Consider the following 61,430-nt stretch of genomic DNA (forward strand, 5'->3'; position numbering starts at 1 on the left):
TAAACATGCATAGGATTGCGCCCTAAGCAGACGATCCCAGCATGGAGCTGTACGGCTTGTTCTGCCTAAACATGCACAGGACGCTGGGAGTTGGAGGAGTCTTTCCTGTCTAAACATGCACAGGATGCTGGGCGCTGTAGGGCTTTTTCGGTCTAAACATGCATAGGATTGCGCCCTAAGCAGACGATCCCAGCATGGAGCTGTACGGCTTGTTCTGCCTAAACATGCACAGGACGCTGGGAGTTGGAGGAGTCTTTCCTGTCTAAACATGCACAGGATGCTGGGCGCTGTAGGGCTTTTTCGGTCTAAACATGCATAGGATTGCGCCCTAAGCAGACGATCCCAGCATGGAGCTGTACGGCTTGTTCTGCCTAAACATGCACAGGACGCTGGGAGTTGGAGGAGTCTTTCCTGTCTAAACATGCACAGGATGCTGGGCGCTGTAGGGCTTTTTCGGTCTAAACATGCATAGGATTGCGCCCTAAGCAGACGATCCCAGCATGGAGCTGTACGGCTTGTTCTGCCTAAACATGCACAGGACGCTGGGAGTTGGAGGAGTCTTTCCTGTCTAAACATGCACAGGATGCTGGGCGCTGTAGGGCTTTTTCGGTCTAAACATGCATAGGATTGCGCCCTAAGCAGACGATCCCAGCATGGAGCTGTACGGCTTGTTCTGCCTAAACATGCACAGGACGCTGGGAGTTGGAGGAGTCTTTCCTGTCTAAACATGCACAGGATGCTGGGCGCTGTAGGGCTTTTTCGGTCTAAACATGCATAGGATTGCGCCCTAAGCAGACGATCCCAGCGTGGAGCTGTACGGCTTGTTCTGCCTAAACATGCACGGGACGCTGGGAGTTGTAGGAGTCTTTCCTTTCTAAACATGCACAGGATGCTGGGCGCTGTAGGGCTTTTTCGGTCTAAACATGCATAGGATTGCACCCTAAGCAGACGATCCCAGCATGGAGCTGTACGGCTTGTTCTGCCTAAACATGCACAGGACGCTGGGAGTTGGAGGAGTCTTTCCTGTCTAAACATGCACAGGATGCTGGGCGCTGTAGGGCTTTTTCGGTCTAAACATGCATAGGATTGCGCCCTAAGCAGACGATCCCAGCATGGAGCTGTACGGCTTGTTCTGCCTAAACATGCACAGGACGCTGGGAGTTGGAGGAGTCTTTCCTGTCTAAACATGCACAGGATGCTGGGCGCTGTAGGGCTTTTTCGGTCTAAACATGCATAGGATTGCGCCCTAAGCAGACGATCCCAGCATGGAGCTGTACGGCTTGTTCTGCCTAAACATGCACAGGACGCTGGGAGTTGGAGGAGTCTTTCCTGTCTAAACATGCACAGGATGCTGGGCGCTGTAGGGCTTTTTCGGTCTAAACATGCATAGGATTGCGCCCTAAGCAGACGATCCCAGCATGGAGCTGTACGGCTTGTTCTGCCTAAACATGCACAGGACGCTGGGAGTTGGAGGAGTCTTTCCTGTCTAAACATGCACAGGATGCTGGGCGCTGTAGGGCTTTTTCGGTCTAAACATGCATAGGATTGCGCCCTAAGCAGACGATCCCAGCATGGAGCTGTACGGCTTGTTCTGCCTAAACATGCACAGGACGCTGGGAGTTGGAGGAGTCTTTCCTGTCTAAACATGCACAGGATGCTGGGCGCTGTAGGGCTTTTTCGGTCTAAACATGCATAGGATTGCGCCCTAAGCAGACGATCCCAGCATGGAGCTGTACGGCTTGTTCTGCCTAAACATGCACAGGACGCTGGGAGTTGGAGGAGTCTTTCCTGTCTAAACATGCACAGGATGCTGGGCGCTGTAGGGCTTTTTCGGTCTAAACATGCATAGGATTGCGCCCTAAGCAGACGATCCCAGCATGGAGCTGTACGGCTTGTTCTGCCTAAACATGCACAGGACGCTGGGAGTTGGAGGAGTCTTTCCTTTCTAAAAATGCACAGGATGCTGGGCGCTGTAGGGCTTTTTCGGTCTCAACATGCATAGGATTGCGCCCTAAGCAGACGATCCCAGCGTGGAGCTGTACGGCTTGTTCTGCCTAAACATGCACGGGACGCTGGGAGTTGGAGGAGTCTTTCCTGTCTAAACATGCACAGGATGCTGGGCGCTGTAGGGCTTTTTCGGTCTAGACATGCATAGGATTGCGCCCTAAGCAGACGATCCCAGCATGGAGCTGTACGGCTTGTTCTGCCTAAACATGCACGGGACGCTGGGAGTTGGAGGAGTCTTTCCTGTCTAAACATGCACAGGATGCTGGGCGCTGTAGGGCTTTTTCGGTCTAAACATGCATAGGATTGCGCCCTAAGCAGACGATCCCAGCATGGAGCTGTACGGCTTGTTCTGCCTAAACATGCACAGGACGCTGGGAGTTGGAGGAGTCTTTCCTGTCTAAACATGCACAGGATGCTGGGCGCTGTAGGGCTTTTTCGGTCTAAACATGCATAGGATTGCGCCCTAAGCAGACGATCCCAGCGTGGAGCTGTACGGCTTGTTCTGCCTAAACATGCACGGGACGCTGGGAGTTGTAGGAGTCTTTCCTTTCTAAACATGCACAGGATGCTGGGCGCTGTAGGGCTTTTTCGGTCTAAACATGCATAGGATTGCACCCTAAGCAGACGATCCCAGCATGGAGCTGTACGGCTTGTTCTGCCTAAACATGCACAGGACGCTGGGAGTTGGAGGAGTCTTTCCTGTCTAAACATGCCCAGGATGCTGGGCGCTGTAGGGCTTTTTCGGTCTAAACATGCATAGGATTGCGCCCTAAGCAGACGATCCCAGCATGGAGCTGTACGGCTTGTTCTGCCTAAACATGCACAGGACGCTGGGAGTTGGAGGAGTCTTTCCTGTCTAAACATGCACAGGATGCTGGGCGCTGTAGGGCTTTTTCGGTCTAAACATGCATAGGATTGCGCCCTAAGCAGACGATCCCAGCATGGAGCTGTACGGCTTGTTCTGCCTAAACATGCACAGGACGCTGGGAGTTGGAGGAGTCTTTCCTGTCTAAACATGCACAGGATGCTGGGCGCTGTAGGGCTTTTTCGGTCTAAACATGCATAGGATTGCGCCCTAAGCAGACGATCCCAGCATGGAGCTGTACGGCTTGTTCTGCCTAAACATGCACAGGACGCTGGGAGTTGGAGGAGTCTTTCCTGTCTAAACATGCACAGGATGCTGGGCGCTGTAGGGCTTTTTCGGTCTAAACATGCATAGGATTGCGCCCTAAGCAGACGATCCCAGCATGGAGCTGTACGGCTTGTTCTGCCTAAACATGCACAGGACGCTGGGAGTTGGAGGAGTCTTTCCTGTCTAAAGATGCACAGGATGCTGGGCGCTGTAGGGCTTTTTCGGTCTAAACATGCATAGGATTGCGCCCTAAGCAGACGATCCCAGCATGGAGCTGTACGGCTTGTTCTGCCTAAACATGCACAGGACGCTGGGAGTTGGAGGAGTCTTTCCTGTCTAAACATGCACAGGATGCTGGGCGCTGTAGGGCTTTTTCGGTCTAAACATGCATAGGATTGCGCCCTAAGCAGACGATCCCAGCATGGAGCTGTACGGCTTGTTCTGCCTAAACATGCACAGGACGCTGGGAGTTGGAGGAGTCTTTCCTGTCTAAACATGCCCAGGATGCTGGGCGCTGTAGGGCTTTTTCGGTCTAAACATGCATAGGATTGCGCCCTAAGCAGACGATCCCAGCATGGAGCTGTACGGCTTGTTCTGCCTAAACATGCACGGGACGCTGGGGTTGCAGGCCTTTTCCCCAGGCCAAACATGCACGGGTTGTGGCCTAAACAGGCGAAATTAGCACGGCCCTGGAAAACCGCGTGCTGCGCGCTTCATCGGATCGTCCTCCGCCTGCGGCCCCCCCCGCGGTCGGCCCGGCGAGCCCTCCAGCCCCGGGGAAGCGCGCCAGGCAGCCGCGGACGGCCCGCCGGCGCGCTTTGGCTCCGCGGCCTTCCGCGGGTTAAAGCGAGCGAAGGCGCCGGGTGCCCAGAGCGGAAGCGCACGTGGCGAGGAAGAGGAGGGGGCTTCCCCTGCCCCACATCCTGCCGTGGGTGAAGCGCGGAGGGGGACCCCGGAGCCGTGGCAGGGCGGCCGGGGCTGGAGTCTGCCGGGACGCAGAACCAGCCTCAGTAGGGAGGGGGAATTCGCTCGCCGCTCCACCATTTCTTGGGGGGGGCTGGCCTTTGTCTCTCCCACCCCAGGGGCATCTGGTGAGTCCACCCCCCCACCTCCCTTGTGCATGTGGGGGGAGGAGACCCACAGAACGTGCTGAGACAGGCCGGGTGGGGAAGGGAGGAGTGGGTGGGAAGCCCCCTGCCGCAAGTGGAGACAAGGATCTGAACCCAGACCAGTGACTGGGGAGGGGAGGCCAGGAGCGAAGTGCGGGTGGGTGACTGACAGCAGCAGCAGCAGCAGCAGTCCAGCGTTCCCCATATCCTTCCCATTAGCCCCATGGAGAGATACCCTGTGCAGCTGATCCATCCCAGGTCTATTGTTATTATTTTCTACTAGCAAGTGGCCCGGCTTCGCATGGGTCGCAACAGCCTTCACCGTGATACAGCGAAGCCTTAAATCGTGCCCACACCGAGTGAAGCCGTGCCGCTGGGACCCCTAGGACAGCCCCTGCCATGGTGCACCCCCCTAGCCCCCTGAGGGAGGGGTCTGGCCACTATTCCCTTTGGGGGGGGCTCTCCCCCTATAATTCCGCTGACTAATCTCCCCTGGCTTCAAACTGTGTCGACTGCAAAGCTATGGGGTGGTAAAGCTATGGACTCCAAAACTATCGACATAGTTGCAGGACTTTTTTCTGTCTAAACATGCATAGGCAGGGCTGGTAAGGGAAGTCTGCCCTGAGTGGCTGAAGGTGATACTGTAGTCTTCAATCTAATGGTCACATTTTAATTAATTAAACTTAATGCATTTTTTTAAAAAAGTGAGGTGCACACTTCTAGGGTCCCTGTTAGGATGCATGGCTAGTTTCAGGTGTCTAGGTTTCATGGTATTGGCACTATAGCACTGACGGACGGACACACGTCCTCTTTTATTATTATAGACTAGTTGCTTTTACAACAACAAACTGCCTAAAAGTTTTCTTGTATCAGATGAACTGGGCTCTAGTCTGGGGAAGCTTCTGCCGTAATAAATTTCATTAGTGCCCCTAAAGCACCATGAGAAACACCATTTTGTTGTTTTTGCTGTAGCAGATTAGCACCGTTACCTATCTTAAGGTGCAATCCTACATATGTTTAGACAGAAAAAAAGTCCTACAGTTCCCAGCACGCCCCAGCCAGACATGCTGGCTGGGGCATGCTGGGAGTTGTAGGACTTTTTTCCAGTCTAAACATGTGTAGGACTGCATCCTTAAAGTTTTCTAATTGCTCTTCAAAGATTATAAAACAGCCCTGTCCCTGTCTGGGGAACTGCAGTCAAATGGACATGCTACAAAAAGGAAGCCTAAATTTCTTCTCCGCTCCTGTCTGTCTCTCGTTTCAGTTCTGAATCATGATATTTCCCTTTTATATGGAGAAAGGAGCTCGTCGCCAGCTGGAATTTGAACGTAAAATATCATCCTACCCCAAGAACAGGGATGGGGAACTTGTGGCCCTCCAGATTTTTTTTGGCCTACAACTCCCATCAGCCCTTGCCAGCATAGCCAATGGTGAGGGCTGATGGGAGTTGTAGGCCAAAACACCTGGAGGGCCACAAGTTGCCCACCCCTGCTCAAGAACGTGAATAATAGCTCATTCACGGAACATCTTCCTGGCTTTTCAGGTCTTGGTGTCCCCACTCCCTTGAGCAGTCTTTGCCTTAAGGCAGAATCTGGCAAAAGAGGAAAGTGATCCTTTAGCCATGTTGGAGGCCACCTTGGATTACGGATTGAAGATGGAAGAGCAAGACTTGGCTAGCCCTGAAATGGGAGATGGCCTTCATACCATGCAGGTTGGGAGAAGGAGAGAATTCTGGGAGACAGCTGTGAAGACAGACTTGGATGAGGACACGCTCAGCTCGGATGTACACCGCCAGCGCTTCAGGCAGTTCTGCTACCAGGAGGCCGAGGGGCCCCGAGAGGTTTGCAGCCGACTCCACGATCTCTGCTGTCAGTGGCTGAAGCCGGAGCAGCACAACAAGACTCAGATCCTGGACCTGTTAATCCTGGAGCAGTTCCTGGCCATCCTGCCCCTGGAGGTGGAGAGCTGGGTGAGGGAATGTGGAGCGGAGACCTGTTCCCAGGCGGTGGCCCTGGCGGAAGGTTTCCTCCTGAGCCAGGCAGAGGACAAGAAGCAGGAAGTGAAGCAGGTGAGGGCATTTTGCCTCGGTCTTTTCAGAGGGTTGGGAATATTTCCAAGGATGTACTAAAAATCGCAAGGGGGGGGGCGGTATAAAATCCGCTCCGTCTATGTTTCGCAGATTGTCATGCCTTTTGTTCCATTGTCCGCTTGCAGGCAGATGCAATTTTTTCGCCATGTGGAAAAGTACGCGAATAATTACGTACAAGGTTTTGCAACAATTTACATAATTTACCTTAGTACGTAACTTTTCATGTATTGTCCCCCATTCCATTCAACTTTTCCTCAGCAGAGACATGCCTATTTTTCTATGAATATATATGCGTAAATTTCAGGGAAGAAAAAACAACAACGGGAGTCCACAGACTCTGTGCAGCCTGAGGGGGTCCCGGTGGATTCTGCAGTTCGGATTCTTAGAAATCCGAGCTCATTTTAGTCCGTCTCAAATTTCTCCAGAATCCCTAGCCCCACCACTCCCAGTCCTTATCCTGCACCATTCCTTTCCTTATCCCTTTCTTTTTTGCAATCCTCCCTGCAGGAGTTGTTTGCCCAGGTGGTCACTGATTTCCCTGAGGCAGAGAAGGCTCCATTGGACACTGGACAGGGGCTGCAATCCAGGTGGATTGTGCAGGAGGGTGACGGAGGGGCCACCTCGTCAGCAGGAGAGGTGGCTGTGCTGGTGAAGCAGGTGAGAGCCTTCCACCCTGAGAGTTCCCAGAGGATGCTGACAGCAGTGGCTGATGAATTAGGGCATTGGTGTGGCTGTGGTGGGGACTCATTGGTGCCCTGTATAATTCACACGCTGTTTCGGCACACCTCCAGGGCCCCTTAGCTGAGGGTGTCCCCACTTGACTCCTCAGCAAGCATGGGGCAGCAGAAACAGGCCCAGCATCAGCCACTGGGCCGGCGTGAACATGACGAGGCACCGGGGCTGATGCTGGTCACCACCACATGTTGTTGATTTTAAAAATTATTTTTATTATTTTTTATTGTAAATTTCAACGAAACAAAAACAGAAGATGAAAACGAAGAGAGAGAAAAGGAGAGAAAAAATATAACTACACGATTTAAATGTATCAGTTTCAATGTATATGATGTGTGTGTGTGTATGTACGTATATATAGTGTGTGTGTGTGGGTATGTATGTATCTATCTATCTATATCTACATGTGCGCACACACACACATATAATTCTTATTTGTTTGTTTGTTTGTTTATTTTATTACATTTTTATACTGCCCAACAGCCAAGGCTCTCCGGGCAGTTTACAATCAGACCATAAAATACAACTTGAAAAAACATAATAAGAAACTTCAAAAGTTTAAAAATACCAGGGAAGACCAAGGAAAACCCAGCAGCAGGTACAGCCCAGGGAAAGCCTATATGAAAAGGTATGTTTTCAGGAAGCATGTAAAATATGTTTATTTTTTAATTTTATTTTATATGTGCGCGCATGTGTGCTTGTGCGTGAAAATACAGCTGTATAGGCAGGGAAAATTATGAATAAACATCAACAAAAGCAGACCAAATATCCATATATGCCGTCTCAAATGTTGAAAGCACTGGTATTTATTATTTATTTTATTTATTTAAAACATTTGTATCCCACCCTATATCATTAAGATCTCAATTAAGATTGAGGATCTGTTAGGTCCTCAATCCATTGCATGTAGGAAGTGAGTGTTTATCCTTCCAGTGTTGTACTATCAGTCTTTTAGCTGTCAAAAGGGTGTAGAGAATCCATTGATGCTGACCATGCATTAACTTCCAAGAAGCAGGTAGGTAATTTAAGAGGACATGTACATCAACAAATATTAAACAGCTGGATATTAAAGACCAGGGAGCTGGAGGGGACTAAAGAGCAGGGATGTACGGATTTTGGTAAATCTGTTGCTTCTGTGTTTTGCAGGTTGTCAGGTGTCTTTCGTTCCGTTGTCCACTCATTGACAGAATCTGATTTTTTTTACCAGAATTTTGTTCTGTGCGCACTAACTCACATTAGCGTTAATGCACACTTGCACTAATACACACTTGCACTAATGTGCATTAGGGTTTATGCAAATTAGCACTCCTCCCCGCCCCCTTAAGAAACCAGTCCGCAAGTCCACGCAGGAAAACCCTAGTCTATTGCAGAATCTGCAGGTCGGTTTCATAGAAATCTGAACTCATTTGAATCTTTTGCGGATTTCTCTGACATCCCTTCTAAAAAGACTTTCCAATCATGTTGTTCTTCCCATCGCTGTTATTTGCAGAGGATGGCATGGTAAGAACGTGCTTCCTATTGGCACCATCCCGCTTCCATTAGCTCTAACCCCTGCCCTAGAAACGTCACCCAATCGTGGTGATCCTTACAGAAATGTGAAGCCCGCAAGCTCCACAGCCTTTGGATGAAGTTTTTATTCGAGGTGCTGAGAGAGGAAATATCATGCGTGAAGCTGCCAATTGAAAGCAAGGTCTTATCCCGTGATTCTGGGAAAACACCATACCATTCCTTGCTCAATGTTCAGAAGAAGATGGCAGTGAGAAGAACACTGTGATTGGTTGACTGTGCTCTTGAATGTCCCTCCTCTCCCAGACCAGAGCTTGAACGAGAGACAGCCCCGCGGTGTGGGAATTGCAAACCCCTTTGGTTAATAGAGTGGTGGCTAACACAACAGTGGTGGTGGTGGTGGTGATGATGGTGATGATCTCGCCTTTCAGGGCACGCTGCCTTCGTATGGCGGCTTACAATATTGTTTTTTTATTTTATTTCCAACATTCGTATACCGCTCCCCATCCAAACAGATTCCAGAGCAGTGAACACAAGAAGTTCAACGGTAAAAAAAGATAAAGGATTAAAACACCATATTAAATTATTAAGAACAGAATGCCAATAAAAACCGTGGCTGGTCAGTTAAGGAATGCTTCCTGGAACAGAACCGTTTTCAGGAGATGCCAGAAGCGACGCAATGTTGGCAGCTGCCTGACCTCCAGGGGCAGGGAGTTCCACAGAAAGGGGGCCACCACACTGAAGGCTCTTCTCTGGGTGGACTCCAGTCAGGCCAGAGGTCCATGTGGAACCACCAGGAGCATGCCCTCTGATGACCTCATTAAGGGAAAAGGTGCTCTCTCTCAGGTATTCTGGTCCCAAGTTGTCTAGGGCTTTGTATACTAGTACCAAAACCGTAAACCTGGCCCGGTAGCGAATGGACAGCCAGTGCAGTTCCCTCAGCAATATTACAAAAACATGAACAAGAGAGACTGAAAGAACTGGGCATGTTTAGCCTTGAGAAGAGAAGACTGAGGGGAGAGATGATAGCGCTCTTCAAGTACTTGAAAGGTTGTCACAGAGAGGAAGGCCAGGATCTCTTCTCCATCATCCCAGAGCGCAGGACGCGGAATAATGGGCTCAAGTGACAGGAAGCCAGATTCTGGCTGAACATCAGGAAAAATGTCCTGACTGTTACAGCAATACGACAATGGAACCAATGACCCAGGGAGGTGGTGGGCTCTCCCACACTGGAGGCATCCAAGACAAGGCTGGACAGCCATCTGTCAGGGATGCTGTGAGTTGGATTCCTGCATTGAGCAGGGGGTTGGACTCGATGGCCTTGTAGGCGCCTTGCAACCCTACTCTTCTATGATTCTATGAACAAATAAATTACAATTAAACACATGCACCCAGAGCAGCTAATGATTTTTCAGCATCAAATGCAGCCTGGAATAAATGTGTCTTCAGGGTGTTTGGGTTGTGTGTTTTTTTAAGCCAGCAGCGATGGGGCCAAATGTATCTTGGATGGCCTTTCTTCCGTGTGTTTGTTGTCAGGGGAGTCACAGTCCCTTAGGCCCAAATGGAGGAGCCTCCCCTGGCGGAAAAGACTCCCAGGGAGATCCTAACCATCTTCACCATCTGCTCGGGTTTTTCTGGAAATCACCCAAGGAGGGGATGTTCCATCCCACACCCAGGCCTTGTCTGGCACTCTTCTTAACTCGCTCGTTTCTAATCCACCACCACCCCCTTTCCTCCTCGGGATTGTCACTGGTCTTTCAGGAGCCTGAAACATTTGCGGAAGTGGCCGCTGATCTCCCTGAGGCAGTGAAAGACTTGTGGATGCCGGCGAGGTCATCTCTTGATTGCGAGGGAGCAGCAGCAGCAGTGTCTGTGCGACTGGATCAGGTAGGGGGAATGGTCCCCGGGGAGCTGAGAAGGGGACAGCCTGGGTGCCTCTGGTCCCTTTCGTATCTCCCAGGGCCTGGAAGAATGTGCCTCGTTTCCTTTGCCTCCATCAAAACTGCCCACTCAGGGGGCTGTGATCAGGGCTGGCATCAAGGGTGGGCACAATTGGGCACCCGCCGAGGGCCCACGCTTCAGCAGGGGCCCAATAACGAAAGCCCCTTGGACTTGCTCCTCCTCTCCGACCTGGCAACCTGCTTGTTCACCCGCCTCTCGCTCCGGCCCAGACAACGGTGGCGGTGAGCAGGAGCAGGAGATGCCACGGCCGACTTGCGCCCTGGCTCTCTGCCTGCCAAGCAAGGAAGTGGGCGCCATGAGGGGAAGAAGAGGATGAAGAGCAAGAGCAGCTGGTGACCGTGGCGGTGAGAAGGGAGACTCTCTGAGGGAGGGGGCCCACTGTGGGTGCCTTCCCCACAGTACCCCCCAAAACCTGGAGCTGGCACTGCTGCGAATGCCCCTTGTGGCAGTTGAAATGAGGCAGGGAAACATCCAGCCACCTCATCTTAATTCCCTTTGTCGGTTGTGCTTAAAAGGAGGAAGAATCACCACACGAGCTGTGAGGGGGAATGTTTTCTTCTCATTCAGGATCTGGCGTCCGTCAAGGAGGAGGCCGAGTATTTTGCCGAGAAGAAGTGGGCCCCGCCGGATCTGCACCAAAGAGGCTTGCACATGGAGGGGAAATGGGAGAGTGTCGCTTCTCCGGGTAGGGCTCCCTTTCCTCCCTTGGATGATAATATCATTTTACAGGCGGTAATGCAAATAATGGGAGCCTCTTTTTTACACTCTTCCTGCATTTCATCGCCGTGGGTTCTTTTAGCCAGGCTGGCTTCTGGGGATGCTTCCGAAGGAACCCTTTGGGGGCAGTGCTGCAGCTAGGTCATTTTCAACCCTTGACTAAGTGCGCAAACCAGTGGAGGCTGGTGGCGCCAATGTCAGTCGGGTGGTGAATCTGCTCTGGGATTCAGTCAGAACCAGTCAGAACTCTGAAGGGGCTGTCAGCACTCTGGATAGCTCCTGTAGGGTTCTGACTGAAACCTGGAGTGGATTCACCACCTCACTGACATCGGAGCCACCAGCCTCCACTGGCACAGTCCTATGCATGATTAAACAGAAAAAAAAACCCTACAACTCCCAGCATCCCCCAGCTAGCAGTGCATAAACATGCATAGGATTGCGCCCTTAATCAGCTTGCAGCCCCCACCCTTAAGTTGTGGACACAACTAACATTTGCTTTCCCCCCAGAGTGGTCTTCCAGGCTTTCAAACTGCTGCTACATTCTTGACACTTTATTTATTTATTATAACATTTATATTGCTCCCTTTTTCCTCTTGTAAGGAACCCAAGGTGGCTTACACGGTCCTCCTTCTCTCCATTTTTATCCTCACAACGACCCTGTGAGGTAGGTTAGACTGAGAGTCTGTGATTGGCCCAAAGTCACCCAGTGCGACTCATGGCTGAGTGGGGACTAGAACCCGGATCTCCCAGCTCCCGGCCCAACTACTACACCACGCTGGCTGTCTGAAATATAAAATCTCAAATGTGCACAAAAAGACAAAATGCATGGAAAGGATTAAACCTCAGGAGAAGGTCTGGCTGTGTGAGTTGGTAGCTTGGCCATGAGCCAGCCCTGCAGAAGGGAGCTCCTTCTGCTCCTCCCCACAGAGGGAAAAGACTGGAACCTGGACTGTATTACCACTAGCCCAGGCCAGGAGAGACTGCCCCCCCCCCCATCTTGGCACGCAAACATACCAACAAAAGGAACAAACCTGTTTGCCAACCTTGAAAATTAAAAAAAAACACTGAGCATGTGCAGTTTTGCACTTTGCACTCACTTAAATCACAGCATGATCATGACTACAGGAATAAAGTGGAGTTTGTTTCTGCACTTGCCCCTCTTTGGGGTCTCCATGAGCTCTGGCACGCTGGGCTTTGGCCCCATGTTGTTTTTGGCGCCTCCTGAAAACAGTTCTGTTTTCAGAACTTTATTTCAAGAAGCCTTCCTTGATTCACCAGCCACGTTTTCTATTGGTATTCTGTTTCTGAAAACATTTTTATGTGGTGCTTTATTCTTTTTATGCCTTATTGTTCGCCACTCTGGAATCTGTTTCGATGTGGAGCAGTATATAAATGTTGTAAATAAATAAAGCCACAGCTGATGTTGCCAGGCTTGGATGTCAGTGGCTGCTTCCTCTCGCTTGCTTCTGGAGAAAGTGGGACGCTCCAAGGGTTGCAATCCTGTATGCATCCTTAGGAATATCAGAAGTGCCCTGTTGGATGAGGCTGAAGGGCCATCTAGTCTAGCATCCTGCTTCCAATGGGGATCAGCCAGAAGGCCATAAGCAGAGCATGGAGGCATAAACCCCTTTCCATTGTTTCTGCTGAGCAGCAGGTATTCACAGGGGTACAGCAAACTGAGTTCTAAGTCAATGACCTGGTTCACACAACACGACAACCTAGAGTATAGGTCTAGTACGGGCTGTCGTTGAATCATGGCTTGTTGTATTGGGGGAACCAAGCTGCACTAAGAAGCCATGGTTTGTTAACCACAAACAACCCAGAAAGAAAAACCAAGATTTGCTGTTGGATTGTGAACTCTGGGCTGTTTGTGGTTAACAAACCATGCTTTGTAAGCACAGCTGGGTTCCCACAACACAACAACCCATGATTCAACAAGCCATGATCCAACAACAACCCATACTCAAATCATGTCCCATGTGGTGTGAAAAACCTCAATTGGATTTACTTGCATAAGATCTGCATTCTTCAGAGAGGTCTTCCTTTCCAGTTTGGGCTGCCCTTTCCTGTGCTTGATCAGAGGCACAAAGAAGACTACAGATGTCTTAGGAACATTGGAAGCTGCCCTATGCCAAGTCAGTCCATTACTCCATTTGGCTCAGTATTGCTTATACAGACTGGCCGTGGCTGTCTAGGGCAAGGGTGGGGGAACCTCAGGCCCATCTGACCCACCTGGATCCCAATCTGGCCCTCCAGGGTTCCCCAGATGGCCAAGCCCCCTTCCTCCCAAACCATTGTTCATCTGGGTGGCTTCCCACCTTTTGTGTAGTCCCCCCCCCCCCCTTCTAAAAGCATTTCAACACTTCACACATCACCGGTTATCAGTTAACGTCAATCAACATAGTACAGGGGGCAGGGAACATTTTTCAGCCTGAGGGCCACTTGGCAAAATGGTAAAGGTCTTTGGATAGGGCTAAAGGCAGAGTAGCCAAGGCCAAATGTGATGATTAGCATTTTAGGCCTACTCAGAAGTAAGCAGGACAAGACATCTGCATGTCTGCTCAGAAGTCAGCAGGGCTCCTGCCTGCAAAACACACTTCAATTTTATGCAACAGCTCTCCTGCCTGCAAAATGCACAGCTCAGAATCTTTGAAAGCAGCTTGATTCTTTGCAGGGAATTTAAAGGTGAATTGCCTTTAAATACCCTCTTATCTCTGATCAGTGATCAGAGATAAGAGCAAAAGCAAGCCTGGATGGGGAACTTCATCTGGGGTTTCCCATTGCAGGTTTAATACATGGCAAGACTCTCCTCTCCTTTCCTGTTCTGTTGGTCCCAGCAGCAAGTACTTGTGCTCTGAGTTCAAGTGTCATTTCTCTCATGGGCTCTTAACAATTTTCTCTCTTCTTTCCAGGAGGTGATGTGCAGGAGAGGGGGAACGAAGGAGAACCATGCCGGGTGTTGTTGGAAGGAGCCAAATGTAAACAGGAGGAAGACCAGAGCACAGAAACAGACACAAAAGAGAAGAGGAGGAACAGATCACTTGCTTCTCAGGGTGGTGACGTCTCTGAACTTGCAGTCCAGGAAAAAACAGATAATGCAAAGGAAGGGAGTCGGTGCCTAGTGTGTGGGAAACGCTTCAGTAGCAAATCAAGCCTTAATCTTCATAAGAGAATCCACACAGGGGAGAAACCATATAAATGCTTGGAGTGTGGAAAGAGCTTTGGTCAGAGCGCACACCTTACATCACACCAAAGAATCCACACTGGGGAGAAACCGTATCAATGCTTGGAGTGTGGAAAGAGCTTCAGTCAGAAGATAACACTTACTTTTCATCAAGGGTCTCACACAGGGGAGAAACCATTTAAATGCTTGGAGTGTGGGAAAAGTTATACTCGAAAGTCATACCTGACCAGGCATCAACGAAGTCACACGGTGGGAAAACAATATAAATGCTTGAAGTGTGGAAAGAGTTTTAGTCATAGCCAAAACCTCCAGGCACATCAAAAAATCCACAAAGGAGAGAAACCGTATAAATGCCTGGAGTGTGGAAAAAGGTTTCCTGAGAAGATACATCTCTGCATCTCAGAGTAGGGACACCTCTGAAATCCTAGTCCAAGAAAACAACAACAAAGAGTCTTGCGGCACCTTAAAGGCTAACAAATTGATTCTGGCATAAGCTTTTGTGGATAATAGCCCACTTCATCAGATGCGTGGGGCATTATGGGGATTTTCAGGTTTATATGCAGTACATATGGTGGGGGTGAAGGGGAGGGGGTAGAATTGTGAACAGTGAGATCAGAGTGAAATTAAACACAGGAAGGACTGATGGTGAAAATCACATTATCAGCAGTGGCCATTCACAAAATGGCTGCTGCTGTTAACAAACATCTTGGCACTAGAGAAGCCAATTAACGCTTGTAGTGTGATAAAAATTCTTTATCCTGATTCAGGCCTCTGGGGATAAAATTGAACCTGTTGGTAAATTGTAACTCAGCAGACTCTCACTCTAATTTCCCGTTGAAGTTTCTTTGCTCCACCATGGCCACTTCCAGGGGGAACTGGCCCATGCTACAACTCCATTACCTTGCGAGGGAAAAGTGAGGCTAAATCACAGATCAGGGGTGCAGAACCTCATGTCTGCAGGCCAAATCCAGCCTTCTTGGGTTTCCCAGATGGCCCTGCCCCCTTTCCCTGTACTGCCAGTTGTTTGATGGTTTCCCTGCATTTGTGTGGTTTTCCTCCCACTCCCTCCCTCCCATTCTAAAAGGTTGAAATGGCTGTCCTGAGACTTAGTCACTGGCAGTAGGTAAAAATATGCCCCGCCCAATTTGCCACAGCCTGTTTTGCCTTCAAGTGCGGCCCCTGAGAACTTCTCCAAAATGGAATTTGGCCCTCGGGCTGAAAGAGGTTCAACACCCCCAGCACATATCATGCTTGAGGATAGTTTCACTGTATTTATGTCACTATAAGTCAGACCTTGTGAGGTTTTCTGGAGCCAATCGGAGAAGCCATTTTAGAACAAAACAAGCAATATTCTGAACAGTGAGTTGGTTGGCCTAGGCTGTTCCTCGAATGGAGAGAGTGTGCTTATGCAGTTAAAACAGGTCTTGTAAATGTCTAATTCACACACACACACACACACACATACTTGAAAGGTTGTTACAGAGAGGAAGGCCAAGATCTCTTCTCGATCACCCCAGAGTGCAGGACACAGAATAATGGGCTCAAGTTACAGGAAGCCAGATTCTGGGTGAACATCAGGAAAAACTTCCTGACTGTTAGAGCAATACGATGGAGCCGTATTGTCAATACGATTGACAATGGAGCCAATTACCTGGGGAGGTGGTGGGCTCTCCCACACTGGAGGCATTCAAGACGAGGCTGGACAGCTTTTCAGGGATGCTTTTCCTTGGATTCCTGCATTGAGCAGGGGGATGGACTTGATGGTCTTATAGGCCCGTTCCAACCCTATGATTCTATGACCCCAGAAAATATTGAATGTGAACTGGCTAGGGAAACAGACTTTGGGTAGATAAATGGACCTTGGGGAGCTAAAATAAACCTTCAGAGTGAATTGTTCTGTTTATAAAATGTTTCCAGCCATGTTGGTCCTTTAGAATAAAGAAAAATCAAAACATTGACAGGATAACACGCTTCTGAGGACCAACCAAAATATCCAGGAATATTTGTAAGGCTGTTCTTCAGAGTGGTTGTTATGTTAAACACAGTGGTGTAATGGTAATGGCCAAGGAGAGTCCCAAAATGCAGGCAGTGCTGTCGATCTATATAAAAAAAACCAGTTCTAGCGGTTTTCATTTCCACCAGGAGCAGGTCTTTTGTCAAGCGAACAGGTCTGAATTTCCCATTCAAGACCAAGCCACCCCAAAATACTTTGCATGAGGACTGGGAACAATGTATCGTTGCCAGGGAAAATTAATTTCCCCTCAGCTTCTTTGAGGATTGCAGCAAAGCTCAGAAGGAACAGGGAATTCGGGTGGGGGGTGGGGGCAGATGGTATCAGCATCTCTGCTAATAAAGACTAGCCCTGTGAGCCCTGACTCCACGAGACCACTGGCGAAACACAAATAAGAAGGTATGTGTGTGTTCGGGGGTATGGTAGAGAAGCCCAAGCGTGGGCCATGGTGTAATTTCAGAAGTGTAGCAAATACAACTTCAGAATCAAAATGGAAACATTTATTTTTTGAGTTTCTATGCATGTGGCGGGAATGCATTTTGGTGGCAATCCAGTTTTTGCTTACAAGCCTGTAACAAAGAAGAGGCCACCACCATAAGGAAGCCTGTACTGTCAGGGGGAACTTCTAACCATTAGCTCAGAAGCCTTGTAATTTGAACCTGTTGGTTTGGTTCCTGCCCACTGGAGCAACTCTGTTTGGATCGGCCCTGTCCTAATGCCAGAGCCCAGAGGGTCATCCCCTTGAACCAGATGAGTGGGAGGTTCAGAACAGACAAAAGGAAGGACTTCACACAGCACAAAGTTAAACTGTGGAATTCACATCCACAAGTTGTAATGATGGCCACCACTTTGGATGGCTTTATAACAGAACTGGAAAAAGTCATGGAGGAGAAGGCTATCAATGGCTACTAGCCCTCATGGCCATAGGCTACCTCCAGGATCAGAGGCATTATGCTGGGGAACATGGGTGGGAAAGTGGTGCTGCACTCATGTCCTGCTTGTGGGTCCCTGGTCAACAGCTGATTGGCCACTGTGAACAGAATGCTGGACTAGATGGACCTTGGTCTGGTCCAGCAGGGCTCTTCTTACGTTCTTAGGGCTTTTGTGTTGGAGGGAAGTGGCTAGAAGATTGCTTGGAAATAAGGAATGTTAAATTGGAGAGAGGAAATGAAGGGAGCATAGAAGTTAAATCTGCCTTGTTTATTTATTTGATTTATACCCTACCTTTCTACCAAAAAATGGCACTCAAGGAGGCTTACAGAAACAATTGGGCTTTGCTGTTGGAGTGATGGTGCAGCGACATTTGGAGATAGCTGTGTACAGTCCTGCTTATCCCATCCCAGCAAGGATATCTTAGCGATGCAGAGCCTGTGTGGTGTAGCGGTTGGACTGCTGAAGTGGGACTCCAGAGACCAAGGTTTCCCATCCCCACTTGACCATGAAGCTCACTGGGTGACTTTGGGCCAGTCACTGACTCTCCGCCTCACCTTTCTCACGGGGCGGTTGCGAGAATAAAAATGGAGAGGAGGAGGACCACGTATGGCTCCTTGGAAGAAGGGTGGGTTATAAATGTAACAAATAAATACAATAAATAAACATGCAGAAAAGGGCAACCAAATTGGTCAGGGGGCTCAAGCATCTTCCTTACAAGCGGCAGCTAAAGCATTTGAACCTCTTCAGTTTAGAGAAAATATGCAAGGGGCACATGGTAGAGATTTATAAAATTATGCATGGTGAGGTGAAAATGGGCAAAGAGATGTCTTCCTCCCTCTCGTACCCCTAGAACTTGGGGTCATCCAAAGATATTTGGCAACAGATTCATGACACACAAAAAGAAGTACTTCACACAATGAGGTTGCAATCCTATGCATGTTTAGACAGACAAAGGTCCTACAACTCCCAGCATTCCCCAGCCACCATAGCTGGCTGGGAGAATGCTGGGAGTTGTAGGACCTTTTTCTGTCTAAACATGCATAGGATTGTGCCCTTAACAACTAAACCCACGTCTGAGTAACTCAGCCACCCCCAAGCTGGTGTCCTCCAGATGTTTTGGACTACACCCCCCAGCATTCACCATGGGCCAGTGATGGCAGGGCCGATGGGTGTTGAAGTCCCAAACATCTGCATGGTGTGAGGTTGGGAAGGCTGTATTATCCAATCATCCCCATAAGACGTGATCAAGAACTCACAGTCGGTCTTGGGGCTATTAACAAGTGAACAGTCTCTCTTCCTATGCTGTCATTTTCTCTCCCACACACCTCTCCCACTTCTCTCTCACACATTGCAGGAGTCTTGTGACCCCTTAAAGACTAGCACTGATTCTGGCATAATTGTTCTGGCTACCTGAGAGTGACCTCCTGGTAGACATGTTCTGATAGCCAACCCCCCTTCCCCAAACCTGGCGCTCTCCAGACGTTTTGGACAACTCGCTGGATTCCTGGCCACAGGCTATGCAAGCTGGGGATGATGGCAGTTGAAGTCTAAAGCAGCTGGAGGGCTGCGGGTTTCAGTCAGAACCACCCAGAACGCTAAAGGAGCCATCCAAGGTGCTGAACCGAGTTTGGGGATAGGGCTCAGCACCTTGGAGAGCTCCTTTGGAGTTCTGGGTGGTTCTGACTGAAACCCAGAATGGATTCCACCGAAATCGGAGCCACCGGCCTCCCCTGACTGCCCGTCAGCCCTCCGCAGACACCAGGCAGGGCGCTGCTCGCGATCCTGCTTCTTTGAAGGCGCAATCCTACGCGTGCGTACCGAGAAGCAGGCCCCGTTGTGCCTGATGGGGGCTTAATCCCGGGGAATTGCCCGGGCGGGACGGACGCCTTGGGTCCCCAAGCCAGAGAGCTTTCGCGCGTTGGTTTTTTGCTAAGGGTTAAATGAAGGGAAGGAAGGAGGCGGATTCCTAGAGAGGAAGGACGTTTGGGGGTCGCGGGGGCTCTTCCAGAGCAAATGCGCCTCCCCATCTTGCCTTGTCCGGGCGCAGCTGCGGGTTGGTGCGCGCAAAGAGGCCCCGGGAGAGATTCGCCCGAGGGGGCCGGAGCTGGCTCTTGAAAAAGGGGCTGAGCCCCCTCCCGTTGAGGTGTGTGTATGGGGGGGGGGGCTGGCCTTTGTCTTCCTCGCCCAGGTGGATCTGATGAGCCCCCCCCCCCCCGTTGCTTGCTGTCCTTGTTGCGCCTTTGCATTTGGGTGCAGGAGATCCAGAGAGCTGCAGAGGCCGGGGGGGGGGGGGGACCCACCAGAGGGAAGGGAGGAGGGAGGAGAAGCCCCCTCAGTGGGGGGAAGGCCTGGCCCAGTGTCCTGCTGGAGACAGCAGAGAAGAGGGCCGGGGGGGGGGGCTTGGGAGGGGCTGAGAAGAGCGAGCCGTTGCTCCCCCGCCCTCCTTTGGGAGAGGATCGATCTCAAGGTGGTGATTCCAGATTATTTATTTGTGATATTTATATTCCGTATTTCCACCAAGGAGCTCCAGGCGGCATCCATGATCTTCTGCCTTCTCTCCATTTTATCCTCACCACAACCCTGTGAGGTAGGTTAGGCGGAGAGTCAGTGACTGACCCAGAGGCACCCATCCAGCCCCATGGCCAAGGGGAACTAGAACCCAGATCTCCCGAGACCTGGTCCAACATTCTAACTGCTACACCACGCTGGCACTGGCTTTCTCTCCACCCCCCAATACATGGGGGTTGGATCCAGATTTACACTGGATCACCTGCACCGGTGGAATGGGGTTCCCCTCCCCCTCTTTCCCACAGAAGCCCCTCCAGCCCCCTGGAAATGCTACACAGAGACCAGTTTTGCACAATCGCTGCAGCCCACCACCGCAGTGGGTTGTGGCCCATGCTATGCAGCTTTTGAATATTGAAGCTGCAACCACGGCTTGTCGTATCGTCTGGACCTGGTGGGGCTGGGTTGACGTGGTTGACAAACCACCCAGAAGCCTAAAACAGCCCATGGGTTGCAGGGGGTTTGTTACCCACGCCAACAACCCATCTCCACCAGGTTCGCACAACATGACAAGCGGTTTCAATATTCAAAAGGAGCGTCCACAAAATGGACACAGCCCCCTGTGGCTTAAGCCACAGTGGGCAGTTTGATTGTATGAACCGGCCCAGAGAGTCAGGAGACCCTGGTGGAGGGGGTGAGCTGTGGTGTGAGGGAGAGGGGGGATCCCCAAAAAACACGCAAGGGGGCCTTCCATGAGCGGAATCCTTGCTCTCGCGGACAGCAGATCCTGGATCCAACCCAAGTTACTCTTCATATTGTTATATGCTAATCCATCCCAAAGAAAAAGAAATGCAAGAAAGCAAAGTGGCTGTCTGATGAGGCTTTACAAGTAGCTGAGGAAAGAAGGGAAGCGAAAAGCAAGGGAGAAAGGGGAAGATATATCCAACTGAATGCAGAGTTCCAGAGAATAGCAAGGAGAGACAAGAAGGCCTTCTTAAATGAACAATGCAAAGAAATCGAGGAAAATAACAGAATGGGAAAGACTAGAGATCTCTTCAAGAAAATTGGAGATCTCAAGGGAACGTTTTGTGCAAAGACGGGCATGATAAAGGACAAAGAAGGCAGGGACCTAACAGAAGCAGATGAGATTAAGAAGAGGTGGCAAGAATACACAGAAGAACTATACAGGAAAGATCTGAATGTCCCTGATAGCCATGATAGTGCGGTCACTGAACTTGAGCTGGACATCCTAGAGAGTGAAGTCAAGTGGGCCTTAGGAAGCATTATTAACAACAAAGCTAGCGGAGATGACAGTATTCCAGCTGAGCTATTTAAGATCCTAAAAGATGATGCTGTTGAAGTGCTGCACTCAATATGCCAACACATTTGGAACACTCAACAGTGGCCACAAGACTGGAAAAGGTCAGTTACATTCCAATTCCAAAGAAGGGCAATGCCAAAGAGTGTTCAAACTACCATACAATTGCGCTCATTTCACATGCCAGCAAGGTGATGCTCAAAATCCTACAAGCTAGGCTTCAGCAGTATGTGAACCGAGAACTACCGGAAGTACAAGCTGGGTTTCGAAGAGGCAGAGGAACTAGAGATCAAATCGCCAACATTCGCTGCATCATGGAGAAAGCAAGAGAATTCCAGAAAAACGTCTATTTCTGCTTCATTGACTACGCTAAAGCCTTTGATTGTGTGGATCACAACAAACTCTGGCAAATTCTTAAAGAGATGGGAATACCAGACCACCTTACCTGTCACCTGAGAAACCTGTACGAGGGTCAAGAAGCAACAGTAAGAACCGGACATGGAACAACCGATTGGTTCAGAATTGGGAAAGGAGTACAACAAGGCTGTATATTGTCTCCCTGCTTATTTAATTTATATGCAGTGTACATCATGAGAAACGCCAGGTTGGATGAATCACAGGTCGGAATTAAGATTGCCGGGAGAATTATCAACAACCTCAGGTACGCAGACGATACCACCCTAATGGCAGAAAGCGAAGAGGATCTAAAGAGCCTCCTCTTGAGGGTGAAAGTGGAGAGTGCAAAAGCTGGTCTGAAACTCAACATTAACAAAACTAAGATCACGGCATCTGGCCCCATCACTTCCCGGCATATAGAAGGGGAAGAAACGGAAGCAGTGACAGATTTTATTTTCTTGGGCTCCAAGATCACCGCAGACGGTGACTGTAGCCATGAAATTAAAAGACACTTGCTCCTTGGGAGGAAAGCTATGGCACACATAGACAGCATAGTAAGAAGCAGAGACATCAGCTTGCCGACAAAGGTCCGTCTAATCAAAGCTATGGTTTTCCCAGTAGTAACGTATGGCTGCGAGAGCTGGACTATAAGGAAGGCTGAGCGCCAAAGAATTGATGCTTTCGAACTGTGGTGCTGGAGAAGACTCTTACGAGTCCCCTGGACTGCAAGGAGGTCAAATCAGTCCATCCTAAAGGAAATCAACCCTGACTGCTCATTGGAAGGACAGATACTGAAGCTGAAGCTCAAATATTTTGGCCACCTAATGCGAAGAGAAAACTCCCTGGAAAAGACCCTGATGCTGGGAAAGACTGAAGGCAAAAGGAGAAGGGGACAGCAGAGGATGAGATGGCTAGATAGCATCACCGATGCAATGAATATGGACTTGAGCACACTCCGGGAGAGAGCGGAGGACAGGAAAGCCTGGCGTGCTATGGTCCATGGGGTCATGAAGAGTCGGACACGACTGAATGACTGAACAACAATTATACAAATATAATGTAATAAATAAGCTGATTGTGGTAAAAAAAAAATACTGGGGTTTTGACAGAAAAGGGCTAACAGGGCTAGCGGGATTCCATACCGGCCAAACCTTCCCGTTGTAAAGAGGATTATGGCCTGTTTGCTCCAAATTCCCACGAAACAGCTGGAATGGCAGAAAACCCACGGGAGGAGCAGGCATACCTAATTTATTATTATGTATTTTTACTGCCCCTTCATGGATCACTGCCTTGTTGTGGTGAAGGGGCTTGCGTAATTCAGTGAAGCCATAAGCTATGCCATGCAGGGCCACCCAAGACGGACAGGTCATGGCAGAGAGTTCTGACAAAATGTGGTCCACTGGAGAAGGAAATGGCAACCCACTCCAGTATTCTTGCCAAGAAAACCCCATGGAACGTATCACAAGGCTAAAAGAAATCCTAAAGGAAATCAACCCTGGGTGCTTATTGGAAGGACAGATACTGAAGCTGAAGCTCAAATATTTTGGCCACCTAATGCGAAGAGAAAACTCTCTGGAAGAGACCCTGATGCTGGGAAAGACTGAAGGCAAAAGGAGAAGGGGACGGCAGAGGATGAGATGGCTAGATAGCATCACGGATGCAATGAATATGAACTTGAGCACGCTCCGGGAGAGAGCGCAGGACAGGAAGGCCTGGTGTGCTATGGTCCATGGGGTCACGAAGAGTCAGACACGACTGAACGACTGAGCAACAACAAAATTTTTTACCGTATTTTTTACCCCGTACTTCAGACAAAAAAGGCTCCCAGAGCAGCTTACAAACATCAGTAATGACACAGCCCCAGCCCTCAGGCTTACAATCTAAAAGACATGACACAAAAGGAAAAGGCACTGGGAGGGAGGAGGAAAAAAAGCAAAACACAGGCTCCAGTTTTTAGTTTCAAAGTTCTTACAGGTGTTGGTTCTGGCAGGGAAGGGCGAAACAAGCTGTCTGCAGCTGCTCCCTCTCTGGCTGATGTGTGGGGCCAGGTTGGTTTCCCCCTTTCCTATCTTGTGAGGCAGGAGGTGCAGCCCCACAGTGGCCCTTGGTTCTCCGGCCGATGGATGGGGCCAGAGCCTGCAGTCCCAGGGAATTGTCAGTCGGAGCGGTGTGTTCATTCTTAGACAGGGAGGGGTGAAGTGAGCCCAAAATGACCTTCCCAGTCCCCCAGGAAAGGATGATTCAGTCTAAGTCCGTATTGCACCTGTGCTGAAAGACCTGCACTGGTTTCCAGCTGCTTTGCTGGCTCAATTCCAGGTGTTGGTTTTAACCTTTAAGCCCTTAAGGCCCAATCCAATGCATGTTTGGATAGAAGAAAGTCCTACAACACCCAGCAGTCCCCAGCCAGCTATGCTGGGGAATGCTGGGTGTTGTAGGACTTTCTTCTGTCCAAACATGTGTAAGATTGGGCCCTTAATGGATTAGGGCCCAGCTCTCTAAGGGACCGCCTGTCTTGACAATGAACCTGCCAGGCTATTAACATCTGCAGGAGAGGCCCTTTTAAGGGCGCCATTACCCGCAGAGGCCTGGTTGTCAGGCACACTTGAGCAGGGCTTTCTCCTGGCTTGCTCCCAAACGGCTCCCTCAAAAACAACAGTTGGCCCCCGCCCTCTTGGCTTTTAGAAACGGTGTGAAGACACATCTTTTTAGTTTAGCCTTCTAAGGGTGCCATTGTATGGGGATAGGCGGCAGCCTCCAAACTCGGAGGCGGCCGCCTATCCAATGCAGGGCAGGAGAAGCACGGAGGGGATCGTCCCCTCCGCACTTCTCCTGCCCCACATTTGCGGCTAGACAGCTGATTTCTGCTCTCTAGCCGCGGGGAGGTGGAGCGGGGGAGGAGGCTGCCGGACAACACATAGGATGTGCCGTACTGGCATTTCTGCCTTCCCCACCCCATAACGCCCCATTATGGCCGCTCCATGCTCCTCTTCTGAGTGGGGAGGTTGGGGCTGTTCCGCACTGCCTGTGAGGCAGTGTGGAAGCGGGGGAGGTCGGTTCTCCAGGAACCGACCTCGGTGTGTGGGCTCCGAGGTCGGTACCTGGAAAACCAGATATCCTATGGCCATCTAGCCTCTGACTAGCGGCCATAGGATTGCTCCCCCCATTATGTAGCTGTTGTACTATTTTACTGTTTTTTATGTTCTTGGGTTTTTTTTAATCACGCAACAGCTTTATTGTTTTAATTGTTGTGCACTGCCTTGATGGATTTTTTTTTTTTTTGGCAAATAAGAGGGTATATACATGTTAACAATGCATGATAAATAGGTCAGGGCAGGGTGTGTGTGTTAGGGAACAGTACAAAGAAAAAAGAAAGCCCATGTGGTATAGTGCTTAGAGTGTTGGACTGGGAGGCTGGAGATCCGGGTTCTAGTCCTCACTGAGCCATGCAGCTCACTGGATGCCTTTGGGCCAGTCAATGACTCTCAGCCTCACCTACCTCACAGGGTTGTTGTGAGGATAAAATGGAGAGGACGAGGATCACGTAAGCCACCTTGGGTTCCCTTCAAGAGAAAAAAGGCAGGATATAAATGTAATGATAATAATAGGCAGCACTGGGAGGCAAACACTAGGACTTTCTGCCCTCAGGGCTCCCACACAAAGAAAAAAATTAAGACAGTTGCAGCATCTACTGCTCCTCTCCAAACTGCCACTGTGGTCTGGGCCGGAGCGAGAGGCAGGTGAACAGCAGGTTGCCATGGTGAAGAGGAAGAAGTCCAGGGGGCTCTTGACAGGGGGCCCTTGCTGGGGTGTGGGCCCTTGGCAGGTGTCCAACCATGCCCACTCTTGACACCGGCCATGGGGGGAATCCCCAAAAAGCAGGCAGAAGGGCCTTCCACGAGTCGAGCCCTTCCACAAGCGGAGCTCTTCCTTTTGCGGAAGGCAGATCCTGGATCCAGCCCAAAGTCACTACGTGGAATGCAGTTGTAGAATTATTGTAAAATATTGTCCTGCCTCAAGAGTGTTAATGGTTGCTCATTCACGGAGCTTCTTGCTGGCTTTGCAGGACTTTGTCAGACGTTGCCTTTAGAAAGAACCTGCCAAAAGAGGAAAGCGATCCTTCGACCACGTTGGAGGCTGCCTTGGAGCACAAAGGGAAGATGGAAGAACAAGCCTTGGCTGACCTTGAATTAGGAAAATGCCCTCATACAATTCAGTTTGGGAGCAGTGGGGAATCCTGGGAAAGAACAGTGCAGAAGATCCTGGATGATAGCACCCCGAGCTCTGACATACAGCACCAGCTCTTGAGGCGGTTCTGTTACCGGGAGGCTGAGGGCCCCCGAGAGGTTTGCAGCCGCCTCCACGATCTGTGCCGTCAGTGGCTGAAGCCAGAGTGGCACAGCAAGACTCAGATCCTGGACCTGGTGATCCTGGAGCAGTTCCTGGCCGTCCTGCCCCGGAGATGGAGAGCTGGGTCAGGGAATGTGGGCCGGAGACCAGTTCCCAGGCGGTGGCCCTGGCAGAAGGTTTTCTCTTGAGCCAGGCAGAGGACAAGAAGCAGACAGAGCAGCAGGTGAGACCGTTTCATCCTGGCAGTTGCCAACAAATAGTATCTAACTCATTAAACTGGGGTGGAGAACCGCAGGTCCGAGGACCATAAGACCATAAGAAGAGCCTTGCTGGGTCAGACCAAGGGCCCATCTAGTCCAGAATTCTGTTCACACAGCGGCTGACCAGCTGTTGACCAGGAACCCACAACCAAGTCTGGCCCACCCAGGATCCCAACCCACCCTTCCGGGGTTACTCAGACGGCAACGCCCCCTTCTCCAGGCTCCACCCCTTTCCCCCAAGCACCAATTGTATGGTGCTTTCCTGGCTTTTGTGCCATTTTCCCCCGTTCTAAAAAGTTGAAATCCCTTACCCAGGGATTAGTTACTGCCAGTAAGAGCTTTCATCTAAAAAGAGAGCTTCGGCTATTGGGCAGTATAGAAATGAAATACATACATACATACATCCCCTTCATGGATCACTGCCTTGTTGTGGCGAAGGGGCTTGCGTAACTCAGGGAAGCCATAAGCTATGCCAGGCAGGGCCACCCAAGACGGACAGGTCATGGCAGAGAGTTCTGACAAAATGTGGTCCACTGCAGAAGGAAATGGCAACCCACTCCAGTATTCTTGCCAAGAAAACCCCACGGAACGTATCACAAGGCTAAAAGAGATGACGCCGGAAGATGAGCCCCTCAGGTCGGAAGGTGTCCAATATACTATTGGAGAAGAGCAGAGGGTGTTTCCAAGTAGCACCAGAAAGAGTGAAGCGGCTGGGCCAAAGCCGAAAGGACACTCAGCTGTGGATGTGTCTGGTGGTGAAAAGAAAGTCCGATGCTGTAAAGAACAATATTGTTTAGGAACCTGGAATGTAAGATCAACGAATCAAGGTAAGCTGGAGGTGGTCAAACATGAGATGGCAAGATTGAACATCGGCATCTTGGGAATCAGCGAACTAAAATGGACAAGCATGGGCGAATTTAATTCAGGTGACCATCATATCTACTACTGTGGGCAAGAATCCCTGAGAAGAAATGGAGTAGCACTCATAGTCAACAAAAGGGTGGGAAAAGCAGTACTGGGGTACAATCTCAAAAACGATAGAATGATCTCAGTATGAATCCAAGGCAAACCATTCAACATCACAGTGATTCAAGTCTATGCCCCAACCGCTGAGGCCGAAGAAGCTGAGGTTGATCGGTTCTATGAAGACCTACAACACCTTCTAGAACTAACACCAAAAAAAGATGTCCTCTTCATCATAGGGGATTGGAATGCTAAAGTAGGAAGTCAAGAAATCACCAGGATAACAGGCAAGCATGGCCTTGATGTACAAAATGAAGCAGGACAAAGGCTAATAGAATTTTGCCAAGAGAACATGCTGATCATAGCAAACACTCTTTTCCAACAGCACAAGAGGCGACTCTACACATGGACATCACCAGATGGTCAATATCGAAATCAGATTGATTATGTCCTTTGCAGCCAAAGATGGAGAAGCTCTATACAGACAGTCAAAACAAGACCTGGAGCTGACTGTGGCTCAGATCATGATCTTCTTAACGCAAAATTTCGGCTTAAATTGAAGAACTTAGGGAAAACCACTAAACCATTCAGGTATGACCTAAATCATATCCCTTATGAATATACAGTGGAGAGGATGAATATATTTAAGGGATTAGACCTGATAGACAGAGTGCCTGAGGAACTATGGACGGAGGTCCGTAACATTGTTCAGGAGGCAGCAACTAAATCCATCCCAAAGAAAAAGAAATGCAAGAAAGCAAAGTGGCTATCTGATGAGGCTTTACAAGTAGCTGAGGAAAGAAGGAAGTGAAAAGCAAGGGAGAAAGGGGAAGATATATGCAACTGAATGCAGAGTTCTAGAGAATAGCAAGGAGAGACAAGAGGGCCTTCTTAAATGAACAATGCAAAGAAATGGAGGAAAACAACAGAATGGGAAAGACTAGAGATCTCTTCAAGAAAATCAGAGATCTCAAGGGAATGTTTTGTGCAAAGACGGGCATGATAAAGGACAAAGAAGGCAGGGACCTAACAGAAGCAGATGAGATTAAGAAGAGGTGGAAAGAATACACAGAAGAACTATACAGGAAAGATCTGAATGTCCCTGATAGCCATGATAGTGCGGTCACTGGACTTGAGCCAGACATTTATTTATTTATTTATTTATTGCATTTATACCCCGCCTTTTTCCCTCTTGCAAGGAACCCAAGGCGGCTTACATTATCCTCCTCCTCCTCCATTTTATCCTCACAACAACAACGCTGTGAGGTGGGTTGGGCTGAGAGTGTGTGACTGGCCCAAGTCACCCAGTGAGCTTCCATGGCCGAGTGGGGACTAGAACCCGGATCTCCCAGCTCCTAGTCCAACACTCTTGCCACTACACCACACTGGCATCCTAGAGAGTGAAGTCAAGTGGGCCTTAGGAAGCATTAGTAACAACAAAGCTAGCGGAGATGACAGTATTCCAGCTGAGCTATTTAAAATCCTAAAAGATGATGCTGATAAAGTGCTGCACTCAATATGCCAACAAATTTGGAACACTCAACAATGGCCACAAGACTGGAAAAGGTCAGTTTACATTCCAGTTCCAAAGAAGGGCAATGCCAAAGAGTGTTCAAACTACCGTACAATTGCGCTCATTCCACATGCCAGCAAGGTGATGCTCAAAATCCTACAAGCTAGGCTTCAGCAGTATGTGAACCGAGAACTACCGGAAGTACAAGCTGGGTTTCGAAGAGGCAGAGGAACTAGAGATCAAATCACCAACATTCGCTGCATCATGGAGAAAGCAAGAGAAATCCAGAAAAACATCTATTTCTGCTTCACTGACTATGCTAAAGCCTTTGATTGTGTGGATCACAACAAACTATGGCAAATTCTTAAAGAGATGGCAGTACCAGACCACCTCACCTGTCTCCTGAGAAACCTGTACGAGGGTCAAGAAGCCACAGTAAGAACCAGACATGGAACAACCAATTGGTTCAAAATTGGGAAGGGAGTACGACAAGGCTGTATATTGTCACCCTGCTTATTTAACTTATATGCAGAGTACATCATGAGAAACGCCGGGTTGGATGAATCACAGGTCGGAATTAAGTTTGCCAGGAGAATTATCAACAACCTCAGATACGCAGACGATACCACCCTAATGGCAGAAAGCGAAGAGGATCTAAAGAGCCTCTTGTTGAGGGTGAAAGAGGAGAGTGCAAAAGCTGGTCTGAAACTCAACATTAAAAAAACTAAGATCATGGCATCTGGCCCCATCACTTCCTGGCATATAGAAGGGGAAGAAATGGAAGCAGTGACAGATTTTATTTTCTTGGGCTCCAAGATCACCGCAGACGGTGACTGCAGCCATGAAATTAAAAGACGCTTGCTCCTTGGGAGGAAAGCTATGGCACACCTAGACAGCATAGTAAGAAGCAGAGACATCACCTTGCCGACAAAGGTCCGTCTAATCAAAGCTATGGTTTTCCCAGTAGTAACGTATGGCTGTGAGAGCTGGACTATAAGGAAGGCTGAGCGCCGAAGAATTGATGCTGGAACGGTGGTGCTGGAGAAGACTCTTACGAGTCCCCTGGACTACAAGGAGGTCAAATCAGTCCATCCTAAAGGAAATCAGCCCTGAGTGCTTGTTGGAAGGAGAGATACTGAAGCTGAAGCTCAAATATTTTGGCCCCCTAATGCGAAGAGAAAACTCCCCGGAAAAGACCCTGATGCTGGGAAAGACTGAAGGCAAAAGGATAAGGGGACGGCAGAGGATGAGATGGCTAGATAGCATCACCGATGCAATGAATATGGACTTGAGCACGCTCCGGGAGAGAGCGGAGGACAGGGAGGCCTGGCGTGCGATGGTCCATGGGGTCACAAAGAGTCGGACACGACGTAACGACTGAACAACAACAACATACATACATACATAAGATGCTGGTATTTTTGGTCTTTTGGTCCCACCCCCTTGTCTTTGGCCCCACCCACCACTGGAATGCGGCCCTCGGGCTGAAAGAGATTCTGCACCCCTGTATTAAACCACTGAACCGTTGATTTCAATCTGACGGCATAGCGGTATATAGGAACATAGGAAGCTGCCTTCAACGGAGTCAGCCCCTTGGTCCATCTAGCCCAGTATTTTCGACACTGACTGGCAGCGGCTCTGCAGGGTTTCAGGCAGGAATCCTTCGTCCTCCCTAGAGATGCCAGGGGTCGAACCTGTGGCTTTCTGCCTGCAAAGCAGGGGCTCTACCCCTGAGCTATGGTCCTCCCACCTAAAAATAAAGTAAGATTCCAGTCCTCATGGTTCTGAATAAAAGACTGAATTAAATAGAAACACAGGAAGCTGCCTTATACTGAGTCAGCCCCTTGGTCCATCTAGCCCAGTATTGTCAACACTGACTGGCAGCAGCTCTCCACGGTTTCAGGCAGGATTCTTTCCTTGCCCTACCTGGAGAAGCTGGGGATCGAACCCGGGACCTTATGCATGCAAAGCACATGCTCTGTCACACTGAGCTATGGCACCTCCAGGAATATATAATATCTGGAACTCTTAAACCTCCACTATTCCTTTTCTAATCCCCCTCTCCCTTTGCTTCCTGGGGTCCTCATGGGTCTTTCTGGAGCAGGTCCTGTTTGCGGAAGTGGCCACTGATCTCCCTGAGGCAGAGAAAGATACGTGGATGTCAGAAGCATCGGCTCCAGCTTGTGGTGGAATGGAAACCGCTTATGAGCAACTGGATCAGGTAGGGGGGGATGAGCAGTGGGGAGATGAGAAGGGGACAGGCGACCAAGATGCCTCTTTCCTCTGCACATCTCCTTTGGCCTGAAAGGATGTGTCTCTTTCTCTTTGCTTGGGTCACACTTGCCCAAAGAGGCTGTAAATGCCCCTCTTGAACACTGAAAACAGGGGTTCAGAACCTCAGGCCTGTGGGCCAAATCTGGCCCTCTGGAATTCCTCAGATGGCCACTCCCCTTTCCTCTGGCCCCAACCATTTGGTGGTTTCCCAGAGTATGTGCACCTTTTTCCATATTCTAAAAAGTCAAAATGCCTCTCCTAAAGCTTAGTTACTGGCAGTTATAGTTTAAAGTTAAATATGCTGGTATTTTTTGGCCTCACTCCTTTTGCCTTTCCCCCCGCCCACCACTGCAACGTGGCCCCTGAGAACTGCTCCAAAATCGAATTCAGCCCTCCGGCTGAAAGAGGTTCAACGCCCCTGTTTTAAATCCTTCAAGGCAGCAGCCAGTCACATTACCTCAACTGCCTTTTCTGACCATGCTTAGAAAGGAAAGAACTGTTGCCTAATCTGTGTGGGGAAATGTTTTTCTTCTCTTTCAGGATCTGGTGACCTTTGAGGAGGTGGCTGTGCACTTCTCTGAGGTGGAGTGGGCCCTGCTGGGTCAGGACCAAAGGGCCCTGCACAGGGAAGTCATGGAGGAGAATTCTAGGATCGTGACCACTCTGCGTACGGATTCCTTCATTCTCATGGTTGATCAAATCAATGTTTACATGCCTAAAAAGCATATTAGCATTTATTTTGTTTGCTAAATTTTAGCAACCAGTGCCCTTCTCTTCCAGACTGGGTAGCTTCTAGGGTTTCTCCTGAGTAGGGATGTGCAAATCAGCAAAACGAAATATGCAAATTTCATTTCGAAGCTTGTTCTGACTTGAATTCATATCAATTGCCAGCATTGGGGTTTTTTTCTTTTCACATGAAAATCTCTGCCTATTTTTGTGCGCATTTTTCAAAATGTACGCTTCAGCTGTGTGCATCTTTGAAATATACACATTCTTCTTCCGTTGATTAAAGCGTATTTGTGTGCACTTTTCAAAAGTACGCATTTTTCAAAAGTACGCATGCTGCCGAACACACTATTTTGGGTCTGCAAATCACACTGCAAGATCAGAAATGTACAGAAAGATTGCGTCTGAGTCAGTGTTCGGTCCGGAAGGTGCGAACTGGGTAAAATCCTGATAAAAAATGAACTGAAACAAATTTCTCATACATCCCTATTCCTGAGGAAGTCCTTAGCTCACAGACCTTTGTCAAAGCCACAGTAGATGGCACCAGGCTTAGATGTTTGCGGCTGCCTCCTCCTTTCCTTTTGGAGGAAGTGGGATGTGCCAAGGCAGCAATCTCGTATGCACACTTCAGAACATAAGAAGCACCCTGTTGGATCAGGTCAAAGGTCCATTGAGTCCAGTAGCCTGTTTCCTGCAGAGGCTAGCCAGACTCCCTCCAGATATTTTCAGGACATCTGAGGAACTGAGGCAGGTAGTGGTGACAAGAGACAAAGTTCTAGGGCCTAGAATTGCACAACCTCTTTCAGCCCAATGGTACAATTCCATTTCAGAGAAGCTCCCTGGGGATGTATTCCAGTGGTGGGCGGGGGGCCAAAGGCAAAAGGGGCAGTATCTTGACCTGGGGTCCTGATTCTGCCAGGTCCCAGTCAATGTAGATAGGAAATGGATGCTGAATATATATATATATATACAAAGAAAGCTCACACCTCCCCTCAGTTGACAAAACAGGCAGCCTTGCCACAAGTGGATATTTATTTATTTAATATATTTGTATCCCACCCTATTTCATTAAGATCTCAGGGCAGTGTACAGATACAATCAATTTAAATGGTATAAAACAATAAATAATTAAAACAACTAAGAACATATTAAACCATTAAACAAGATAACACCAATTAAAATCTGAAACAATAAAACGGTTATAACAGTGTGCTAATTTAGGGAGTGCACTAAGCCCTCAAAGGCTTTGGTAAAAAGCCACGTTTTTACTTGGCGCCGAAATGAAACCAGTGTATGCGTCAATCAGGCCTCCAAGGGGAGGTCATTCCACAACTGGGGTGCCACAGCAGAGAAGGCCCTCTCCTATGTCCCACCGTAGTGTATGTCTTGCACTGGTGGGGTGCAGAGGAGGGCTCCTCCAACAGATCTCAGTCCTCAGGCAGACATATACAGGGAGAGGCACTCCCTCAAATATCGAGACAAATATGATATGTCTACCTGAGTTCCCAAGACAGACAGGGAAGCCATTCCTGGGGCTAAAAGTTCTCCAAGCTGGTAATGTGTATTCCCCCTTGAAGCGAGACCAAAGCACAAAGCCTGCGGATTGGATCTTATAAGCTTCTCTGCTCTCTCCAGCTCATGAGCTGACAGACAATGCCTCTTCCCCCTCCCCTCAGGAGCCAACATACACACATATTGGAGAAAGGGGGCTCCTCTTACCCAAAAGGTGTTTAAAGCATCCCAGCCTGGGAAACTAATTGCCTTTCCTGGCATAGAGAGAGAGAGAGGCCCCAACACTCTAGGATGGGAAGCGAGAGCCTCCCAGCTCATGGGCGAGATAAGACACTCTCAGTCTCAAATGGGGGCGGTAACCAGACATACATACAGTTGTTGACATACGGAACTGCCCTTGCTTGTGTGATGGTTCTTTATAGGACCATCTGAGATAGGTATTAGACAAATTCCAGCAGACACTGGTAAAAATTAGCAATATTTATCAGTGTTAAGAGAATTACAATTTTTAGGAATGTTAACCACAAACCTGAAAGTGCGTGAATATCCCTGTAACTTCTAATAACCCTTTAACTATTGTAACCGTTCACTTTCTGGCTTTCCTTGGCATTGGAGATCTGTATCTTATTCTTTTAGACAGGTGATGATCTCTGTCTCGTGCTTTAGCTGCAGGCCTCCCAAGCCACCTGCTCCTCGTGGCCATTCTGTCCGACGTCATTCTCTCCACATCCAGTACTTCCCTGTCCACAGTCCTCTCCAATGCCAGTTCCTTCCCAGTCCTACTCAGCTCCCTCCTCACCCGATCCGGCTTCACTCTCCTTCCTCCTCCTTCCCAACATTCCAGTATTGTAGCACTTGCCACGCTTGATACCAGTTAAAAAGTATGAGAGAGGCCTACTTGAAATGGCTCATTATACAAGGGCCTACTTTTGTTAGCTAAAGCCTGCTAAAATCTACTGACTGGGCCTATTCACATGTGCGTGGGAGGAGGGTAGTTAGGGGAACTACGGAGGAGGAGGGAGGTTAGCGAAACCATTACGCATGGGCCCATCAGACGACTGGCAACCACATGGTGCCACGTGGTTCCGCTATCCCCTCCGTAGCTACTGGGCAAACTTGCCCGAGTGGTTAGGGCGCATCCCAACGTCCTCCACAGGCCGAACGGGCTCCTGGCGGCCGTTCCATCACCCCAAATGGCCGTGTGACCATGGAAAAAGTCCGTGGCAGCTAAAGCGTCGCCTGCAGTGGTGGTCGCCCTAGCTGGCAGACTGTATGGTCATGGCCTGGAAGTCGTCCGGAGCGTGTTTTAACCACCATGGAGCCTGACAGATGACATGACAAGCCTCCCCTGGGCCCCTTAACCCTTTTTCAGGGGGTGGTTACCTGGGGTGGCTTAGTAACAATGCAGAACGTGGTTTTCTCCCACAACACAAGACACTAAGACACCGTGGTTACCGGAAAATCCCCAACCACCATGGCTTAGCATGGCATCTGAACAGGCCTGCTGTATTAAACGACACAGGTCTGCTTGTGGCTACCCACCGGCATTTAGGAATGCTGTGAAGTCCACCTTTGGTGGCGAGTTGGTGAGTTTGTTGCTCTCCAACAAACTCACTACAGGTGGGGCCAAAAATACCAGCATCTTTTAGCTTAAAGCTCCTACCAGCAGTACTGAGCCTTGGAGGGGCATTTCAAGCCTTTAGACGGGGAACGACCAAATACTCAGGGGGAAAGGGAGCGTGGCCTTCTGGAGGACCCCAGGGGGCCGGAACAGGACTGAAGTTCTGTGCTCCTGTTCTAGGCCTTATTGACAGATTAGAATTTAACAAAGAGGTCAGATATGAACTTGCGGATTTTCTAACAAAAATGTGTAACTTCTCCCTAAGATCAGCTTATGTATCCAACGACCGGAAAGCGGCCAGAACAGCACCAACTTAAAAAAAAAAAAAAAAGGAATCTAGGGGGGTTGAGGAAAGTATGGCCCACTTATCTTAACATCTGTTGCAGGTAAAATTGTTGGAAAGCATAATTAAAGATAAAATTAGCAAGCAGGTAGTAGGGCAAGTCTTGCTGAAGAAGAATCAGTGTGGCATTCCTTTCCCCAGCCCCCACCTTGAAAATGTCTGGGAAGGTTTTTTGTATCCCTTATTGCCTGCATGCATTTCTTTTGCCAAACTTTGTGTTCCTCTCTGTCCTCCTGATTTGGCAAGGCTTCCCTTCTCTGAACGAAGCCTTTGTGCTTTTTTCTTATACAACACCGCTTCTTACTTAATGCCAGGCAACACAGTCTGCTTAAAACAAAGCAAATTCCTCTCCTTTCCTTCTTTTCTGTTTTGTCACAACAGCAGTAAATTGTGTCAGTTCTTTGATTTCAGGTTCCCTTTCCTTCACATGGGCATTTACCAATTATCTTTCTTCTTACCAGGAGGCGATGGGTGGGAGAATGAGAAGGAAGAAGAACCATGGAGGGTGTTGTTGGAAACAGCCAGAGGTACACAGGTGGAACAGCAGAGAAGAGAAACTGAGGTAAAACAGAAGAAGAGGAATGGATCCTCCGCTTCTCAGCATGGGGACATCTGGGAAATCCCAGTCCGAGAAAAAATAGATGAAGGAGAAGAAAGGAGGAAGTGCTCTGTGTGTGGCAAAAGCTTCCGTTGTAAATCAACCTTTTATTTTCATAAGAGAAGTCACACAGGGGAGAAACCCTATAAATGTTTGGAGTGTGGAAAGGGCTTCAGTCAAAGCACACATCTTAGTTTCCACCGAAGTATTCACACAGGGGAGAAATTGTATCAGTGCTTGGAGTGTGGAAAGAGCTTCAGTCAGAACATGAATCTCACTTCTCATCAACGGACTCACACAGAGGAGAAACCATATCAATGCTTGGAGTGTGGCAAAAGCTTTACATTGAAGAGAAACCTCACTACACATCAACGAACACACACAGGGGAGAAACCATTTCAGTGTATGGAGTGTGGAAAGAGATTTAGTCATAATGCAAGCCTCACTTCCCATCAGCAACATCACACAGGAGAGAAACCATACAAATGCCTGGAGTGTGGAAAGAATTTCACTACTAGGAAATACCTCACTTATCATGAAAGAATTCACACTGGGGAAAAACTATTTGAATGTTTAGAGTGTGGAAAGAGCTTCTGTGTGAGCGCAAGCCTTGCCTTACATCAAAGAACCCACACGGGGGAGAAACCATATAAATGTCTGGAGTGCGGGAAGAGCTTTAGTGTGAGAACATACCTCAGTTCACATCTAAGAATTCACACTGGAGAAAAACCATATAAATGCTTGGAATGTGGAAAGAGTTTCAGTAAAAGCACCAGTCTTGCTTCACATCGATCTACCCACACAGGAGAGAAACTATATACATGCTTTGAGTGTGGAAAAAGCTTCACAACTAGCAAATACCTTACTTGCCATCAAAGAATCCACACAGGGGAGAAACCATTTAAATGCTTGGAGTGTGGAAAGAGGTTTAGTCATAGCACAAATCTCACTTCACATAAACAAATCCATACAGCGGATAAATCATATACATGCCTGGAGTGTGGAAAGAACTTCAGTACTAGCAAATATCTCAATTTCCATCAAAGAACCCACACAGGGGAGAAACCATTTAAATGCTTGGAATGCGGAAAGAGCTTCTCTTTGAGCACCAGCCTTATTTCACATCAAAATATCCACACAGGGGAGAAACCATATAAATGCCTGGAGTGTGGAAAGAGCTTAAGTAGTAGCAAATCCCTAGCTTCACATCAACAAATTCACACAGGGGAGAAACTGTACAAATGCTTAGAGTGTGGAAAGAGCTTCCGTTTGAGTGCAGACCTCACTTCCCATCAAAGAACCTACACGGGGGAGAAACCATATAAATGTTTGCAGTGTGAAAAGAGCTTCACTACTAACAAATACCTTACCTCCCATCAACGAATTCATACAGGAGAGAAACCATATAAATGCTTAGAATGTGGAAAGAGTTTCCGTCAGAGATCATACCTTTCTACCCATCAACGAATTCACACAGGAGAGAAACCATATAAATGCCTGACCTGTGAAAAGAGTTTTAGTGTGAGCACAAGTCTCACTTGCCATCAAAGAATCCACACAGGGGAGAAACCATATAAATGCTTGGCGTGTGGGAAGAGCTTTACTGAGAAGAGAAATCTCACTACACGTCAGATAACTCATATGGGGAAAATCAAATGAATGCCTGCAGTTTGTTCATTTTAGTATGAGCACAAGCCACTGTTCCCATGAAAAAATCCACACAGGAGGGAAACTATATAAATGCCTGGAACCTTGAAAAAGTTTTACTCAGAAGATAAACCACACTACACATGAAATAAGTGACAAAAGGGGTAAGCAATATAATTACGTAGAATGTGGAAATAGCTTCCATCACTTAGTTTTCATCAAAGAATTCACACTGCGGGTAGGTGACATATAAAGCCATGATGTGTAGAAAGATTTTCCATGTGAGCAGAAATCTCACTTCCCATCAAAGAATACACACATGGGGAAAATCCGTACAAAGGCCTGGAAAGTGAAAAGTCCTTCATTCAGATGACAAACCTCACTAAGGATCAAAGAACCCACACACTGGAGAAACCGTAGACATGGAAGGAGTGGGGACTTAACAGCTAAGATCACGACGAGACTCAGACACATGGGGCCCTAATCCTACCCACCTTTCAAGCAGTGTTTCACAGTTCCTAAGTTCCAAAAAGCTTCTTTTAAGGCGGAGAGGTGACATTTACAACTTAAGCCCTCATCAGCTGTGCTAATGGGCCATGATCCTGTGCGCATGCACCCCCACCCCCACCCCAAGCCTAAAGCAGAGGTGGACAGAGTTCAGGCTTGCAGTATCTAGTCTGTTTTTTTAAACTAGATCCCTGAGGTTCCACCAACTGGAGCCAGATGCAAAATAGTGGCACAGGGAGATGAACATACACCAAGAATTAAGGAACAAGGCTACCTCTGAGCATATACTCAGTCCAGGAATTTCTGGTCAGTACCAAAAGTGAGCTTACAAATCCTTTCAAACAAACAAAATTCCAGATCACCCCTCCCCCCGCCAAGCCTTCTTTTTTAAGAACATAACTGTAGTTGCTGCTATTAGACAATTGGGAGTCAGAAACCTACCAGGAGATCCTGTTCTGCTTTCTCGCCATCCCTGGCCTAAGGGTTCCTCTGCACTGGGGACCTAGGAAACAGCTGTGTGATTTCCACCCAGCCACCTCAGAAAGGACAGAGGAGGATGTGGTTCTGTTTTTAAAAATAATAGCAGCAGATCAAAAACCAAAGAAAACATCAGCGGGCTTTCCACAGACCTTGCTAGACAAGAGAAGCCTCTGGGAGAAGTTGAAGCAAGGCTGCCCCATGAAGAAGAAATAGGTGATAACAACCCCAGAGCTATAAAGGCCTTGCAGGATGGCAACAAAGCCCTGCATGAAAAACTATTGGACCTGGACAGGGTTGGCCCAAGATGTTTTGCTGTCGGAGGCAAAGGACAAGATGGAGCCCTCTTCCTATTCCATGTACCAAAGCCTACCAGACTGGTAGTTGACTCTTCACGCCTTGGTGACGAGACAGTATTCACCACACCTGAGGACAGCAGGATAGCTTACCTGTTTCGTGTGGCGCAGAGTGGTAGGTGGTAGTATTGCAACCGAAACTCTCCCCACGACCTGAGTTCGATCCCAGCGGAAGCTGGCCGGCTCAGCCTTCCAGCCTTCCAAGGTTGGTAAAATGAGGACCCAGCTTGCTGGGGGAAAGGTAGTCACGACTGGGGAAGGCCATGGCAAACCACCATTGGAAGGACAGATGCTGAAGCTCAAATATTTTGGCCACCTAATGTGAAGAAAAAACTCCCTGGAAAAGATTGATGCTGGGAAAGATTGAAGGCAAAAGGAGAAGGGGACGGGAGGGGATGAGATGGCTAGATAGCATCACTGATGCAATGAATATGAACTTGAGCACACTCCAGGAGAGAGCGGAGGACAGGAAGGCCTGGCGTGCCATGGTCCATGGGGTCACGAAGAGTCGGACACGACTTAACGACTGAACAACAGCAACAGCCACAGCAGTGTTCACCACAGCCTGTGTTGTGTAGTGGCTAGAGCATTGGACTGGGAGCCAGGAGATCCAGGTTCTAGTCCCCCCTCGGCCATGGATGCTCACTGGGTGACTTTGGGCCCGTCACAGACTCTCAGCCCAGCCTACCTCGCAGGGTTGCTGTTGTGAGAATAAAATGGAGAGGAGGAAAAGGAGGAGGAGAACGTAAGCCACCTTGGATTCATTGCAAGAGGAAAAAAGGTGGGAGATAAATGCAATAAATAAATAGTCTGCCAAGCCCCCTGCTTTTTTGGCTGGACTCAGATGCACACACTTCAGAATAAGCTCTGTTGAACCCAGTGGGAGATTTACTTCTGAGTAAATATGAAAAGGATCCACTAATACACATTACTGTCTTAAGAAGGGGTCCCCAAAGACCATGAGGTTCCCTAGCTGCACCACCGATAGGTCCCCTTGTGTTCAATGGGGGCTTCACCCCACAGAATTGGAACAGGTTTGCAAGCTTGGATTCCCAGGCAGAGAAATTTTCGCTGCTCGGGCTTCTAAGGGTTAAAGGAAGAGGACGTGGATTCCTAGAGAGGAAGGAAATTTGGGGGCGGGGGTCCTCCAAAGCAGAAGCACCGCCCCATCCTGCCTGGTACTAGTTCTTTGGAGAGCAGCTCGGGGAGGCAAAGGGCAGTTGCAAGGGGGCCGGAGCTGGTTCTTGCTTCACCCCAGAGCCAGCCGGAATAAGGCTCTGGACCGCCTTCTGGGGGGGAACTGCCCCTCCCCCCCACCCTGGGGGATCTGGTGAGTCCCCCCCTCTCACCCCCTGTGCATTTGGGTGCAGAAGCCCCAGAGAGCTGCATTGGGAGGCTGAGTGGAAGATGCAAGGCAGGAAAGCGAGGCGTGGGTGGGGAGACCCCCAAGTGGAAAGAGGCCAAGCTCTAAGGGCCAGAACTGCCATCAGTTGTATATCTAGCAGCTGGGTGGTCTTTTCATTTGTAAAATGCAAGGCAGGAAAGTGAGGTGTGGGTGGGGATGGTGGGGCAGCTAGCTCCCTTCAGACCCAGGTCTTGGGGGGCAGCTTTAGACAGCCCTGTGCATTACTTAAGTGGTGAATCCCACAACTAACACGTATCTTCTCCTCAACCCTGCCACCATATTGTCCTAGAAAAAGAATCTGTTTAGCTGTGGAGTGGGACAAAATGTTGTAAATAAATAAAGCAAAATATATATTTTATAGTAAAAAAAATAATAATGGCATGAGCACTTGTAACCAGGTACTTGCCACTCCAGCCTCTGCCTGACTATCAAAAGATTTTGGGGTTGTTGTAGTTGTTTTTGTTAACAATAAGAAAGAAGGGATGCGGCAGTGACCAGCCTGGGTGGGCTCTCTGGCATTCTCATACTAGCCCAGGTATGAAGCTGGACCTGTTTGCTGCTGCCTCCATCGCCTGCTGCTCTCAAGGTGGTCATGGGGGGGGGGGGAAGCTGTGGGGTCATGGACTTTGGCCCCAAAGTTGAACCCTAGTGGAACCAAGGAGGGGAAGACCCCAAGTGGAAAGGAGGCCAGGCTCTAAGCTCAAACAGTGATGGGGAGGAAAGGGGTGAGGGGGGACTGGGTAAAACAAGAAAGAGCTCCTGCAGCCTTCACTCCATGTGGAGATGTCTTCTGAAGCTAATTTGTTGATTTAGGGCACAATCCTATGTATGTTTAGACAAAGTCCTACAACTCCCAGCATTCCCCAGGCAGCCTTCTCCTGCCCCAGGCTTCTCTCTGGTTTCTCTTTGAGTCATGGTATTTGCCTTTTATTAAGAGAACGGTGCCAATCTCGAGCTGGAATCTGATGGTAAAATATGGTTCCACCTCAAGAGCGTTCGTAATAGCTCATTCACAGAACATCCTCTTGGCTTTGCAGGGCCTGGTCTCCCCGCCGATTTGGGCAGTCTTTGCCTTAAGGCAGAACCTGGCAAAAGAGGAAAGCGATCCTTCAGCCATGTTGGAGGCTGCCTTGGGGCACAAAGTGAAGATGGAAGAACAGGACTTAGCTGGCCCTGAATTAGGACAATCCTCTGAGACCATTCAGGATGGGAGCAGTGGAGAGATCTGGGAAACAACTGTGCAGAGGGTCCCGGGTGAAGACAAGCCCTGCCCAGAAGTACACTGCCAGAGCTTCAGGCAGTTCAGCTATGAGGAAATATGTGCCAGCTCCTCTCTTCATTGTGATGCACTCAGAACAGCTTCTGGGACGCTGGATCCGGTAGGGCAAATGGTCAGTGGGGTGTTACGTTTTAATCCACTGTTCCCTTATCCACTCACCGAGGAGGGGCAGCGCAGTTGCCTCTTATTCCTGCACATCTACCTGGGGCTGAAGGAATCTGTCTCGTTCCCTTTGCTTCTGTCAGTGTTGTCCACTAAGGGGGCTGTGAATGCCCTGCATAAAGATTTAAATCCTGTAAGGCCAATGTGATTGTATACTTCCACTACTTCTCCGTCTGCACTGGCTGCCAGTCCGTATCTGGGCCCAGTTCAAAGTCCTTTTTTTGTAAGCTTTAAAGCCCTAAATGTTGTTAAGCCGCCTTGAGTCTCAGTATTGGGAAAAAGGCGGGATATAAATACAACAACAGTAATAAACCATTTGGGCCCAGGTAACCATAGAATCATAGAATAGTAGGGTTGGAAGGGGCCTACAAGACCATCGAGTCCAACCCCCTGCTCAGTGCAGGAATCCAACTCAGAGCATCCCTGACAGATGGCTGTCCAGCCTCGTCTTGAACGCCTCCAGTGTGGGAGAGCCCACCACCTCCCTAGGTCACTGGTTCCATTGTCATGTTGCTCTAACAGTCAGGACGTTTTTCCTGATGTTCAGCCGGAATCTGGCTTCCTGTAATTTGAGCCCATTATTCCGTGTCCTACACTCTGGGATGATCGAGGAGAGATCCTGGCCTTCCTCTCTGTGACAAGTACCTTTCAAGTACTTGAACAGCACTATCATATCTCCCCTCAGTCTTCTCTTCTCAAGGCTAAACATGCCCAGTTCTTTCAGTCTCTCTTCATAGGGCTTTGTTTCCAGTCCCCTGATCATCTTTGTTGCCCTCCTCTGAACCCTCTTCAGCTTGTCTGCATCCTTCTTAAAGTGCAGTGCCCAGAACTGGACACAGTACTCCAGATGAAGCCTAAGCAGTGCTGAGTAGAGAGGACTAGTACTTCCCGGGATTTGGAAGTTATTCTTCTATGAATGCAGCCCAAAATAGCACTGGCCTTTTTTGCAGCCACATCACATTGTTGGCTCATATTCAGCTTGTGATCAACAACAATTCCAAGATTCTTCTCGCTTGTAGTGTTGTTGAGCCACGTCTCCCCCATCTTGTAACTGTGCATTTGGGTTCTTTTTCCTAGGTGCAGAACTTGGCATTTATTCCTATTAAATGTCATTCTGTTGTTTTCTGCCCAGCGCTCCAGTCTGTCAAGATCACTTTGAATTTTGTTCCTGTATTGAGCAGGGGGTTGGACTCGATGGCCTTGTAGGCCCCTTCCAACGCTACTATTCTATGATTCTGTCTTCCAAAGTTTAGCTATCCTGCCCAATTTTGTGTCATCTGCAAATTTGATCAGCATTCCCTGCACCTCCTCATCGAAATCATTAATAAAAATGTTGAAGAGCACTGGGCCCAGGACTGAGCCCTGCGGTACCCCACTTGTTACGTCTCCCCAGTTTGAGAAGTTCCCATTGATAAGCACTCTTTGAGTCTGATTCTGTAGCCAACTGTGGATCCACCTGATCATTGTTTCATCTAGCCCACTTTGAGCTATTTTGCTCAACAGGATATCATGGGGCACTTTGTCGAAAGCTTTGCTGAAGTCGAGGTATATGATGTCCACAGCATTCCCACAGTACACAAGGGAGGTGACCTGATCCAAAAATGCCTTTGCCTTTGCCAGGGGAGTCAAAGACCCTCTTTTGGGAGAAGACTGAGCCAAAGTAGGAATTGAGCACTTCTGCCTTTTCCTTGTCATCTGTTATCATTTTGCCATCCTTATTTAATAGCTAAACCACCATTTGTTTCCTCTGTCTCTTACTTTGCATGTAGCTGAAGAAAGCTTTTTTGTTGTTTTTAGCATCCCTCGCTAACCTCAGCTCGTTCTCAGCTTTAGCCTTCCTGACTCCATCCCTGCAATTCTGTGCTACCTGCCTGTACTCTTCCTTTGTTGCTTGGCCTTGTTTCCACTTCCTATATGTGTACTTTTTTGTTTTCAGGTCATCCCTAAGCTTTTTTTGAAGCCACATTGGCTGCTTCTGTTGTCTTCCACTTTTTTTTCTTGTTGGAATTGTTTGTAATTGTGCCGTGAGAATTTCCTTTTTTAAAAACTCCCACCCACCTTGGACTCCTTTTCTCATTAGAGTCACTTCCCATGGGACCTTACTGATCATTGTTCTGAGTTTATTAAAATTGGCTTTCCTAAAATCCGGTGTACATGTTTGGCTACACTCAGCTTTTGCTTCCCTTAGAACCATGAACTCAAGTATAACATGGTCGCTTTCCCCCAGAGTTCCTATAACTGCTACTTTACCCACTAAGTCATCTCTGTTGGTTAGGATCAAGTCAAGGATAGCCGATCCTGTAGTTTCTGCCTCTACTTTCTGTAGGAGGAAGTTATCCACCGCACAAGTCAGGAATTTCTTGGAGGGGCCATGTTTTGCAGAATTTGTCTCACAACAAATATTGGGGAAATTGAAGTCCCCCATTACTACTACATCATGCTTCCTTGAAACCTTGGTAATTTGCTTTTCAAAAGTTTCATCCACGTCTTCTCCTTGATTGGGTGGCTGGTAGTAGACTCTGACTACCATGTTCCTTTTATTCTTTGCTGCATTTATTTTAACCCAGATGCTCTCGATGGGGCTACCAAGTTCATCCTCCTGTATTTCTGTGCAGAGATACGTATTTTTCACATACAGTGCAACCCCACCTCCCTTTCTGTTCCTCCTGTTCTTTTTGAACAAGTTATATCTTTCAATTGCTGTATTCCCGTCATGAGAGTCATCTCACCAAGTCTCAGTTATACCTATCAAGTCATAATTTCCCTCCTGTATTAAGAGTTCAAGTTCGTTCTGTTGGTTTCCCATACTCTGGGCATTATTATATAGACATCGAAGATCATGTGCTTCATGGTCTGGCTTTCTTCCTACATATTTGTGAAGACTATGCCTGATGCTATTAGAGCTGTTCTCTCCGTTGCGGTGCATGAGCCTTCCTCCATTTTTACCCCCAACTTTATGTCTCCCTTCCCCATAGGATTCAGTTTAAGGCCTTCCTGATGAAGTTCTTCATGCTGGGGCCAAACAAATTCTTCCCAGCCTTTGTGAGGTGCAACCCATCCCTTGCCAATAGTCCATCTTCCAGGAAGTATAGCCCGTGGTCCCAGAATCCAAATATCTCACATCGGAACCACCTTCGTAGCCAGTCATTCACCTGGAGTATTTTCCTTTCCCTTTCTGTCCTAACTACTGGAAGGATGGATGAGAAAACTATCTGGGCCCCATAGTTCTTGAGTTTCCTTTCCAAAGCTTCAAAGTCTGACATGATGTCTTCGTAGCTCTGCTTGGTGGTATCATTTGTTCCCACATGGATGAGAAGAAAGGGATACCTGTCAGTGGGCTTTATGAGTGCAGGCAATCCTTCAGTCATGTCGCTAATCTGTCCTCCTGGGAGACAGCATACCTGGCGAGTCCACGGGTCTTCGCGACATACTTGGGTTTCCATCCCATGCAGCAAGGAGTCTCCCACTACTACTACTCTTCTCGTTGTTGTAGGCCTTGGTTTCATCGCCTCTGCTTGACTGACCTATATCCTCTTGCTCGCTCTCATGCAGGTTCCCCTGTAATTTATTTTTTTATTTTTTTATTTTATTAAATTTATTAATCGCCCATCTGACTGGTCACCCAGCCACTCTGGGCGATGTACAACCCACCATAAAACAATTTAAAACAATAAAATTTTACCATAATCTTTTTTTTTTTTTAAATACCCTAACCCACCCCAAATGCCTGCCTGAACAACCACGTTTTTAATGCACGACGGAAGCTCATTAAAGAGGGGGCATGGCGGAGTTCCCTAGGGAGGGAGTTCCACAGAGTGGGGGCCACCACAGAGAAGGCCCTCTCCCTCGTCCCCACCAGTCTAGCTGTCCTGGCTGATGGGACAGAGAGAAGGCCATCCGAGGCTGATCTTGTTAAGCGGCCTGTCTGGTGTTGCTGGAGGCGCTCCTTAAGATAGGCTGGGCCAGAACCATATAGGGTTTTAAAGGTCAAAACCAACACCTTGAATTTGGCCCGGAAAACAACTGCTAACCAGTGCAACTCCTTCAGCACTGGAGTGATGTGATCTCGCTGGCAGCTGCCTTTAATCAGGCGAGCCGCCGCGTTCTGTACCAGCTGCAGCTTCCGAACCGTCTTCAAGGGTAACCCCACGTAGAGCGCATTACAGTAGTCTAAACGAGAGGAGACCAGGGCATGTACTACCGATGGGAGCAGATGGTCGGGAAGGAAGGGGCGCAGCCGCCGTATCAGATGGAGTTGATACAGCGCTGTCCGGCTCACAGCTGACACCTGAGCCTCCATGGACAGCTGGGAGTCCAAAATGACCCCCAGGCTGCGGACCTGGTCTTTCAAGGGTAGCCGTACCCCATTCAGCAACCAGGTCAACAGGTAATTCTTCCTCTGCAGGCTGTCCTCCAGTCTCATCCTCAAGTACCTGAAAACAGTTCCCTAGTTCCACTGCCTCCACTTGTGTCCAGTGTCTTCTAGTTCTTCTTCTCCTAACTGTCACCCTTTTCCAAGGAGTATCCTCTACTGCATTTTTCCTCCCCTCAGCAGTTTCCTCTTCTGCCTCAGCTTTCTGTTGCTCAGCTTGCTGAAGCTTCTGTTCTTCGCTTTGCTACTGTAGTTCCACCGTTCTGTCCAAGAACTCTTCGTGTTCTCTTATTCCCTGGAGAGTCGACACTTGTCGCTCCAGTCCTCTTACTTTTTCTTCCAGCAGCGTGATCAACTTGCCCTTGTTGCACATGTAGGCCATGTTGTTCTCAGGCAAGAAAACAAACATGGCACACACATTGCAGGTCACCACCACTGGAGAGTCTTGTCCTTCCATAGTCTCTATTCCCTTTTTGTTTCTAGCTTCCTGGTTGTTCTAGAGTAGCCTGTGCCTGGTCCTCTACTCACTCTTTGCCTTTGTCTCCTTTGTCTCTTCTGCCACTGCAGCTCCCCTGGCAAACTCCTGTTTGCTCCCCCTGTTTGCTCAGTCTGATCGCTTGCTCTCTGGGAGCTTGCTTGCTTCTGTAGTCCCTAGACCAGGTGGAGCAGCTTCCTCTGCTCTGCTCAGCTGCGAGGCGGGAAACAGACTCCTAGAACATTAGAACATAAAAAGCCATGGTGGATCGGACCAAGCGTCCACTTAGCCCAGCATACTTTTCACACAGTGGCCATCCAGCTGTTGACTGGGAACCCACAAGCAGGGCATGAGCACAACAGCACCCTCCCAACCATGTTCCCCAGCAACTGGTGTATATAGGCTCACTGCCTCGGATACTGGAAGTAGCACATAGCCATCAGGACTAGTAGCCATTGATAGCCTTTTCCTCCAGGAATTTGTCCAACCCGCTTTTAAAGCCATCCAAATTGGTGGCCATCATTACACCCTGTGGTAGCGAGTTCCATAGTTTAACTCTGCGCTGTGTGAAGAAGTCCTTCCCCAGGTTCTAGCTTTTTGAGAGAGGAAGAAAATGTCTACCTATCCACATTCTTCACATCATCCATAATTTTGTAGACCTCCATCATGTCTCCCTTTACCCTCCTTTTTTCCAAGCTAACCAATCCCAGCTGTTGTAACCTTTCATAGGGGAGATGCTCCAACCCCTTGATCATTTTAGTTGCCCTTTTCTGAACTTTTTCCAACTCTACAATATCTTTTTTTAGGTGTGGTGACCAGAACTGTATACAGTATTCCAAGTGTGGTCGCACATAGATTTGTATAAAGGCAGTATGATCTTCACAATTTTATTCTCAATCCCTTTTCTAATTATGCCTAACATGTAGTTTGCCTTTTTTTACGGCAGCCCCACACTGGGTTGACATATTCATTGAGCTGTCCACCACAACCCCAAGATCTCTTTCCTGGTCGTTCACCGCTAGCTCAGATCCCATCAGGCTATACTTGAAGTTGGGATTTTTTGCCCCAACATGCATCACTTTATACTTGCTTATACTGAACCACATTTGCCATTTAGATGCCCATTCTCCCAGTCTGGAGAGATCCTTTTGGAGCTCTTCACAATCCCTTTTTGTTTTAACCACCCTAAATTATTTGGTGTCATCGGCAAACTTGGCCACTTCACTGCTAATTCTAGATCATTTATGAACAGGTTGAAAAGCATTGGTCCTAATACAGATCCCTGTAGGATGCCACTATTCCCTCCACTGGGAGAATTTAGCATTCATTCTTACTCTCTGCTTTCTGTTATTTAACCATTTACTGATTCATAAGAGGACCTGTCCCCGTATTCCATGACTGCCAAGTTTCCTTAGGAGTCTTTGGTGAGGGGCTTTGTCAAAAGCCTTTTGGAAGTCCAAGTAAACATGTCTACCAGATCACTCCTGTCTACATGTTTATTGACACTCTCTTTTTTTATCTATTTTTATTTTATTTTTATAAATGAAATAAACAATACCAACAACATAATCAAAATCTTCAGTTTCCAACATTACAGTATTCTGAGGAAGAAAAAGGGAGGATAGCAAAAGAAGGAAAAAAGAAAAAAGAATTATATCTCAACTTCAATAAAAGCAAACCAAATATCCAAATATAAATCCAATCGCAGATTATACCTATACAGCACTCTTCCAAACATTGCAGGTATTATTAAATCTTCAATCTGCTGCACCACAAACGGTGAACCTTATCTTTCAGTGTCATAACCTCGGTCTTATAGCAAACGAACAGGAGCAAACAATCCATTTCCATTGGCCATATATTACCATTCAATTAATAAACATTAAAGGTTTAATCAGCAAAGAACAGTAATAATAATAATCCCATGATGATGATGATAAAAAGAAATTTAAGAAAAAAAAAAGAAGCAAACCATTTGCAGATTCAAACTGCTTTTTTGCATCTCTTATTGCCTGCTTGCATCGCCTTTGGGCAAGCTTGTGCTGCCTTTTGTTTTCCTCACTTGGACAAGACTTCCGTTTTCTGAAGGAAGCTATCTATTCTCTAATAGCTCCCTTAACTCTGGTCGTTAACCATGCCGGCGACTTCTTGGACTTGGTGCTACCTTTCCTAAACTGTGGTATACATTTTAGCTGGGTTTCTATTATTATAGCAAGAATATATAAGGAATATATCCTGCCACATTTACCTACCCCAACATTAAGGTCATTGTCTGAGGCCCACTTCCAGGTCACCCCAACAAATGAGGCAAGGCAGGTGCCTATAAGAGAGGGCCTTTTCAGTGGTGGCAACCTGTCTGTGGAATTCTTTCCCCAGAGAGGATTGCCTGGCCCCTATGCTGCGGTTTTTGTGACACCAGGTGAAGACCTTCTTATTCTCCTAGGCATTTTCAGAACTGGTTTTGGTGCTTTTAGTACTCTGTTCTGTTGCTGATTTAATTTAGGTTTATTATGTTGTAATGGCTTTATTCTTTGCTGTTGGTTTTATCTTGGTTGTATTCCGCACTGTTTTGATTTTTTGTTTTAAGGTTTGTGCTGGGTTTGTAGTGTAGTGTACACCACCCAGAGAAATTTGGTTATTGGGAGATTTAAAAGCAAAGTAAATAAATAAAATAAATAAATGGGGCAGGTGCAAGCTACATAGTTTTCCCTTCTGATTGAGGTTAAAATTTTCTGCTCACAACTGTTTCTTCTTTCAGGTGACCTTCAGGGAGGTGGCTGTGTATTTCACAACAGAGGAATGGGCTCTGCTGGATCTGGACCAAAGAGCCCTGCACAGAGAAGTCATGGAGGAGATTTGTGGCATCATGGCCTCTCTGAGTAAGGCGTCCCATGTTTTCCAGTTGATAAAATGAGTTTACAAGCGCTAAAAATCATTGCAGCCTCTTTGTGGGCAATTGCTATGTTTCAGCTGCCGGTGTCCTCCTCTTCCTGTCTGGGTGGCTTCTTAGGTCTCTTCTGAGGACACGCTTCATAGGTGGACCTTTCTCAAAGACACAGTGTCTTTGAGGTGTCAAGCTTGGATGTCAGGGGCTGCCTCTTTGCTCACTTCTGGAAGGATGCCCCAAGGCTGCAATCCCAGGGGCACCATAAGAAGTGCCCTGTTGGACTGGCCGATGGTCCATCTAGTCCAGCCTTCACAAAAGGGCCAGCCAGATGCCTCCAGGAAGCCCACATGTAGGACATGAAGCTATTAGCTCCCTCCCACTGTTGCTTCTGAGTAGTTGGTATTCCCAGGCAACTGACTCTGAAGATGGGGATTGGTGCCTCCATTTAACTCAGTGGGATTTGCTTCTGTGTAGACAGTTAGTGTTCCTTCCCAGTTGGGGCTTCCCTTCCAAGTGCTGGGTCCCGGATGGGAAGTAGACTATGGTGAAGAGGGGTTTGGGACTGATAAGGTAAAGGTGTGGGTTCCCCTTTATAGATTACAATAAGGTTGGCCTGAAGAGTGGATCCAGTAGATTTGGGAAAGGTTGGCGGTGTTGGTGTAAATTAGAATTGTATTGTAAATGGTTTTGTAAGCTGAGTTGGGCCTTGATCATCAAAATCTAGGGTACCAGTCTGATAAACAGTGGGAAAGGTTGTCATTCATTTCCCTGTATAATCTCATTTAGGGAAAACATCTGCAGAGCACTTGGGTCTATTTACCTAAATATTAACTTTTGAAGTTGCCATTCGTCCATCTATCCAGTAACGTTTGCTCTGATTGGCAGCACCTCTCCAAAGTTTCATAGCCGAGACTTCCAGGCCCTCCTAGAACGAGCCTTTAACTGGAATTGCTGGGATCAATCCTGGCCCCTTAGGCACAGATTCTGCCACTGAGCTGTGGGTCTGTTTCTTCCTTGTTTGTTTTTTCCTCAGAGTGGGATCTGCCTTGGGAGGTCTCCTGCCATGAAAGACAGCCAAGAAATATAAAATAAACTAATCTATCCTTCCCCATCTCCAAGGAAAACAGAGCAGCATGCATGGAGTTATTCAGTTTAGACACACAACAACCCAGCTTGAGCATTTTACATGGGAGGGGTGGTGGTATAAATTTAACAAATAAGTGAATGTAGAAATACTGTCCTAAGGCTCTGCCATAAGTCTTTTTCTGAGAACTGAGGCTCAGTCTTGAGGGACCCAATGCTATGGATCACTGGTTCCCAATTAATCCAAAACAGCATAATTTGTTTAGTACAAACACAGAGATACTTTTTTTTTTTTATTTAAAGGGTTTTGACCTTGCTCTGCAGCTGAAAGGGTTCCCAGAACAGCTTACATGAGATAAATAATGAACAAGACAGTTCCTCTACAGTGGCTTACAATCTGAAAGACACAACACAAAAAGAAAAAGTGATGGTGAGAGAAGAGGGGGGGAAACAATCTTGGGTACCAGTTCTTAAAGTTAGAAAGTTCATATACCAACCATCTTTAATGGAGACAATTCAGGGAGAGGAGCTCAGTGGAGCTGGTCCTATCTTTCCCTCTGCTATAGATTGGAATCGCTCCAACAAGATGCCATTTAACTAACATTGTTTGATGACAGGCTCCATTTCTCTCTTGGGCTCTTGTCTCTCCTTTCCAGGAGGCAATGGGTGTGACAGCGAGAATGAAGGAAAAACACGCAAGGCATCCTTAGAAACAATGAGAGGTATACAGGAGGAAGAGCAGAGCAAAAGAACTGAAGCAAAAGGGAAGAGGAGGGATGAAGCCTCAGTTTCCCAGGATGGTGGCACCTGTGAAATCCCAGTCCACGGAATAATACACAGTGGAAAGGAGAGGTGTAACTGCCTTCAGTGTGCGAATGACTTCAGTTGTAAATCAAGTCTTAATAGGGGAACTCACACAGGGGAGAAATCTTTCAAATGCTTTGAGTGTGGGAAGACCTTCAGTATAAGGAAATACCTCAATTGCCATCAAAGAATTCACACAGGAGAGAAACCATTTAAATGCGTTGAGTGTGGAAGAAGCTTCAGTCAGAGAGGAAATCTTATGTCACACCAAAGAATTCACACAGGGGAGAAACCATTTAACTGCCTGGAGTGTGGAAAGAGCTTCCATCGGAGCTCAGAACTTCTTTCACACCAAAAAAATCACACAAGGGAGAAACCATTTAAATGCTTGGAGTGTGGCAAGAGCTTCAGTTGGAACTCATACCTTATTTCACACCAGAGAATTCACACAGGGGAGAAACCATTTAAATGCTTGGAGTGTGGCAAGAGCTTCAGTCAGACCTCAAGCCTTATGAGACACCAAAGAATTCACACAGGGGAGAAACCATTTAAATGCTTGGAATGTGGAAAGAGCTTCAGTCAGAACTCAAGCCTTGTGGCACACCAAATTATTCACACAAGGGAGAACAGATTTGAATGCTTGGAGTGTGGAAAGAACTTCAATCAGAGTTCACAACTTATGGCACACCAGAAATATCACACAGAGGAGAAACCATTTAAATGCTCGGAGTGTGGAAAGAGCTTCCGTCAGAGCTGGCAGCTTATGAGACACCAAAGAATCCACACACGGGAGAAACCATTTAATTGCTTGGAGTGCGGAAGGAGCTTCAGTCAGAACTCACGCCTTCTGGCACACCAAAGAAGTCACACAAGGGAGAACAGATTTAAATGCCTGGAGTGTGGAAAGAGCTATAGGAGGAGAGATTTCCTTATTTCACATCAAAAAGAATGTCACATGGTGGGCAGTGGTAATGTCATTCGATGGGAACGGCGGCTTAGGGCCATAGCTCCACGCCCTGTGATACTGTTAAAAGCACAGAACGGTTGTGAACATACTGCAAATCAACATCTGTAGGCACGAACCCGTAAGACGTACAACAGGAAACTACTGGTCCACGGAACAGAGATTTAAAATCAGATTTCGGTGGCTGAAGCCAATCTGCCACTTCTGAACTGTCAACAACCCAAGTATGGGACCCAAAGAAGCTCATCACAGTCAAGCAGAAGCTGCTCCAAATTAGCACAGCCTCTTATAAGCAATGACAGCAATTTGGACAACATTGTGAAGACCTGCCGAAAGAAAACACCCTGGCACTTCGGGACACGGCAATGAAGTTGCCTAACTGCACATATATAGCGCTAACAAGGCCTTCTATCTTGGTGTCGTTGTTCACCACTACAACCTTCACCACTTACTGTGAATAATCACTACTCGTACTGGCGCCAAGTCAACCCAGGCTCCTGAGATTTCACCTATTTCTCAATGAGGCGCGACTCGTTTTCAAGTAGGCCATTTCCTTGTCTCACATACAAATGTGCAGAGGGTCCTGAGGGTAGATGCTGGAGAAACTGAAGTAGTATACATGGAAATGACTTCCCAAATGCAATCAGACCAACCTATTACACCTCTTTAGCAACTTATCCCACTTTTACTTCGAAGTAAAACACCAACCCCATGCTGCCAAATTGGATGAGGAAACGACCATTTTCCCCCATTTAATGCAACATTGGACCTATCCCACTCAGTAGTGTGGGACACATGAAAAGCAGTCCTCCGTGGGGTTTGCATCAGCTAACCAGCCACATTTTTAAACAATCAAGCAAAGCAGCTAGAGAAGGATTACTCTCTGAAAATGACCCGCTGGAAAAACGACACAAAGCCAGAGGATGTAATGGGAGAATCCTTGTGACTGGAGTATCCATCAGTAATTTTGCATCTTGGTTAACAAGAGCAATGGGGGGAGGGGGAAGAGTCCATATTCTGAGTGTCTTTACCTGGTTTGGGGATTTAAAAGTAGTTTGGATGTTCTCCATGATTGAGGTACATCACCTTAACTCTTTCAGTACATCCTGTGTTAAGTTTGACTAAGTAGGATTCATGCCACATTGGAAACCAAATACCTAAGGCAGCAGCCAACAGGGGCCTTGCGCGTGTGGCCCCTACCACTTGCAGCTGCGGTGTAGCGCTTCCGGGGGCAAGCCCTGAAAGCAGCAGAAGCGCTTGTTTCTGGAAGGCACAGCCTGCCCCTTCCAGAAACAAGCGTTTCCGCTCATTTCGGGGCTTGCCCCCGGAAGCACTACATCGCAGCCACAAGCGATAGGGGCCACGTGTGGACCATGGCTGGCAGGGCAGGCCACACACAGACCAGGACCAGTGCTGCTGGCTGTGTGCACAAAGCCCCTATTGGATACTGCCCATTAGCATAATTGTACCACAAAACCCAGACAAAGTGAAAAAACTGAATATCCAGTATCTCCTTAAGATTACTAACATTATATATCAATGTGAACAACAAGCCTCTAGCAATTTTGTCCCTAGGTGCATGTAAAGATTTTGACAGATTGGAATGGGGATTCTTAGAAGGAGAACTCCAGAGGATGAACGTTGGTTGGGCGGAACAGTGGGGGGCTTCCAGGCTCTATAGAGGATCTCTGGTTCCAAATCAGCTCCTACAGCTCCCTGGGATCGAGTGGAGCAGGGGCACAAAAGAGGGATGTCTCCTTTCTCCCCTCATCTTCACAATTGCTGTGGAGCCATTGGCTGAAGTTCTGCAAAGCAACCCTAAAATCCAGGGAGTAAAAAATAATAAGAAAGAGAAAATTAGCCTCTTTGCCAAGGAACATCGCTCTGTTCCTCACTACCCCTGCAGAAGCAGCATCAGAAGCTGGAAGCCTACAGCAGAGTGGGGTGGCTGTGGATGAACTACTAAATCAGAAGCTCTTTGTTTCGGCAATGAAACCAACACTCAGCAACAATGGAAATGAATCACAAATATATTAATTCCCTCTGATTTGTTCCAATATCTAGGTATCGTGATACTAAAAACCTAGGCAAATTGAAAAAACTGAACTATCTCTGGCCCAACTCCAAGAGACACCATCATCATGCAATTAAATCCATCAGATCACGCTTTTTTCTTTTTTTCTTTTTTTAACAAGCCTGAGGTTGCACTGCAGGGCCCTAGGAAGCTTACCTTGCTTGAGTAAAGTATAGAACAATATACAGAAGAGACTAAGGGTGCAATCCGATGCATGTTTAGACAGAGAAAAGGCCTACAACTCCCAGCATTCCCCAGCCAGCTTTGCTGGGAGTTGTAGGCCTTTTCTCTGTCTAAACATGCATAGGGTTGCACCCTAAGAGTGTCTAGTGCCCATAGGATTGCTCTATCTAGACAGCCATAGGATTTTTTGGTTTCTGGAAATGGAAGTTGTTCAACCTCGGTTTCCAAAAACCCTGCTCCCTGCCCATTCATGCCAGCGTGGTTCTTCTATGCTGCCATCTCTGGGCTCGTAAATGGAGCATGGAGAGGGTGAAAAGGGTGTGGTTCCAGGGGCGGGGATGGGAGGAGACTGTGGAAGCCACTTTAGACAGTTTCCTATCCAGTCTCCGGGCCCGCTCCCTCCCTGAAAATGCATCTATCTGCAAATGCAGGGTGGCTTCTCCGTGCTCCATCCGCCCTGCATTGGATAGGCGAGTTTGAAGGCGAACGTCTGTCTCGATAGGATTGTGCCCTAAGACAATTGTTTCAGGTGTATATAAGCATTTATAAATACTAAAATAATACCTTCATTGACACTGCTCCTGAGCGCTCTACAGGGTTAAGGCCATTTGGGGGAAGAGACCTCAGATGGACCCCGACAGATATGGAGTGTTCCTCCATCTGTCAGAAAAAACCTATGAGCTCAATATTGGCCAAAATCCGGGAAAGTAGTGTAAAGCTCATTGGCACATGGTTTTTGACCCCCTGCTACACTTGCCCACCGCACAGGTACATATTCCAGCACATGTTGGAGAGGGTGCAGGGAGGGAGGGACCTACTTTTACCACTGTCTGGTAGTATCCTGATGGTCGACATTCTTACACACTGAATAGTTACAAAACAAAAGCTCAGTTACAAAACAAAAGCTCACTTTGAGCCCCAAACTTGCTTTGCTGATCATTTTTGTGGCCATGCATGAAGACATTCTCTATAAAGACTTGGTCACTTCTTGTTAGTTGCTAACAGACTTAAAATAGCCAACAGATGGGAAGACACAACACGTATCCCGAAGGACTCGTGGTTCTGAAGATTATGGGACGTGGCATTTGCAGAAAGGTTATCCAAGACGACAGTTATCCAAATAAGGTTATCCAGAGGACAATTGCATGTGGAAGCATTTAGGGCCGTTTGGTGTAACTTTATTCTGTATGCAAGAAATGACAGCGACACAGGCAGACAACCTCCACCCTCTCACAGGAAGATATCGCAAGGTCAATTTGGATAATTTTCACATGTCTCCCCTAGATAACATAGATACCAAGTATAGTTGTAAGAGAACCTCTTCGTGTGTTTTCTTGTTTCTATTGGTTGTAAGTTTTACGTTATATTCTCTTAATAGAATTAAAAAAACATTCACATGGGGAAAATGATGTAAATGTTCAGAGCAGGGATGGGCAGCTTTGGGAGGTTGAGGGCCATTTTCACTCCCTGAACACAATGCCACAGGCTGAAGGCCGAGCCAAAAACAAATGGCATGCAGAACAGTGCAGAGCACCCAAAGGGTGAAATCTGTTTTGATTTTCTTTTGTGGGGGGCTGTGCGGGCTGCACTGGGCGTGACAGGAACTCCATGCAGCCTGTAATCTACATGTTCACCGCTGATGTAGAGCAGTGGTCTCCTCCCGCTGCTCCTAGGAGCCGCCGTTGTGTGCAAGAGGGTGGCAGGGCGGCTGAAGAAAAGCAGGAGGGGGGGAGATTGACCCTTCCCACCCTTCTTTCACAGAATGAAGCCAAGAAGGAAGCGGGCACTTTCGGTTTCCATCCTGCCAAAGAAGAGCGGGAAGGGTTAACTGCCCAGGCCAAGCCAAGGAGTGGGGACTCTGCGACTGGGTGGCCACCAGGACTCCTGGCCTGGAGCCCAGCAAAGCACGCCTTTCCCCTCTTTGCAAATTGACAGTGGTGCCCTTGCTTGCTTGATCGTCAGCATATAGCACCAACGTGTGCACAGTGAGGTGGATTTACAGATTTTATTAATGATTTTTTTGAGTGAGAGCAAAAAGGTTTTGTACTGTTAATAAAAATATTTTAAAAATAGTGTCATCTTTATCTCATCCTGTTTAATTTTTATTTTTGTGTATGTTTTATAATATACATAATATATTAGTACAGTAGTACATGTATATAATTTATAAATATACATATATTGGTGGTGTGTGCTCAACATTTTTTTCACTAATAGCAATGTACGATCAAAAAAGTTTGGAGACCACTGTTGTAGAATGTAGTCAAGCTTCCACTTGCCCAGCTCTTTTACTTTACATTAAAAAATTCACATGGGAGAAACTATAAAAGCATGGGGTGTGGGAAGATCTTCAGGTAGTGCAGAAAATGTATATATATCCAAGGATTCACTTGGGTGGTGGTGGTCGTTCAGTCGTGTCCGACTCTTTGTGACCCCATGGACCATAGGACGCCAGGCCGGGGTAAACCATAAATCAGAGATGAGCAACTTCGAGCAGTTGGGGATCACTTTTGGGCTACACCCTGCTCCCACAGGTGTTGAAGAGGGAGAAATAGAAAATACAAAAAAATTAAAAACATGGTGTCCATAGCTGCTATGGAGGGCAAAAAGGGTCAAAATTAGCTTGTTTGCAGGGCTTCCTTTCTCAGTACTCCAAGAGGAAGTGCTCTTTTCACTGATCAGCTGCTGATGGGAGTTAAGGGCTTGTCTTTACAGAGAGGTGTGGGGCCTGGGGAGAGTCCACTCGGGGAAACAGTGAGAACCATCCCTGCCTGAAGGATGAGGCTGGTGGTCATGTATCTGAAATCACACTTTATTCAAAGTGTGTATACACAGGTAATTCGCCAAGGAACTACAAATTGGGGAAACAGGTAACATGATTTATAAAGAAAACAAAATACCTACATAGAAAATACTAAGCAAAGGTCTTAGCCTATCAAAAATTAGCATAGGCTACCTATATCCAATCACATGGGGTTTTAAGCTGATCCTGTGCACACCAGGCATTTATCACATGTACAGGATCATAGAATAGAATCACAGAATAGTAGGGTTGGAAGGGGCCTACAAAGCCATCGAGTCCAACTCCGTGCCCAATGCAGGAATCCAAGTCAGAGCATCCCCGACAGATGGCTGTCCAGCCTCGTCTTGAACACCTCCAGTGTGGGAGAGCCCACCACCTCCCTAGGTCATTGGCTCCATTGTCGTACTGCTCTAACAGGAAGTTTTTCCTGATGTTCAGCCGGAATCTGGCCTCTTGCAACTTGAGCCCATTATTCCGTGTCCTGCACTCTGGGATGATCAAGAAGAGATCCTGGCCTTCTTCTCTGTGAGAACCTTTCAAGTACTTGAAGAGTGCTATCATATCTCCCCTCAGTCTTCTCTTCTCAAGGCTAAACATGCCCAGTTCTTTCAGTCTCTCTTCATAGGGCTTTGTTTCCAGTCCCCTGATCATCTTTGTTGCCCTCCTCTGAACCCCCTCCAATTTGTCTGCATCCTTCTTAAAGTGTGGTGCCCAGAACTGGACACAGTACTCCAGATGAGGCCTAACCAGTGCTGAGTAGAGGGGAACTAGTACTTCCCGGGATTTGGAAGCGATGCTTCTATTAATGCAGCCCAAAAGAGCATTTGCCTTTTTTGCAGCCACATCACATTGTTGGCTCATATTCAGCTTGTGATCGACAACAATTCCAAGATCTTTCTCGCTTGGAGTGTTGTTGAGCCACGTATCCCCCATCTTGTAACTGTGCATTTGGTTTCTTTTTCCTAGGTGCAGAACTTGGCATTTATCCCTATGAAATGTCATTCTGTTGTTTTCTGCCCAGCACTCCAGTCTATCCAGATCACTGTTTAATTTTGTTTCTGTCTTCCAAAATATTAGCTATCCCGCCCAATTTTGTGTCATCTGCAAATCTGATCAGCATTCCCTGCACCTCCTCCTCCAAGTCATTCATAAAAATGTTGAAGAGCACTGGGCCCAGGACTGAGCCCTGTGGTACCCCACTCATTACCTCTCCCCAGTTTGAGAAGGTCCCATTGATAAGCACTCTTTGAGTCCGATTCTGTAGCCAACTGTGGATCCACCGGATTGTTGTTTCATCTAGCCCACTTTGAGCTAGTTTGCTCATCAAGATATCATGGGGCACTTTGTTGATAGCTTTGCTGAAGTCGAGGTATATGATGTCTACAGCATGCTTCTTTCTATCCTTGATACAGGATGCTTCTTTCTGTCCTTGAATACACCCTTAAGCACAGCTTGAGCTCAAATACTTGCAAATTCTTACAAGGCAGTTCCTTACCTCATTAGGCAACAGGGTTTTGACTGTCCCTTGTCCTCATGAGATAAGAGCCCCCTTAACAGTGCTTTATTCCACCCTCTCACCCAGTTGTTTGTGTCTTATTTTTCACAGTAACTCTCGTTGTTGTTAAGTTGTGTCCGACTCTTCGTGACCCCATGGACCATGGCACGCCAGGCCTTCCTGTCCTCCGCTCTCTCCCGGAGTGTGCTCAAGTTCATATTCATTGCATCGGTGATGCTATCTAGCCATCTAGGCATCATCCTCTGCCGTCCCCTTCTCCTTTTGCCTTCAATCTTTCCCAAAATCAGGGTCTTTTCCAGAGAGTTTTGTCTTCGCATTAGGTGGCCAAAATATTGGAGCTTCAATATCTGTCCTTCCAATGAGCAGTCAGGGTTAATTTCCTTTAGGATGGACTGATTTGAACTCCTTGCATTCCAGGGCACTCGTAAGAGGCTTCTCCAGCACCACAGTTCGAAAGCATCAATTCTTTGGCGCTCAGCCTTCCTTATAGTCCAGCTCTCACAGCCATACGTTACTACTGGGAAAGCCATAGCTTTGATTAGACGGACCTTTGTCGGCAAGGTGATGTCTCTGCTTCTTACTATGCTGTCTAGGTTTGCCATAGCTTTCCTCCCAAGGAGCAAGCATCTTTTAATTTCATGGCTACAGTCACCGTCTGCGGTGATCTTGGAGCCCAAGAAAATAAAATCTGTCACTGCTTCCATTTCTTCCCCTTCGATATGCCAGGAAGTGATGGGGCCAGATGCCATGATCTCCGTTTTTTTAATGTTGAGTTTCAAACCAGCTTTTGCACTCTCCACTTTCACCCTCAACAAGAGGCTCTTGAGATCCTCTTCGCTTTCTGCCATTAGGGTGGTATCATCTGCGTATCTGAGGTTGTTGATAATTCTCCCAGCAATCTTAATTCCGACCTGTGATTCATCCAACCCGGCGTTTCTCATGATGTACCCTGCATATAAGTTAAATAAGCAGGGCGACAATATGCAGCCGTGTCGTACTCCTTTCCCAATTTTGAACCAATTGGTTGTTCCATGTCTGGTTCTTACTGTTGCTTCTTGGCCCTCGTACAGGTTTCTCAGGAGACAGGTAAGGTGGTCTGGTACTGCCATCTCTTTAAGAATTTGCCAGAGTTGTGATCCACACAATCAAAGACTTTAGCATAGTCAATTAAGCAGAAATAGACGTTTTTCTGGAATTCTCCTGCTTTCTCCATGATCCAGCAAATGCTGGCAATTTGATCTCTAGTTCCTCTGCCTCTTCGAAACCCAGCTTGTACTTCCAGTAGTTCTCAGTTCACATACCGCTGAAGCCTAGCTTGTAGGATTTTGAGCATAACCTTGCTGGCATGTGAAATGAACGCATGTGAACATTCTTAATATTTTTCCATCTTGGGGACTTTGGTTCAGGCCCGGTGAAAACTCCTTTTCTCCCACAAATCGCCCCTTTGGCACTAATATTTAGTGCCACTTAATGGATTTCTGTTTTTCCCAATCTATCAGCTTTTTCCTCTAGAATACTTTTGCCATCTCCTTCATTTTGTTCATGTGTGTTTTTGCTAACTATAGTTATTAAGTTAACATATCCATGCATAGGTGCTACTGTTTTCTTACACACTTGGCGGGCAAGGGACAAAATTAGTTTAAAGATCAGTGTTATGACAACTATAAAAATTACAGCCATTGTTATTCCCATTAACAATTTTGACAAGAGTTGCTTTACCTTCTTTCCTATGTTTGGCAGTAGATCATGTAAAAACACGGTGTCCATAGCTGCTATGGAGTGCCGAAAGTGTCAACATTCGCTTGTTTGCAGGGCTTCCTTTCTCAGTGCTCCAACAGGAAGTCCTCTTTTCACTGAGCAGCTGCTGAGTGATTCAGCCCTTACTTCTGAGTAGACATGGAGTGACTTGTCTTGCTTAGTTCTGAGTAAGTTTATTGGTAAGGAACCCTTCTTGGCTCTGCCCACTCTGCCTTTGGCCATGCCCACAGATGGAATGTGGCCCCCCAAGACCTTTATCAGATTGGACTGAAAGGGTTCCCCCCCACACACTAAATTAAGGGGCCCGGTCTGTCGCTGGGAGCTTCTCTCGGAAACAGCATGGGTGTTTCTGCAGTGGGGCATGCCTTGTATGAACTTCAGCTGTTAACCCAATTGCAACCCTATCTGTGGATAACCTGTCTTCAGTGATCCATGCTCTGATAACCTCCCAGTGGGACTACTGCAAAGTCTTGTACGTGGGATTGCATTTGAAGAAGGTGCGGAATATGGCAGCGAGAGTTTTGACTGGGATCAAGAGTTGTGAATATTGTACCTTTCCTTTCTTGCCTTCCCTTCTTTCTGATTTCTGAGCCCAGTTCAAAATGCTGGATTTTACCTGTGAAGCACTGCATGGCTTGTAACCTCAGTATGCTAAGAACTATGTTAAAAAGCCTGGGTGAACACAAAGGATGTGTGTACCTACCACTGCCTTAAGATCACCAACTGGGGCCCCTCGCTGAGTGCTCCCTCCATCTGAAGTGTGGAGGATGGCAATGAAAGAGAAGGCCTTTTCATTGGTGGCCACCTGATTGTGAACATATCTCTAGACAATGCCTGCCACCTCCTGTAGCATCTGTTCAGCATGAATCAAATACCTTTTTGTTCAGCCAGGCTTTTTAAAAAAAATTGTTATTTTTAAA

The 61,430-nt window shown here is 47.7% G+C and overlaps 2 protein-coding genes and 1 pseudogene across 3 annotated transcripts; all 3 read left to right on the plus strand.

The window, feature by feature from the left end:
• The first annotated feature begins 4,073 nt into the window (after positions 1 to 4,073).
• On the plus strand, positions 4,074 to 54,464 carry LOC146356147 (uncharacterized). Its single transcript, XM_084830025.1, has 12 exons — positions 4,074 to 4,230; positions 5,792 to 6,316; positions 6,845 to 6,994; positions 10,337 to 10,462; positions 11,105 to 11,222; positions 14,167 to 14,809; positions 35,845 to 37,370; positions 37,608 to 37,643; positions 38,540 to 38,685; positions 41,188 to 41,541; positions 49,197 to 49,317; positions 51,065 to 54,464. Exons 2-12 carry the CDS (start codon positions 5,870 to 5,872, stop codon positions 52,285 to 52,287), a joined length of 4,890 nt encoding a protein of 1,629 aa, XP_084686151.1. The 5' UTR covers positions 4,074 to 4,230; positions 5,792 to 5,869; the 3' UTR covers positions 52,288 to 54,464.
• On the plus strand, positions 19,408 to 31,990 carry LOC146356148 (zinc finger protein 559-like). 2 transcript variants are annotated; one of them, XM_084831860.1, is made up of 4 exons: positions 19,419 to 19,525; positions 19,904 to 19,969; positions 30,789 to 30,905; positions 31,499 to 31,989. In XM_084831860.1, the coding sequence occupies exons 2-4, from the start codon at positions 19,922 to 19,924 to the stop codon at positions 31,706 to 31,708; spliced, it is 375 nt and encodes a 124-aa protein (XP_084687986.1). In that variant the 5' UTR covers positions 19,419 to 19,525; positions 19,904 to 19,921; the 3' UTR covers positions 31,709 to 31,989. The 2 variants fall into 2 exon arrangements, with proteins under 2 accessions (XP_084687987.1, XP_084687986.1); XM_084831861.1 differs by lacking the exon at positions 19,904 to 19,969 and having other exon boundaries at positions 19,408 to 19,525; positions 31,499 to 31,990.
• Positions 25,457 to 26,258, plus strand: LOC146356149 (zinc finger protein 24-like; annotated as a pseudogene).
• Positions 54,465 to 61,430: the final 6,966 nt, after the last annotated feature.

Source organism: Heloderma suspectum, chromosome 2 (genome assembly GCF_057233095.1).
Source record: "Heloderma suspectum isolate Gila_16-S chromosome 2, 16-S_ref, whole genome shotgun sequence".
Lineage (NCBI taxonomy): Eukaryota > Metazoa > Chordata > Lepidosauria > Squamata > Helodermatidae > Heloderma > Heloderma suspectum.

What these genes read in the sequence shown, in the direction of transcription:
- LOC146356147 (XM_084830025.1), top strand. Translation starts at nt 5,870, where the DNA reads ATGTTGGAGGCCACCTTGGATTACGGATTGAAGATGGAAGAGCAAGAC. An exon ending in TGGCTGTGCTGGTGAAGCAG is followed by an intron (nt 6,995 to 10,336) that starts GTGAGAGCCTTC and finishes CTGGTCTTTCAG; the next exon opens with GAGCCTGAAACATTTGCGGA. An exon ending in TGTCTGTGCGACTGGATCAG is followed by an intron (nt 10,463 to 11,104) that starts GTAGGGGGAATG and finishes CTTCTCATTCAG; the next exon opens with GATCTGGCGTCCGTCAAGGA.
- LOC146356148 (XM_084831860.1), top strand. Translation starts at nt 19,922, where the DNA reads ATGATCTTCTGCCTTCTCTCCATTTTATCCTCACCACAACCCTGTGAG. An exon ending in CCTCACCACAACCCTGTGAG is followed by an intron (nt 19,970 to 30,788) that starts GTAGGTTAGGCG and finishes TTTCTGGAGCAG; the next exon opens with GTCCTGTTTGCGGAAGTGGC. An exon ending in CTTATGAGCAACTGGATCAG is followed by an intron (nt 30,906 to 31,498) that starts GTAGGGGGGGAT and finishes CTTCTCTTTCAG; the next exon opens with GATCTGGTGACCTTTGAGGA.